We start from the raw sequence: 72,089 nt of genomic DNA on the forward strand, positions 1-72,089 counted from the left end.
CAATTCTAAATAATAATCAGTTTTATTTAAAATTAATTTCAGATTATTTGCCCATCTGTTTTGGGAACAAATTTCCCAAAAACCAAATCTGCGCAAATTGGGTAGAAGGCCTTCTCCCTAATTGCACAGGTTCAGATCTGAAACAGAATGGTTCAAGATTTGAACCATGGCTCTGATACCACTGAAGGGAATGAGAGATCCATCCCATGGACGCCCAAAGATTGTGGAATAATGGGCGAATTTCAATTTTTTTTTCCCTTCAACTGTGAATCACATTCCATATTTAGAAAATCATATTTTCAATGATGAATCTTGAACCTTAAACTGAACCAGATCTAAACCAAAAGGAATGTGAGAGAATAATACCTGATACGTAGAAGTAATATCTCCCAACGAAGGTGTTCACGCCCAAGCAAGGATCCAAAGACTGCTCCCACTAAAGATGGCACAGTGCAGGATGGAGCAGAATCAACAGTGTTCTTCCCCAAGAACTCTGTCCTTTGCAAGAAACAACAGGATGGAACGTGAGCACAACTTCCTTTTCAATCCTTTCTCAAAGAACTGATGTCAAGATCCAATCTTGACTTCTCCCACAGCTGGAGATCGAACTGGCAAACAGGGCGGCAAGAGCAGGGAGGCGGCAAGAGAGTATTCGCAGGGTGCAGAATTCTCTCTTCTTGATTTCAGCACTAAAGAGGATCTGATGTGTTTCTTGTTCTCTCTCAAGGATGCCGCCCCCTCCTTCCTTTTGTTAACTTGAAAAGATCAGCTCCTAATCCCATTAGGAGGTGCTTATCCAAATCATATTTGGATCAGCCTTCTCTTCTAGTGATAAGGATAAACCCTTATCTTATCTGCAGATTAGATTAGCTTTATCCTAATCTTATTGGGAAGTTTCTAGATCTGAATCACATTCAGATCTAGACTCTCTGAGTGGATAGGATTAAGACCCTATCTTAACTGCTAATTCATCTCAGAATTCGCCCCTTTAATTAACTAAATTAATAGCCAATTCGGAATGGGCTTTAGAACCATTAAGCTTATGTGCTCACTTAACCTTTCTAACTACTGCCCAGTTGGGCTTCCTTGTATGGCATGGGACCCAAGCATTGATCCACACATCAGCCACATGGGTCCGGCCCAGCCTTTGTTACAAGGCCTGGTCGAATACACTGTTAAAAACAGTGCACCCCCTGAAACCCATTAAATGGGCTCGATGGGCCCAACACTTACCCTAAGTGGTCCCTGGGCCAAGCCACCTTGTAACACCCAGGGACTATGGGTAGATGCAAGATTAGTCCATCAGGTATTATCCTCAATGGTCTTACACTTAACCTCTCAGCCCATAATGATCATACACTGCCCGACAAGAGAGGACCTCTCCCTCGGCTGCAAGGAACAGTGTTGCACTCTCCAATTATATGGATCCCGGGAATTAAAACGTTTTGCAAACATTTTAGAAACCATAATATATATACTTTTATATCTCATATAAAATATATTTTGCAAAACAAATTTCAACGGTTGAAATCGGCTGCTGGCAGTCTTGGTTTCCAACAGTGAGAGCGCATCCCCGATCATTACCTTTGTCCGACAAAGGGGCTGATCCTGTCACTATGATCACCCACTCAGATGAATTCTCGGATTGTCCCAACATACCCAAGTTTTGACCCCCGCTAAGGATCTCACTGATTGGTACATCAAAGACAGCCCGATCCGACACCTAGTGCAATATCATAATCGAGTCTAGGGGTCGGGTGTAACTTTCCAGTTTTACCCATCAATCTCCAAGGTCCAGGGCAATACCGGAAGTCAGGTCCAGTTCAAAGATTCAATTAATCCCACACTGTATGTGCCTAGGGTCTTACCCCGGTAGCTGAGACAAGCCACCCCAACCGACTTGGTGGCACCATAGTGTCAGCCTTGTCAGGATAGGTCTCCCCAGACCGACCCACTGGCTGTGAACATTCTAAACTAACACGAATCTCAATAAGTGTCCAGTTTAAGGGTAATACACAGAAACATACCAAGGGAACATGAATCAAATATGTACTTTTATTCATTTACAATAAACTCATAAAGTACATCAATTTTGATTGAAGCTAAGGGCATACAAAATTGTCTAACAATTCGTATTCGATGCGGATCGATTCTATCAAAACCCAAAACATAAAAGTTGTGGGCCTTTTCCTTATCTTTCCAGTACTTTTTTAAATGTTCAAATCGGAGTCCGGAATTGAGAGTTATGCCCATATCACTGATTGGTGCCGAAACTGTGCAAAAACATCCGATTAGCCTTGTTTTCTTCCAATCGCCTATCTGCTTGCCCTGAATTGAAATACAAGAGTAATGAGTCTAATTAGGTACCAATTAAGTGTAAAATACTAAATATTGAGGGATAAAGATATGACAAATTTTATTCTCATCAAATCCCCCCACACTTAAAACTTGCCCGTCCTCGAGCAAGTCAGAATTCTAATAAACTAGCTATCCTACCAATTTTTAAACTCAACTCTCGTTCGTCTTTCTCTACAAATATTCTAGGTTAATTATTGTGAACCGTTAAATCAACACAACCATGTCATACATGACTCATTCATCAGTCAATCCAATTTTTGCTATTGCAAACCAGGTAGTAAATCAGGGTAAACCTTTTATCTTCTCTCTCTTTTTATTTTCTTTTTCTCTCCTCTGAAGAAGTGAGTGCATTTTATGCTCCATCTCACTTTTGGATTACTTGGTCAGTAGGTGCATTTTATGCTCCATCCTACTATTTGAATTACTTAGTTAGTCGGTGCATTTTATGCTCCATCCTACTGTTTGAATTGCTAGCTAGTAGGTGCATTTTATGCTCCGTCCTACAATTAGGTGACTTGGTTGGTAGGTGCATTTTATGCTCCATCCTACCATTTGTAGCAATGGTAAAGTATTTGCCCTGTTTACTTAAACCTGAATTTAGGACTAGCTAAAAAGGGAATGGCTTCAGAAAGGTGGTGTACTCCTTAATTGTGCCTCATTACTGGGTCCACAAGAATTTCCCAAAATATTGTTTCAATTGATTTCAAAAGAGTTGAGTGTTTTTTTATTTTTTTGAAATAAAATGAAATGGTTAAAGCCTGTACCCCCCCCCCACACACTTAAAACTTAATAAAAGGTGAAAACTAAAAGGAAATGAAATGGTTCATGCCCTACTCTACATAGGTCGGACTTTCGAGGGGTACCTCTTCCGCATTGTATACCTGAAATCCTTCATAGAAGGGTTTTAGACGGTGCCCATTTACCTTGAACCTCTTGTCTGTGGTCGGACTTTAAATCTCAACTGCTCCATAAGGTAAGACATTAGTAACAGTGAAAGGTCCAACCCATCGAGATTGCAACTTACCGGGAAAGAGTTTAAGCCTGGAATGGAAAAGAAGAACTTTCTAGCCAACTACAAAATCTTTCCTTGAGATCGTCTTGTCATGGAAGGCTTTTGTCTTTTCCTTGTAGATTCGAGAGCTCTCATAAGCGTCATTGTAGATCTCTTCTAGTTCTTGTAGCTGCAACTTCCTCTGTTCTCCCACCTCATCCATGCGCATGTTGCATTGTTTGACCGCCCAGTATGCTTTATGTTCCTATTTCCATAGGGAGATGACATGGCCTACCGAATACCAAATGGTAGGGAGACATACCTATAGAAGTTTTGTAGGCTGTGCGGTAGGCCCATAGTGCATCGTTGAGTCTCAGACTCCAATTCTTCCTTCTAGGGTCAACCATTTTATCAAGTATGGAATTTATCTCCTTATTGGACACTTTGGCTTGTCCACTTGTTTGTGGGTGGTATGCAGTGGAAATTCGATGGGTGATATTGTATTTCTTGAATAGAGCTTCCACCACTCAGTTGCAGAAGTGAGTGCCTTGGTCACTTATTGTCAACCTAGGCATTCCGAACCTGGGGAAAATATGGGACTTGACAAAATCTACAACCCTAGCATGATCAGTTCGGGTAGCTTTAGCTTCTACCCATTTCGAAACATAGTCTACAGCTAGTAGGATGTAAACATTACCGAAAGAGGAAGGGAATGGGCCCATGAAACCTATACCCCATACATCAAATATTTCACATATCAGTATAAGGGTAAGTGGCATTTGGTCTTTACGGCTTAAGTTACCTGTCTTTTGGCATTGTTCACAGGCCTTGCAGAACATATAAGCATCATGAAATAGGGTAGGCCAAAAAAATCCGCACTCCAGTATCTTACGTGCTGTCCTCTTTGGGCCAAAATGGCCCCCACAGGCATATGAATGGTAGAAGTGAAGAATGGAGGGGATTTCGGGGTCGGGCACGCACCTTCAAAGGACCTGATCGGAACATTGCTTCCATAGATATGGGTCATCCCAGATGTAGTACTTGGCATCATTTCTTACCTTATCCCTTTGAGCTCTTGTTAATTCTCTTGGTATGGTTCTAGTAACCAAATAATTAACTATATCTGCATACCATGGAGTTCCTTCTTGAATCGCGAAAAGGTGCTCGTCTGGGAACTCGTCTTTCAAGAGTGTTGCCTCTTCACTTGTAGTCAACCTACTAAGATGGTCTGCAACCAAATTTTTTGCACCCTTCTTGTCACGGATTTCAAGGTTAAATTCTTGTATCAGGAGAATCCAATGGATAAGCCTCGGCTTTGCTTCTTTCTTGGCGAGCAAATATTTTAGGGCTGCATGATCAGAATAAACAATCACCTTAGTACCCAATAAATATAAACGGAATTTTTCTAAGGCAAAAACTACAGCCAAGAGTTCCTTCTCTGTTGTTGAATAATTGCATTAGGCAGCATCAAGGGTCCTCGAAGCATAATATATTGCATGAGCGGCTCTTCCAACCCTCTGTCCCAGAACAGCACCAATGGCATAATTGCTTGCATTGCACATAATCTCGAAGGGAAGATCCCAATTCGGTGGCTGGATGACTGGGGCTGAAGTCAATGATTCCTTCAACTTATCAAAGGCTGCCATGCACCCTTCATCAAAATCAAACATCACATCTTTCTGGAGTAGATTACATAAGGGGCGAGTTATCTTGGAGAAATCCTTGATGAATCTCCAATAGAATCCTGCATGTCCAAGGAAAGAGCGAACTTCCCGAATGTTTGTGGGATAGGGCAAGGATTTAATAACATCTATTTTTGCTTTATCAACTTTGATTCCCTTAGAAGAGACTACATGCCCTAGAATGATGCCCTGGTCGACCATGAAATGACATTTTTCATAATTCAGCACGAGGTTCTTTTCTATACACCTTTCGAGTACCTTTGTAAGGTTAGATAAGCATGAATCAAAAGAATCTCCATACACTATGAAGTCGTCCATAAATACCTCTATAATTCTTTCCACATAATCTGAAAATATACTAACCATACATCTTTGGAATGTGGCGGGAGCATTGCAGAGACCGAATGGCATGCGCCGATAAGCGAAGGTACCGAAGGGGCAGGTGAAGGTAGTCTTTTCTTGGTCCTTAGGTGCAAATGGAATTTGATGAAACCCTAAATAACTATCAAGACAATAGTAATGAGATTTGCTAGCTAGTCTTTCAAGCATTTGATCGATAAAAGGGAGCGGGAAGTGGTCTTTTCGGGTTAACAAATTCAGCTTCCAGTAATCTATACACACCCGCCACCCATTTTGGATTCAGGTAGGCACTAACTCACCGTCTTGATTTTCGACCATAGTCATACCTATTTTCTTCGGGATTACTTGTACCGGACTTGCCCACTTACTGTCTGAAATGGGATAGATTATCCCAGCATCTAGAAGTTTTAAAACTTCTTTCTTCACTACCACCATCAGTGGTGGGTTTAATCGGCATTGGGCTCCGATTGCAGGTTTGGAGTCTTCTTCCAAGAGTATTTTGTGCATGCAAGTAGATGGGCTTATCCCCTTGATATTAGCTACAGTCCATCCGATCGCTTCCTTGCATTCCTTAAGTGCTTGAATTAGTTTCCTTTCTTCCAGTGCATCGAGTTTGGAGGAAACTATCACAGGTAGTGTCTCCCCTTTGCCTAGGAACATGTACATTAGGTGCTTTGGTAATGATTTCAGCTCCAACTGGGGTGCCTGCACAATAGATGGAAGGAGCCTTGTGTGAGATAGGGGAAAACTAATGAAAGAAGAATTATGAGCAAATTCAAAAGAGTTTAGTCCAGAAGTCAAAGTTTGCAGTTCTGAATTCAGCATAAACTTCTGCTCTGCTCGTTGCAGTTGATCAGGCCCATTGTTAAGTGCAACTCTCAGTGTGTATTCATCTTCTAGCTCAAAAGTCTACTGCACTAAAGAGTCAATAACATCGATAGAGAAAATAGAATGGGCATCATTAGGGTATCTCATGGCATCATAGATATTAAAATTAATGATCTCACCATCGAATTCCATGGTAAGCATCCCCTTATGCGCATCGATTTTTGTTTTGGGCGTTTTAAGAAAGGGTCTTCCTAGAAAAATTGGGGTCGAGTTGGAAGAGTTATCTTCTTCCGTGTCGATCACATAAAAATCGGCGAGAAAGACCAAATTATAAACTTGGACTAGGACGTCCTCTAAGACTCCCTTTGGGTATGTAGTAGACCGAACAGCAAGTTGTAAGATCATGCCCATTTCTTTTAATGGTCCGAGATTCATGGTTGTATAAATAGAATGGGGCATGACATTTATTGAAGCTCCTAGGTCTAGCATAGCTTTTTCGATCTGGACATTTCCTATCTTACAGGGAATGGTAAACATACCTAGATCCTTGCATTTAGGGGGTAGTCTTTGCTGGAGAATGGCTGAAACATTTTCTCCTACGTGGACCTTCTCATCGTCTTTCAGCCTTCTCTTAGTAGTGCACAGCTCCTTGAGAAATTTGGCATAGTGGGGTACTTGCTTAATTGCATCAAGGATGGGGATGTTTACCTCAACCTTGCGGAAGGTCTCAAGAATGTCTTTGTCTTGCTCCTCCTTCTTGGATTTTGCGAATCAGCTAGGGAAAGGTGGAGCGATGACTATGGATTGGGGTGGCTTTCCGCTTGAATCCATTTGGGATGGTGTCTCCTCTCTGGTTGTATCTTTGGGTGCTTCTTGATAGGGTTCATTCAGTTCCTTCCCGCTTCTCAACGTGATAGCGCTAGCATTTTGTTTTGGGTTGGTCATGGTCTGAGAAGGTAGCCTCCCTAGTGATTGGGATTCCATTCGTCTCATAGCTGTCGCTAGCTGGCTGACCTGATTCTCCAGGTTTTGGATACTTGTCCTCGTCTCCTGTTGAAATTGTTGAGTATTAGTTGCAAGTGCTTTCACAATTTCATTGAGAGACGTACCTGAGTTGGGAGAGGCTGAATATGGTGGAGCCGGCGGCCTGGTTTGATGCTGTTGTTGGAAGCTGAAGGGCTTGTTTCCATAGTTCAGGTTGAGATGATCCCTCCTCCATCCTGCATTGTAGATGTTCGAGTAGGGATCGTATTTCTTTTGTGGGAATCCTCCAACAGCATTAGCTTGTTCGTAAGGTTCATCTTGAAGTGTAGGGCACATGTCAGTTGGATGTCCCGGAGTTGAGCAAATCCCGCAAGCCTTCACTGTTTGTGTATTACCTGTGGCCAATTGACAGACAAGAGAGGTCAGGCTCACAATTTTCTATTCTAGGGAGGAGATGTTTACCTCATTAGCATGAGTTGTTGGAGGATTGAGCCTATAGCCGAACTGTTGAGAGTTGGCTGCCATGTTTGAGATCAACTCTCTTGCTTGTGTTGGAGTTTTGTTCACCAACACTCCTCCGCTTGCTGCATCGATCATACTCCTATCCATTGGTAGTAACCCTTCGTAAAAATATTGGATATGAAGCTGGTCTAGAATTTGATGTTGTGGACAACTGGCACATAGTTGCTTGAATCTCTCCCAGTATTCGTAGAGAATTTCCCACTTAATTGTCTTATGCCATAGATCTCCTTTCTGATGTTAGCCACTCGGGAGGAAGGGAAGAACTTCTCAAGGAGTTGCCTTTTCATATCATTCCACGTGGTGATGGAACCGAAGAGTAGGTAGTACAGCCAATCCTTAGCCTTATCAGCAAGTGAGAAAGGAAAGGTGTGCAGTTTGATCTGTTCCTCAGTAACACCTTGAGGCTTCATGCTTGAGCATACTACGTGGAATTCTTTTAGGTGCTTGTGAGGGTCTTAGCCTGCAAGTCCACAAAAAGTAGGGAGTAAGTGTATAAGACCTGATTTAAGTTCAAAGGGTACTGCTAGATCTGCATATTCAATGCAGAGAGATTGTTGGTGCAGATCTAGTGTAGCTAGCTCTCTAAGGGTTCTTTCTTCATTGTTGGCCATGACTTCTTCTTTAGAATGGTTGGATGGCTCAATGATTTCTGCAGCCGACTTCACTCCAGAAGTGGGGAGTGATGCTGATTGGTTGCGGCATTGCTTGGCTTCTTTCCTCAAGCGGCGAACTGTGTTCTCGATCTCAGGGTCATAGTGGAGTTCACCTACATGAGAAGAGCGAGGCATAAACCAAACAAAAGGAAATAAACCTACTTAGGATGCCAATCCCCAGCAACGGCACCAAAATTTGGTGGGTGCCGAACCCAACCAAAGATAAATAGTCTGCTCTGGGTTAATAATTTGCAGATAGTGATGAGCAAGGTTGTTCTCCACAGGGATTGGGTGGATTTATTTCCAAGTAGATGGATTAAGAGGGGTTTGTAAAGCTAAGGAAAACAAGTAAATAGTAGAAAACAAAATATCAAATCGATGGGAGAAAACTTCCGGTTGAAGGGATAAGTTCGGCTTTGATTCGTAGCATTGATCCTTGATGCAAAGATAGATTCATATGTTTATGAATAAATTGGTTATAGCTATTAACAAGCTCTAACAGCCAGCCTCTACTCTTATTATTCGACAACCAAAACAAGCTCTTTGATTGCTTCCCTTATTAATAGGCAGTCTTAAACAAGCTCTTAGGATTTAACCTATTAATAGCATTAAGAGGGGAGAGACCAAATTCTGGTCAGCGATCTCACAAGCTCGTACCGTTTAAACCAGATCATACATTTTCCTAACATAGATCGGAAACTTTTTTGCAATCAATTTATGTTAGTTGCCACCATGATCGAACCTACCAATCGTATACGAAACTGGAGGTTCAATTGGCCATGGATTATTTTCATTGAATGAGCAAGGGTCCCTTCTTGCTTAATCAATAAAAATAATCCTCATAGTTAATTTGCAGAAAACACATGAATACCTATAAATAATGGAATAAAAATAAAAATCAAATAGATCTCACAATGTTAAAGAATCAAAGCTTCCCTAACCCTTCAACCAGAAATAAAAACTTACAGGCACCTCATGATGAAATCGCAGCTTCCAGATGAGAAAGGGGCGAACTCTTGCTTCTTCCTCCTTGATTGCTAATTTCTTTCTTTGAAGACTGAAGCTCTCTTGGAGGAAATTGATGCCTTGGGTGCTGGTCTGCCCCCTCTTTATATAGATTTGTGGAGAGGGCTGCTCTCCAACTCCCTTAAGGAGATTATCCTCAAACTGGAAAGTCCTAGTCTAAATTGAACTTATCCTACCTAACTCTTATCCCTTATCTTTCTAGGATTACAACTTGGGAATTTAAATCTGATAAAACTCTTTTGTTGAGATTATATTCAACCTTTTATTCTAATGGGACTCTTGGGTCTTGAATTTGAACTGGGCTTCTTTAACAATTCGGGCTTGCTTCGAGACTTTTCTGCGAAATGGGCTTCAACTCATGAAATGGGCCTTGCTGCGAAATTGCTCCGATTTTGGGCCCGAATTCATCTTTGATGCAATTGATTCTATCAAAACCCAAAACATAAAAGTTGTGGGCCTTTTCCTTATCTTTCCAGTGCTTCTTGAAATGTCCAAATCAGAATCCGGAATTGAGAGTTATGCCCATATCACTGATCGGTGCCAAAACTGTGCAAAAACATCCGATTAGCCTTGTTTTCTTCCAATCGCCTATTTGCTTGCCCTGAATCGAAATACAAGAGTAATGAGTCCAATTAGGTACCAATTAAGTGCAAAATACTAAATATTGAGGGATAAATATATGGCAAATTTTATTCTCATCAAATAACTCCTAATAGGATTAGGAGGTTTCTTAATCAAAAGAAAAGAGGAGAAACCCTAATGAGAATTATTAGAATTCAAACCAAGGGTTTTTGTAGAACAACCTCCTGCGAATTGAGATAGGATCTCAGATACTCCAGAGTGAAGAAAAGCAGTATACGCCAACTTCATCTCTAGAGTTCTCCTCCAGCCGCATTCACTGCAAGATTCAGTCTCTTTGAGAGGGAAAGATCAAGGAGGAGTTCTTGATTTAGTTCGGTGCTCATAGTCTCCAACGAATTCTTGTGAAGCATTCAGTGTGTAGGACACACACTGCTGGTTCTGTTCCACAGTTGTTGTGTCATCTTTAGCAGAAGCAGATCTTGGACCTCTCTTTGGGCGTGAACACCAATGTTGGGAGATACTGATTCTTCGTATCAGGTATAACCCTTTCCTTTCCTTTTGGTTCAGATCTGGTTTGGTTTAGGTTCAAGTAGATCCTTGAATATTGATTCTAAAATCAGGGAATATGATTCCCAATTGGAAGAAAGGTAGAAAATTTTTGAAATTCACCCCTCCCAATTCCGCAACCTTTTGGCGTCCATACAATGGATACCACCAGTCTTTCAGTGGTATCAGAGTCACAGGTTCGAATCTTGAACCAAGAAATCAGATCTGACCCTATGCAATTCGGTAGAAGCTATTCTATCCGGGTATTGCGCAGATTGCAGTTTGTTTCAAGAAACTATTTCTTGTTGAGGGCAATTGATCTGAAATTAATTTTGTTAAATCTGAAATTTATTTAGAATTGTTCTTTATTTATTTCTTGATTTAATGGGTTGTTCATACCTGGAGATCAAAGTGCAGATTTAGCGCAGATAATCTGTGCAATCTTTTTGCAGTTTCTATTCTATTCGGTCGATAAAATATATTTTTTTTCTAGACTGAATGTATAGGATTCAATCAAGGATGTAATTAATTAACAGAAATAGGATTTCTGTATTTTTTTTTCTTGATTAGAGAAGAGAAGGCGGCGGCGCTGGAGATTCACAGATGGAGGGATCGCTTTCTGCATTTTGCAGTTTATGAAACTGCAACCTTGGTGACTAACCTTTGTTTTGCAGGTGGTACGAACAGTCCTTGTCTGATTTTTGATTGTCTAAAATCAGAAATATTAATTTCAGATCTTTCTTGATTTAATTCTTGAATTGAAAATCAGTTTTAGACCATCTCGGACTAGATTGGACCAAAACTATTTGGACCGAATCTATGGTTTGATAGTCCAGATTTCTCACACTTTCAGATCCAAAACTGATGTTCAGTTGTAGGGATTAATTCGGCCCAACCTGTAAAGCCCAGTTTTACATAAAAGCTATATGGGCTGAACTGCTAACTGCGATTCAGCCCATATACCTAGATAATATTAATTATTAATGTTATGGATTTGAAACGGGCTGATTGATGGGCTTTACAGTAGTTAATTGATTGGATCAATTCTTCCATTACATGTGATGTGTGGATGTTTGATGTGTTGCAACCATGGGCCATAAGCACCTGGCCCATGATGATTTGTTAGTGGCTCTTATGCACACCATGGCTGAATGCACATCATTTCCATGGTGTCCCATACGGTCATTGGATGATCCCTTCCTTTCATGGTGGGCCCCATAACCTAGAAAAGGGACACATATGGAAACCCTAGCCAAATTGGGCCACCATAAATAAAATCTGACTTTATGAAAGTCAGTGGGAGCCACTCTGGTTTGACCAAAATTAACTAGGGCATAATTTTGTTCCCTCTAGCAAATATGAGTGCTTGTGATCGGGAGATCCATGTAATGGACTCTCTAAAGGCCTTCTGTCATTAGCACGATGATGGGTCCTTCAGTAATGAGGAAACACAACATAAAATTGGGCTATCCATTTGCTGCTAGATATGTTAGAGTGTTTCATAGATGGGTGAGCACTCACTGGACCTTGGTATAGACCGATGTGGGAGGGGCTTCACCAGAAAATGGGAACTCTCTCACAGTACCTTGGCATAACCTGAATATGATGGGTGAGCACTCACTGGACAGAAAATGGCTCTGAACCTTGTTTGACAGAGGCCAAAGGGAAATTCATATGATGAGTGGATGTGATCCGTCACAGAAAGGTGGTGGGGTTATGCAACTGAAATAGTTGGCTCTACGTGCCCTATGTGATTTCCCACATTTCCAGAGACATTTCACCGTCTCTGTCATTGAGATAGGAGGGAAATCTCAGAGATGAACAAATGGGAATGGAACATAGATTAAAAGTCATATCTATGTAGGCAACATGAATCAAATTAAGGTTATGGACTAACATTTTGTTGTTTTACCAGAAAATGGCAAACGAGCAATTTGCTAAGTTGCTTGACCACAACAAGCTTAAGGGCCCCAATTATGCTGACTGGTACAAAAACCTTATGTTGGTCTTAACCTCCAAGAAACTGGATAAGGTAGTGAAAAATCCTGCCCAAGAGCATCCAGGAGACCGGGCTTCTAAGGCTCGAAGGAAGGATTTTCAAGATTGGGAGGATAAAAACTCTCTAGCCCGCTGCTATGTCATTACCTCCCTGGACAATCCAATACAGAGGTAGTTCAATCAGATCAAACTAGCCAAGGACATATTGAATAGTCTAAAGATGATGTACGAAGAGCAGAATCGTTCTACTCGGCAGAAGGTCTTGAAGTTGTTCATGACCGCGCAGATGTCCAAGGGGCAGAAAGTTCATGACCATTGTCTTCGGATAATGGGCTATATCAACGAACTGGAAGCTCTTGGATCCGGGCTAGATCTTGCCACGTAAGTGGATGCCTTCCTTAATTCTCTACCTCCTTCCTTTAATCCGTTCATAATGAACTACAATATGAACAAGCTGAATGTCAACATCTAGAAACTTAGCAATATGTTGCAGAGGGTCGAGGATTTGATCAAAAAGGATGAGCCTGTGGCTATGCTTGTTGAAGCTAGCAAATCGGGCAAGAAAAAGAGGAAGGTAAAGAAGCCCCAGAAGAAAGCTGCCAAGCCTAAGAAGTAGAAGAAAAATAAGGCATTCGATGCCTATCACTTCTCCAAGCAGACCGACCACTGGAAGAGAAATTGTTTTGCCTACCTGGAATCTAAGAAAGGTAACCTCAAAACTTGTGTCATAGAGACTAATTTGTTAGTCACTTCTGTGTCCTGGTGTGTTGACTCCGGGGCTTCAACACTTGCATATAATTCACTACAAGGGTTCAAAGTTAGTAGAAGGCTGAGTGAAGGAGAAGTAACAATTTTCTTCGGAATGACTACAAGCATTGCATCTATGGCAATAGGAACCATAGAATTAGTTTTTAGAGAAGGAATTCTTGTACTTAAAGATTGTCTTCATGTATAGAACTTAAGAAGAAATTTGATTTCTGTTTTTAAACTGTCTTGATGGATATACTGTTTATTTTAGTAATATGATTACTGTTAAACGGAACAATAAATTCATCGCATGCGGGGAACTGGAGAATGGTCTCTATGTTCTACGTCATTCTCTAGAAACTAAACCGAATCTACGTCGGTCAAAAACCCCAAGAAAGGAAATCGTGATACAGTTAATCCCACGTGCCTATGGCATTACCGACTTGGCTATATCGGTTTGACCAAATCCCAAGGCTAGTAAAGGATAGTCCTTTGGATTTTCTAACTGTAGAAGATTTTCCCACTTGAGCCTTGCCTCCGAGGCAAGATGACAAAATGGCCATTTAACGGTAAGCCTGAAAGATGACAGGCACACTCGACCTTATACATACTGATGTATGTGGTCTCCTGAGTGTTAGGACTTGTAACCAACACGTGTACTTCATTACATTTATCAATGATTACTCTTGGTATGGTTACGTGTACCTAATGAGACATAAGTCCGAATCCTTTGAAAGGTTCAAAGAGTTCAGACAAGAAGTCGAGAAACAGTCAGGGAGAGAAATTAAGGCCATTCAATCAGATCGAGGCGGCGAGTATCTCTTTGACAAATTTAGGGACTACCTAAAGGTCAACGGGATAATGTCGCAATTAGCTCTTCCTGCCACACCACAACTTAATGGTGTTTTAGAGATGAGGAATAGGACCTTGCTAGACATGGTCCGATCACTTCTCATACACTCAAAATTGCCCACATCCTTTTGGGGATATGCATTAGAGACTGCTATCTATGTGCTGAACCGGGTTCCAACCAAATCGGTTCCGAAAACTCTATACGAACTCTAGACTAGAAAGAAACCAAGTGTCAGACACTTGAAGATTTGGGGTTGTCCTACGCATGTTAAGAGAACGAGTGCGAACAAGTTGGAATCCAAGATCAGCCATTGCCTGTTTGTAGGCTACCCAAAAGATTCGGTGGGTTATCTTTTCTATGACCCAAGTGAGCAGAAAGTGTTTTGCAGTCGAAATGCCTAGTTCTTAGAGACCGATTACATCCTAGACACCCATCGTCAGGAAATAGTTCTTGATGAGGAGAGCTCAGGAGTAGTGGGATATGTCCCACAAGTTCTAGGTAGTGACCAACCTAGAAGATCCACCCAGGTATCCAGGCCACCAGTCCATTGAAGTTATGACTAGGATAGTTACCTGGTGGAAGCCTTGACTAGTGAGGAGGATCCCGTGACCTATGGGGAAGCTATGTTGGACATAGATTCCCAGAAGTGGGTGGAGGCCATGAAAGCTGAGATCGACTCGATGAAGCCCAATGGAGTCTGGACTCTGGTAGATCTGCCCTCTGGGGTAAAAGTAATCGGTTCCAAATGGATTCACAAGAGGAAGAAGGGCCCCGATGGGAAGATCGAGACCTACAAATCTCGTTTGGTGGCGAAAGAGAATACTCAAAAAGAAGGCATCGACTATGAGGAAACCTTTTCGCCCATGGCCATACTTAAATCCATTAGGATCCTACTAGTTGTAGTAGCATACCATGACTACAAGATTTGGCAAATGGATGTCAAAACCGCGTTCCTAAATGGAGATCTTAGTGAAGATATCTACATGCAGCAGCCACAAGGCATCTTTGCTAATGGTGAAGAATACATGGTATGTAAACTTGATAGATCCATATATGGACTTAAGCAGCCTTCTAGGAGTTGGAACATCCGTTTTGACTCTGCTATCAAATCGTTTGACTTTGAGTAGAATCCGAATGAGCCCTGTGTTTACAGGAAGTCCAGTGGGGATAAGGTCACCTTTTTGGTGTTGTATGTGGACGATATCCTACTCATTGGGAATGATGTAGGAATGTTGACTTTGGTCAAAGTATGGCTTTCGCAGCAATTCTCCATGAAAGATCTTGGAGAAGCCTCCTATATGTTGGGTCTTCGACTCTATAGAGATAGATCAAAGCGGTAATAGGATTATCCCAAGCTGCTTACATTAACAAAATTATCAAAAGGTACAGCATGGAGAACTCCAAGAAAGAAAACATTCCTTTCAGACACGGAGTCACTCTCTTCAAGAAGATGTCTCCTAAGAATTTTGAGGAGATTGAGGGCATGAAAGACATTCCCTATGCCTCTGCCTCTGCCATAGGGAGCACCATGTATGCCATGTTGTGCACTCATCCTAACATTGCTCAGGCGGTGAGTGTGGTAAGCAGGTTTCAGGCCAACTTAGGGCAGGAGCATTGGACTGCTGTGAAGAACATACTCAAATACCATCGAAGGAAAAAAGAGTTTTGTCTGGTATTTGATGGTATTTCACTACAAATTTTGGGATATACTGATGTCGATTTCCAGTCAGATCCAGATGATAGAAAGTCTACATCTGGGTATGTTTTCACGATAGAATCACGTGTTGTTTGCTGGAAAAGTAGCAAACAAGGGTCCATAGCAGACTCCACAACTGAAGTCGAGTACATTGCTGCAAGTGAAGCTGCCAAGGAAGTCGTGTGGATGATGAAATTCATTCACGAATTGGGAGTGGTTCTGTCCAGCACATCACCCATCCCGTTGTTTTGTGACAACAATGGAGTGATCACCCAAGCTAAAGAGCCTCAGGTCTACTCAAAGTCGCAACACATCGAGAGGAAGTACCATGTATTGTGGAAGATCATTGGTAGAGGGGACATCTTGGGTTGGAAGGTAGCATCAGCGGGTAATGTGGCAAACCCATTAACTAAGCCACTCACACAGAAAGTGTTTGAGAAACACGTGGAAAGTATGGGACTTTGGCTTGTACCAGATTGGACCTAAGTGCAAGTGGAAGCTGTTAGATAGTTTTGTATGCCCTTAGCTCCAATCAGATTTGATGTACTTTTGAGATTTAGTGTAAATAAATAAAGTACATGTTTGATTCATGTTGTGTGGTATGTTTCTGTATAAGACCCTTAAACTGGACACTTAATGAGACTCGTGTTAGTTTAGAACATTCACAGTTGCTAGATAAGTCCGGGGAGATTTATCAAACTAAGGCTGACACTAGTGTGCTGCCAAGCGTTGGGGTGGCAGCCGCCAAGGTAAAACCCAAGGCACATGTAGTGTAGGATTACTTGAATCCTTGAACCGGACCAGATTTCCAGTATTGCCCTAGACCTTGGAGATAGATGGGCAAAATTGGAAAGTTATACCAAACCCCTAGACTAGATTATGATACTGCACTAGGTGTCCAATTAGGATATCTTTGATATGCCAATCAGTGAGATCCTTAGCGGGGGTCAAAACCTGGGTATGTTGGGACAGTCTAAGAATTCATCTGAGTGGGTGATCATAGTGACAAGATCAGCACCTTTGTCAGACAAAGGTAATGATCGGGGATGCACTCTCTCTGATGGAAACCAAACTGCCAGTAGTTGATTTCAATCATTGGTATTTTGTTTTGCAAATTTTATATATATATGATATATAGATATGTACGGTTTCAAAATGTTTGCAAATGGTTTTAATTCCTGGGATCCATGTGAGTAAAGAGTGTAGCACTGTTCCTTGCAGTCGAGGGAGAGGTCCTCTCTTGTCGGGCAGTGTTTGATCATTATGGGCAGAGAGGTTAAGTGTAAGGCCATTTAGGGTAATACCTGATGGGATAATCTTGCATCTGCCCGCAGTCCCTAGGTTTTTATAAGATGGCTTGGCCCAGGGACCCCTTAGTGTAAGTGTTGGGCCCATAGGGTCCATGTGATGGGCTCAAGGGGTTCACTGGGCTTTCCAGTGAATTTAGCTAGGCCTTGTAACACAGGTTGGGCCGAACCCATTTGGCTGATGTATAGATCAATGCTTGGGTCCCATGCCATACCAAGAAGCGCAACTGGGCAGCAATTTGGAAACTAGTTGTGCACTTAATACTTATTGGGCCTAAAGCCCATTTCAAACTGGGGCTGATATGATCACCTACTTATGGGGCGGATCTGTGATTAGGGTTAGCTGAAAGGATTAGGGTTTTGACCCTATCCACTCTTGGAGATCAAATTTAAATGAGATTTGAATCTGGTAACCTTCTGATAAGATCAGGACTAGGCTAACCTAATCTACATATACGATTAAGATTATCCTCTATCCAAATATAGATTTGGATTGGGATAACTCCTAATAGGATTAGGATGTTTCTTAATCAAAAGGAAAGAAGAGAAACCCTAATGAGAATTATTATAATTCGAACCAAGAGTTTTTGCAAAACAATCTCCTGCGAATTGAGATAGGATCTCAAATACTCCAGAGTGAAGAAAAATAGAATACGCCAATTTCATCTCTAGAGTTCTCCTCCAGCCGCTGCCATTCATTGCAAGATTTGATCTCTCTGAGAGGGAAAGATCAAGGAGTTCTTGATTTAGTTCGGTGCTCATAGTCTCCAATGAATTCTTGTGAAGCGTTCGGTGCGTAGGACGCACGCTGCTGGTTCTATTCCACTGTTGTTGTGTCATCTTCAGCAGGAGTAGATCTTGGACCTCTATTTTGGCGTGAACACCGACGTTGGGAGATTCCGATTCTTTGTATCAGGTATAACTCTTCCCTTTCCTTTTGGTTCAGATCTGGTTCAGTTTTGGTTCAAGTAGATCCTTGAATATTGATTCTAAAATCAGGGAATATGATTCCTAGTTGGAAGAAATGCAGGAAATTTTGAAATTCGCCCCACCCAATTCCGCAACCTTTTGCATCCATACAATGGATCCCACCATTCTTTCACTCTCTCCATGAATGTTGTTGTTGATTGGTTCATGCCTAGTGGCAGACCTTTAGCTGATTGTTCTAGTTCTTACTCCCTTGAGGTGGTGGAGGTGTATGCGCCCTCAGTCCTATCCATAGGTGGAGGCTGGTTCCGAGGGGGGACTGGAACCTGGGGATTTCTCATGCCCCAAGGAGGAGACCGGTGTACATTATTGTACTGTTGGTTCAGATTTCTACTCAGGTTTGGGTGCTAAGATTGATGTTGGGGCTGATGCTGGTGTTGCAATGGTAGGAATTGTTGGTGGTACTATTGTAGAAGTAGTACTGTTGAGGTTGTTGGAATTAGTGCATTTGATTCATTTGTAGCTGTATGGTTCGGACGCTCTAAACTAGTTTGTCGAATTGCTAATGCCTGACTCCATGGGGGACCACAGAGGGCTCCAATACGGAGAAAGTGGTGCTCACTTGAGGTAGCGAGACATTCAACTGTTGTGTACCATAATAAGTCTGCTAGGAAGAGATCTCCGATGCCGTGAGAGGGATAGTGAACTGGCTGATGTAGACTGAAGGGAACTCTTGGTTGTTGTGCTCTAATCTTATCCCCTCGAAACGGACACCTCAACACTTTTTCTAATATTGCTTGAAGAATCCATTGAGTAGGGAATAATTAGAAGGTAAAGGACTTTAGCTTTTCGTGCGATTTCCTTAGATGGCACCAATTGTTCATGCACGATCTGGATGCTCCTAGCTGTAAGGCAGCTCAGATGTCGGTTGCCAAGTGGATCACCCAAACTACAAGAAAGAGGAATCAGAGAACCCGGGGTGGCTAACCCAACGAGGTTGCTTTGATGCTTAAGTTAGTTCTCAATAGGTATTTGTGAATTGGAAATCAATAAAGTAGAGAGCTAGAATGCATTTAATCGCGCATACCTTCTGCTATAGGGTGAGTGCCCTTATATATAGTTGAGTTTTCGTGGGCCTCATAAAGTCTTTTCGAGATCTTCGGGCTGGATAAGTGGGAGTCCGTTCTGCTCCAATAGGGGGATAATGTGCTAGCTAATAGCGCTTATCGTGTCCATCCAATTCGGGTAGGATGCGGATAAGGCCTATAGATCCGCGTTATGATCCCTAAGAGCTTGGAGATAGTTAGCAACCTTCTAAAACCTCCTGCTGGTCGCTTTAACAGTCTCAAACATCAGAGGTCCCCAGAGTTCGGTGCTTTCTGAGGTGGCTGGAACTTTGAAGTAACTTGACTTGTTGAGGTGAACATATTGCTGAGTCATCGTCCAGTTGGTAGTCTACACCCACGTGTCCTCTATTTATCAGGTCGGGCCAAATCACACATCATTAACTAGCAAGACGAAATATGTTAGAGAGCTCGGGATGGTCTGGGCGAGAGAACTTTGACGGTCAAGTTAGCACCGAGTTAATGAGGTAGAAAGAGAGCTAATGGGCAGCAAACTAGAGCAGAGTTGGTGCTTAAAGAAGTGAGCATAACTTTTGAGGGTCTAGTTCCCCACAAAGTGGAGGGAACCGGGCTTGTTGCCGCTAGAGGAGCATCACGTCCACGTGCACTTTAAAGGCATTAAGTGGTGCAAACAGATAAGGGAGAATGTGCTACGTAGGTAGGAGTGGTCCTGAGGTTAGCGGAATCCCTCATGTCATGGGTTGCCTAGGACGAAGGGGTAGTTCAACGCTTTTGGACACATGTGTCCTATTTCATAGGCTAATTTGCCAGTCTACCTTTTAGCCAGGTTAGGACTCGTTCGGGCTACATGAGCTAATCTATTAAAGAATGTTCGAGCAAGGTCATGCCATGTATGATATCGAGATGTCGTAAGTGTTAGACAGTGCATGCCCTTAGCTCCAATCAACTTGATGTACTTATTGACATTTATTATAAATGAATAAAGTACATATTTGATTCATGTTATATGTTGTGTTTTTATGTAATACCCTTAAACTGGACATTTATGAGACTTGTGTTAGTTTAGAATCTTCACAGTCGTTGGATAGATCTGGGGAGATTTATCTTGCCAAGGCTAACACTGATGTGCCACCAAGTTGGTTGGGGTGGCTTATCTTAATTTCTAGGATGAGACCTGAGGTACATGCAGTGTGGGTTTTCTTGAAACCCTAAACTAGACTAAATTCCAGTATTGCCTTGAATCTTGGGTATAGATGGGCAAAACTGGAATGTTACACCTGACCCCTAGACTCAACTATGGTACTGCACTAGGTGTCAAATTGGGTTGTCTTTGATATGCCAATTAGTGAGATCTTTAGAGGGGGTTGACTGGTTGTCGAAGCCCTCAAAATTAATTCTAGTCCCACCTTACAATAAAATTGTAGTAACAGTGGTACCAGGTCGAATCCCATAGGGTGCCAGTAATTAATTTCTTAGCCAAATGTGCAATTTAAAGAGTGGGAAATTTGAATAATTAAATTTCTAAAATAACACTTAACAAAAGAGCAAATAACGATTAACTAGGAATATTCAGTCTTACCAAACTCTAATCTAAGGGGTTTGAATTGAGTCAATTGGTCATCGATCATAGGTAAAAGTTAGCAATCTTACAATTCAAGCATTTAACTTTTGGATTTATTAGGATAGTCATAATAAACCTCGTATTTTCTTAATTTAGTTGACCAAACCCAGTATTCGATCAACACTTATCATTAACCGACTGGGCACATTAGTGTTCCATATCAATTAATGATAGCAATGACTTCTATGAAAATAGTTAAACCAAATAAAAATAATTGAGATAGTTGCAATTATCAAATCTTGTTCCGTTGATTCCCTTTAAGTTAAAACATGTCAATACATTGGTCAAAGGTTGTCACGAACAATTGACCCCTAAAGATATTAACCTAATTGCTACTTGTACCACTATTTACGGATCATCGAATCATGGATAGTAGTAGAAAGATCAATATTAATTAATTTGTCAGACTAATAAACATTAACTTACATAAAAACATGCACAAGAATTAATGAATACTTGAATTAAGCGTAAGAAATTAAATTAAACACATAACATCACGATGACACAATTGAATCAACAATTCCCCTTGAATCAGAAAAGAAAAACTCAGCGGCTCATTGTTGTCGACTCCTTCTTGCTTTGCTTCCAAGATGGATGGACTGATTGACTCCCTGAAGCTAGTCCCCCCCCCCCCTTTATATAGCCTTAGGAGGAGGGCTGCTTTCCAACTCCCTTTAGGAGATTATCTTCAAAAATAGAAAGTCCTAATTAGTTTTGATCTAATCCTATCCTATCTCTTATCTAGTAATATCAATCTTCATATCCTTCTAGAATTACATTTGAAAATTATATCTGATAAGACTCTTTATTCTTGAATTCGACTTAAGCTTCTTTAATAAATTGGGCTGCTACAAGGCTTTTCTGCGAATTGGGTTTTAGCCATGAACTGGGCTTTACTACGAATTTGCTTCAACTTTGGGCCTGATTTTGACCTCGATGCAGACCGAATATGTCAAAACCCAAAACATAAAAGTTCTAGAGTTCTCCCTTATCTTTCCGATGCATATGAATCATTCCAATCGGAGTCCGTATTTGAGAGTTATACCCAGATTACAGAATGGTGCCGAAACTATGCAAAATCATTCGATTAGCCTTGTTTTCCTCCTGTCGCTTTCTTGCTTGACCTGAATCGAAATACAAGAGTAATGAGTCCAATTAAGTGTTATATTAGTGTAAAAGAATGAATATTTGGGGATAAAAATATGATAATTTTTATTCACATCAAATCCCCCAACACTTAAGCTTTGCCCGTCCTCGGGCAAGACAAAACTGATGAAGGGATCGGATATCCATCACATGGACACCCAAAGATTGCGGAATAAGGGGGCGAATTTCAAAAAAAATTTCTCTCCCTTCAATTAGGAATCGAATTCCCTATTTAGAAAATCACATTTTCAAGAATCATTCTTGAACCATAAACTGAACCAGATCTGAACCAAAGGGAGTAGGGAGGGATAATACCTAATACGGAGAAGCAGTATCTCCCAATGGAGGTGTTCACGCCCAAGGAAGGATCCAAAATCTACTCCCACTGAAGATGGCGCAGTCCAGGGTGGAGCAGAATCAGTAGTGTTCTTCCAAAAGAACTTGACCCTTCGCAAAAATCAATTGCATGGTGTGCGAATACAGCTCCAACCAATCTTTTCTCCAAAAGATTGGTATCAAAATCAAATCTTGATTTCTCCCAAGAACTGGAGATTGAACTGCTGGAGGTGGCAGCTGCAGGAAGGAGGCGGCAAGAGAGTATTTGCAGGGTGCAGAATTCTCTCTTCTTGTGATTTTAGCTTTGAAGACAAGAGTGCGTTGGTTGCATGTCTAAAGGCTGTCGCCCCCTCCTCCTTTTATAATCTCAAAGGGATCAGCTCCTAATCCCATTAGGAGTTGCTAACCAAATCATATTTGGATTAGATGTCCCTTTAAGTCATAAGGGATAACTCTTATCTTATCTGCAAATCAGATCAGCCATCTCCTAATCTAATTAGGAGGCTTCCAGATCTAAATTTTATTTAGATCTTGGACACTCTAAGTGGATAGGGTCTGGCCCAATCCTATCAGCTGATCCATCTTAGAATTCACCCCTTTAAACGACTAATCAAATTAGCCCAGTTGGAAATGGGCTTAAGGCCATTTAAGGTTAGGTATTCACTTAGCCTTCCAAACTGCTACCCAGTTGGGCTTCCTTGTATGGCATGGGACCTAAACATTGATCTACACATCAGCCACATGGGTTCGGCCCAACCTTTATTACAATGCCTGGCCGAATACACTATTATGGATAGTGCACCCCCTGAAAACCATCTCATGGTCTCTATGGGCCCAACACATACCCTATGTGGTCCCTGGGCCAAGCCACCTTGCAACACCCAGGGACTATAGACAGATGCAAGATTAGCACATCAGGTATCATCCTCAATGGTCTTACACTTAACCTCTCAGCCCATAATGATCACACACTGCTCGACAAAAGAGGACCTCTCCCTCGGCTACCGGCAATCTTGGTTTCCATCAGTGAGAGTGCATCCCCGATCATTATCTTTGTTGACAAAGGGGTTGATCCTGTCACTATGATCACTCACTCAGATGAATTCTCAGACTATCCCAACATACCCAAGTTTTGACCCCCGCTAAGGATCTCACTGAATGGTATATCAAAGACAACCCAATCCGACACCTAGTGCAGTATCATTATCGAGTCTAGGTTTCAGGTGTAATTTTCCAGTTTTGCCCATCAATCTCCAAGGTCTAGGGCAATACTGGAAATCTGGTCCAATTCAAAAATTCAATTAATCCTACATTGTATGTGCCTAGGGTCTCACCTTGGCAGCTGAGACAGGCCACCCCAACCGACTTGGTGGCACCACAGTGTCAGCCTTGTCAGGATAGGTCTCCCCAGACCAACCCACTGGCTGTGAACATTCTAAACTAACATGAGTCTCATTAAGTGTCCAGTTTAAAGGTATTACACAAAAACATACCAAGGGAACATGAATCAAATATGCACTTTTATTCATTTACAATAAACTCATAAAGTACATCATTTTGATTGAAGCTAAGGGCATACAAAACTGTCTAACAGCTCCTACTTGCACTTAGGTCCAATCAGGTACTAGCCGGAGTCCCATGCTTTCCACGTGTTTCTCAAACACTTTCTATGATAGTGGCTTAGTCAATGGGTACACCACATTCTCCGTTGATGCTACCTCTTAATATCATCCTCCCATAGGTCCAGTGTTGTCATACAACAGAGGAATGGGTGATGTGCTGAATTCCAAATTCAGGAATGAACACCTTCATTCATAAGGCAGCCTCACTTACGGCAATGCACTCAGCTTGGGTTGTGGACTATTAATTTGCTACTCAGGACCCCTATTTGGTGACATTCAGGAAATAGCACACGATTCTATCGTGAAAACATATCTAGATGTAGATTTTCTATCATCTGGATCCGACTGGAAATTGGCATCTGTATACCCTTAGATCTGTAGTGAGCTGCCATCGAATACTAGACAAAACTCTTTTGTCTTTTGAAAGTACTTAAGTATGTTTTTCACAGCAGGCTAGAGCTCCTACCTTGGGTTGGCCTAAAATCTGCTTACTACACTCACTACCTGAGCAATGTTAGGACGAGTGCACAACATGGCATACATGATGCTCCCTACGGCAGAGGCATAGGGAATGACTTTCATGCCATCAATCTCCTCAAAAGTCTTGGGAGACATCTTCTTGAAGAGAGTGACTCCGTGCCTGAAAGGAACATTTCCTTTCTTGGAGTTTTCCATGCTGTATCTTTTGACTATTTTGTCAATGTAGGCAGATTGGGATAATCCTATTATCTGCTTCGATCTATCTCTACAGAGTCGAAGACCCAGTATATAGGAGGCTTCTACAAGATCTTTCATGGAGAATTGCTGTGAAAGCCATACTTTCACCATAGTCATCATTCCTACATATTCGCAATGAGTAGAATGTCATCTCCATACAGAACCAAGAAGGTAACCTTATCTCCACTGTACTTCTTGTAAAAACAAGGTTCATCCGGATTCTGCTCGAAGTCAAACGATTTGACAGCGGAGTCAAAATGGATGTTCCAATTTCTAGAACCTTGCTTAAGTCCATAAATGGATCTATTAAGTTTACATACCATGTTTTCCTGACCTACAACAATAAAACCTTACGGCTACTGCATATAGATAATCTTCAGTAAGATCTCCATTCAGGAATGCAGTTTTGACATCCATCTACCAAATCTCATAATCATGGTATGCTGCTACAGTTAGCAGGATCCTAATGGATTTAAGCATGGCCACAGGCAAAAAGGTTTCCTCATAATCGATGCCTTCTTTCTGAGTGTACCCTTTCTCCACCCGATGAGCTTTGAAGGTCTCAACCCTACCATCGGGGTCCTTTTTCCTCTTGTAAATCCATTTGCACCCAATTGCTTTTACCCTGGAGGGTGGATCTACTAGAGTCCAGACTTCATTGGTCTCCATTGAGTCCATCTCTACTCTCATGGCCTCTACCCACTTCTGGGAATCTATGTCCAACATAGATTTCGCATAAATCACGGGATCCTCCTCCTAGTCAAGGTTTCCACTAGGTAACTATCCTGGTCATAACCATAACGAACTGGTGGTCTGGATACCCGAGTGGATTTTCTAGGTTGGTCACTACCTGGAACTTGTGGGACATCTCCCACTGCTCCTGAGCTCTCCTCATCAATAACAATTTCCTGACGATGGGTGTCTAGGATGTAATCGATCTCCAAGAATTATGCATTTCGACTGCAGAACACTTTCTGCTCACTTGGGTCATAGAATAGGTAATCTACAGAGCCTTTTGAGTAGCCTACAAATAGGAAACGACTGGTTTTGGATTCCAACTTGTCTGCACTCATTCTTTTAACGTGTGCCGGACAACCCCAAATCTTCAAGTGTCTGACACTTGGTTTCTTTCCCATCCAAAGTTCATATGGAGTGTTCGGAACCGATTTGGTTGAAACTCGATTCAACACATAAATCATAATCTCTAATGCCTAACCCCAAAAGGATGTGAATAACTCTGAGTGTGTGAGAAGTGACCGGACCATATCCAATAAGGTCCTATTCCTTCTCTCTGAAATACCGTTAAGTTGTGGTGTAGTAGGAGGAGCTAATTGTGACACTATCCCATTGTCCTTTAAGTAGTCCCTAAATTCGTCAGAGAGATACTCGCCACCTCGATCAGATCAAAGGGCCTTAATTTCTCTCCCTAACTGTTTCTCGACCTCTTGTCTAAACTCTTTGAACTTTTCAAAGGAGTCAGACTTGTGTCTCATTAGGTACACGTAACTATATCGTGAGAAATCATTTGTGAAGGTGATGAAATACATGTGTTGATTTCGTGTCCTAACACTCAGGGGACCACATACATCAGTATGTATTAGGTCAAGTGTGCCTGTACATCTTTCAGGCTTACCGTTAAATGGTCGTTTCGTCATCTTTCCTTGTAGGCAAGGCTCACAGGTGGGAAGATCTTCTATAGTTAGAAAATCCAAAGGACCATTCTTTACCAACCTTGTGATTCGGTCAACACAGATGTGCTAAGTCGGTAATGCCACAGACACGTGGGATTAATAGTATCACAGGCTCTCTTCTTGGGGATTTCAGCCGGCGTAGTTTCGGTTATGTTAGTTTCGAGAGAAGGATGTAGAACATAGAGACCGTTCTCCAGTTCCCCGTATGCGATGAATCTGTTATTTCTTTTAATAGTAATCGTATTAGTAAAGAAGGCAGAATAACCATCTGCACACAGTTTTGAAACATAAATCAAATTTCTCCTTAAATTTTGTACATAAAGACAACCTTTCAGTACAATTATTCATTCTCTATAAATTAACTCCATGGTTCCTATGGCCGTGGCTGCAATAGTTGCAGTAGTCCCCAAGTAGAGTGTAACTTCTCCTTCACTCGGCCTTCTACTTACCTTGAACCCCTGCAGTGAGTTACACGCATGAGTTGAAGCCCCGGAGTCAATACACCAGGAAACACAAGTTTTGAAATTACCTTTCTTGGATTTGGCAACCTTCTTCTGGGGCTTTCTCTTTGCCTTCCTTTTCTTGCCCGATTTGCCAGTTTCAACAAGCATGGCAATGGGCTCATCCTTTTTAATCAATTCTTCAGCTCTTTGCAACATATTGTTGAGCTCTTGCAAACTGACATTCAACTTGTTCATGTTGTAGTTCATGATGAATGAATTAAAGGATGGAAGCAGAGAGTTGAGAATAGCATCAATCTGTATTACCAGATCTAGCCTGGATCCAAGAGCCTCTAGTTCATTGATATAACCCATCATCCGGAGACAATGGTCATGAACTTGTTGGTTCTTGGACATCTGCGCGGTCATGAACTGTTTCAAGACCTTCTGTCGAGTAGAATGATTCTACTCTTCATACATTGTCTTGAGACTATCCAATACATCCTTGGCAAGTTCGATCTAATTGAACTGCCTCTGAATTGGATTGTCCAAAGAGGCAATGATATAGCAGCGGGCAAGGGAGTTTTTCTCCTCCCAATCTTGGTATTCTCTTCTACGAGCCTCAGAAGCCCTATCTCCTGGACGATTCGGGGCAGGATTATTGGCTACCTTATCCACTTTTTCAGAGGTTAATACCAACATAAGGTTCTTGTACCAATCGGCATAGTTTGGGCCCTTAAGCTTGTTGTCGTCAAGAAGCTTTGCAAATTGTCAGTTTGCAATTTTCTGATAAAAGAGAAAACATCAGTCCACAACCTAATTTGATTCATCTTCATTATATAAATATGGATTTTAATCTACGATCCATTTCCATTTATTCATCTCTAAGATTTCCTTCCTTTCTCAGTGACGGAGATTACAGGTTGTCTCTAGAAATGTGGGAAATCACATAGGGTGCATGGAGCTAACTGTTTCAGCTACATAACCCCACCACCTTTCTGTGAAGGATCATATCCACTCATCATATGAGTTTTCCCTTTGGCTTCTGCCAGACAAGGTTCAGAGCCATTTTCAGGTAAACCTTTCTGTCCAGTGAGTGCTTACCCATCATATTCGTGAATGCCAAGGTACCGTGAGAGAGTTCCTGTTTTCTGGTGAAGCCCTTCCCACATCGGTCTATGATGCCCCTATCATCTTATGAAACACTTAGACAAGCCCAACAGCAAATGGATAGCCCATTTTCTGGTGTGTTTCCTCATTACCGAAAGACTCATCCTCATGCTAATGATGGAAGGCCTTTAGAGAGTTCATCATATGAATCTCCCTATCACATGCACTCATATTAGTTGGAGGGAATAGTTAATTACGCCCTAGTTTGATTTAGGTCAAACCAAAGTGGCTCCCATTGACTTTCATAAAGTCAGATTTTGGTGGGCCTTAAATCGATTAGGGTTCTGCACGTAACCTCTTGATGAAGTGTGGGGCCCACCACTTAGGGAGGTCATCCAATGACCAAAAGGGACACCATGGCATTGATGTGCATTCAGCCATGGTGTGCGCAAGAGCCACTGTAGAATGATCATGGGCCAAGCACTTATGGCCTATGTACGTATCACATCACACATCCATACATCTCATGCAGGGATAAATTGATCCAATCAATTAATTATCTGTTAAGGCCCATTGGAAGCCCATTATAAATCCATAATATTGACCATTAATATTATCTAGGTATATGGGCTGAATTAGGGATACCCAGTTCGGCCCATATAGCTTTATCCTTTGAAGTGGGCTTTTAGTAGTTTTAACTATTTAAAACTGGGCTTTTACAGGTTGTGCCGAAATAACCATTTAATTAAATATCAATCCTTAGGCCCATTAGTAGGAAAAAAATAGGGCTGACTTTCAGCCTTGATTAAACCCTAGATTTGGTCCAAACAGTTTGAACCAATCTTGGTTTGAATGGGTCTAGTGTTTGATCTTTAATTAAATCTTTAATTCAAGAAAATAATCTAAAATTAATTAATTGATATAACAAAAACAAGAATCAGTCAAACAGGGCTGTTTGCACAATCCATCCAACAAAACAAAGGTTAGATCACAATCTGCAGTTTCATAAACTGCAAATCACAGATAGCGAATGTCCCATCTGTGAAATCTCCTTCTCTACAAAATCTCCCTTTCTGCGCCGCCATCTTCGATCCAAAAATAAAAAATAAATAGAAATCCTGTTTCTATTAATAATTACATTAGATCGAAGGCCTATACATTAAGTCTAAAAAATAAAAAAAAAATCATTTACAGACCAAATGAAATAAATAAATCAAGAAACTGCAAATCTTGCATTTCTCCCAGTGCAAACCAAGAATTCGATCTCCACTTGTACGAACAACCCATAAATCAAGAAAATCATAAAGAACTATTCTAAACAATAATCAGATTTATATAGAATTAATTTCAGATTATTTTCCCATCAATTTTGGGAACAAATTTCCCAAAACCCATATCTGCGCAAATTGGGTAGAACGCCTTCTGCCTATTTGCGTAGGTTCAGATCTGAAACAGAATGGTTCAAGATTTGAACCATGGCTCTAATACCACTGAAGGGATCGGATATCCATCACATGGACGCCCAAAGATTGCAGAACAAGAGGGCAAATTTCAAAAAAATTTTCTCTCCCTTCAACTCGGAATCGAATTCCCTATTTAGAAAATCATATTTTCAATGATCATTCTTGAACCATAAACTGAACCAGATCTGAACCAAAAGGAGTAGGGAGGGATTATACCTGATACGGAGAAGCATTATCTCCCATTGGAGGTGTTCACGCCCAAGGAAGGATCCAAAATTTGCTCTCACTAAAGATGGCGCAGTGCAGGGAGGAGCAGAATCAGCAATGTTCTTCCAAAAGAACTTGACCCTTCGCAAGAATCAATTGGATGGCATGCAAATACAACTCCAACCAATCTTTTCTCCAAAAGATTGGTATCAAGATCAAATCTTGATTTCTCCCAAGAACTGGAGATCGAACTGCTGGAGGCGGCGGCTGTAGGAAGGAGGCGGCAAGAGAGTATTTGCAGGGTGCAGAGTTCTCTCTTCCTGTGATTTCAGCTCTGAAGACAAGAGTGTGTTGGTTGCATGTCTAAAGGTTGCCACCCCCTCCTCCTTTTATAATCTCAAAGGGATCAGCTCCTAATCCCATTAGGAGTTAGTAACCCAATTCATATTTGGATTAGAAGTCCCTTTAAGTCATAAGGGATAACTCTTATCTTATCTGCAAATCAGATCAGCCATCTCCTAATCTAATTAGGAGGCTTCCAGATCTAAATCTTATTTGGATCTTGAACTCTCTAAGTGGATAGGTCTGGCCCAATCCTATCAGCTGATCCATCTCAGAATTCGCCCCTTTAAATGAATAATCAAATTAGCCCAAATCGAAATGGGCTTAAGGCCCATTTAAGGTTATGTATTCACTTAGCCTTTCAAACTGCTACCCAGTTGGGCTTCCTTGTATGGCGTGGGACCCAAACATTGATTTACACATCAGCCACATGGGTTCGGCCCAGCCTTTCTTACAAGGCCTGTCCGAATACACTGTTATGGGCAGTGCACCCCCTGAAAACCATCTCATGGTCTCTATGGGCCCAACACTTACCCTAAGTGGTCCCTGGGCCAAGCCACCTTGTAACACCCAGGGATTGTGGGCAGATGCAAGATTAGCCCATCAGGTATTATCCTCAATGGTCTTACACTTAACCTCTCAGCCCATAATGATCATACACTGCTCGACAAGAGAGGACCTCTCTCTCGGCTGCAAAGAACAGTGTTGCACTCTCTCTTGTATGGATCCCGGGAATTAAAACCTTTTGCAAACCTTTTAGAAACCATAATATATATACATTTATATTTCATATAAAATTTATTTTGCAAAATAAATCTCAACGATTGAAATCGGCTGTCGACAGTCTTGGTTTCCATCAGTGAGAGTGCATCCCCGATTATTACCTTTGTCCGACAAAGGGGTTGAACCTATCACTATGATCACCCACTCAGATGAATTCTCAGACTATCCCAACATACTCAGGTTTTGACCCCCGGTAAGGATCTCACTGATTGGTACATCAAAAGCAGCCCAATCCGACACTTAGTGCAGTATCATATTCGAGTCTAGGGGTTGGGTGTAACTTTCCAATTTTGCCCATCAATCTCCAAGGTCCAGGGCAATATTGGAAACCTGGTCCAGTTCAAAGATTCAATTAATTCTACACTGTAAGTGCCTAGGGTCTCCCTCTAGCAGCTGAGACAAGCCACCCCAACCGACTTGGTGGCACCACAGTGTCAGCCTTGCTAGGATAGGTCTCCCCAGACCGACCCACTGGCTGTGAACATTCTAAACTAACACGAGTCTCATTAAGTGTCCATTTTAAGGGTATTACACAGAAACATACCAAGGGAACATGAATCAAATATGCACTTTTATTCATTTACAATAAACTCATAAAGTACATCATTTTGATTAAAGCTAAGTGCATACAAAACTGTCTAACAACTGAAGCAATAACAAACTAACTACCTACTGATTTTTAAACTTTCTCTCAACATGATGCTTGCATTCTTCAATCCAGACTTAATAATCTTTCCATTTTCCACTTCCTTCTCCTCTTTAATTTGTCAAAGAGTAATCTTAAATCACCATTCCTCGTGATCCCAAGTTAAATCAACAGTCAAGGAAAGCAGCATTCCACCGAGTGAACATTTTTGTACTAAAATAAGCACTCATTGTTTTAACAATCAAATGTAGCAAAATTAAAATACCCTCTCTTTGTTTTTGAGGTATCATTAGTCTCTCAGGTCAAAACAAGGGAGGTTATTACCATAGGCTTGCTTATGTATCACATCTCCACCACTAAGCATGAGTTCAATGCATCAAAAGGTGAAATGGGACTTGGGTAGCTGGAGCTGAGTGCATTTTATGCTCAAACTCACCCTTTACTTTTGTTTCTAGATGTGAATGCATTTTATGCGCCATCTCACACTAGTCAAGATATATATATATATATATATTATTATTTATTTATTTATTTATTTTTGACACATGATCTTTCTTTTTCAAATTTCACAAGGGCATCACCATTTTCATTCCGATCCATGAACTCATTAGCGTGGTCTCAACATGACTAACAAGGCAAGTTCTAGAATAATCAGACCATGTTTGACCGATATTTAGGCGAAAAGTAATCAAACACTCATAAGGGTTAAATTTGAATTGAATCTTGCCTATTTCAAAATAATGAGGTACCTTACATAGCCAAAAATTCCAGTTAGTCATGCTTGCATCCTATCTTGTCTATTCGACCTAAGCACATAATTCATGATAGTTTGAAATTATTCAAAGATAAGTTCTAGGGAGCAGAACTTCAAAAAGCAAGGTTAAAAGTGATGATCAAAACATGCTGGAGTTAACCCAGAATTTGTCAATTTCCCTTAATCAGATCTGGATCCCCCCACACTTAAGGCATACACCGTCCCAATGTATATGACTGTGCGTAAGATGGAAATAATTAAGAGAACTTCCCTGAACACCTTGTTGAGATCCTTTAGATATGAAATTAGCTGCTAGACACGACCATGTTCCTAAAAACGAAAAAAATCACGACCAAAAATAATTGAACAAAAATAATTGAACTCAATGGGTTGCCTCCCACAAGCGCAATTGTTTAACGTCGTTATGCTCGATGACCTTCTTTGCTTCCTTAATTTGATGAATAATGAGGAAGATTCAATGAAATATCTACCAAGGAGGAGACATTTGCATCCTCAGGGAACAACTTTAATCTATGCCCATTCACTTTGAAAACCTTATTTGTATCGAGACTTTTGATCTCCACTACACCATAAAGAAACACATTAGTAACAATAAATGGGCCCATCCACCTAGAACGCAACTTACCTAGCATGAGTTTGAGTCGAGAATTATATAAAAACACCTTTTGACCAACCATAAATTGTTTCCTTAAAAGTAGATTATCATGAAACAACTTGGTCTTCTCCTTGTAGATTCTTGAATTCTCATAGGCTTCTAACCGCAACTCCTCTAATTCTTTCAATTGGAGCTTTCTTGCCTTGCCATATTGCAATGTTTGATTGCCCAATATGCCTTATGCTCAATTTCAACTGGTAAATGACAAGATTTGCCAAAGACTAACCTATAAGGAGACATCCCTATTGGTGTTTTGTATGCAGTTCGGTATGCCCAAAGTGCGTCATCTAGACGTAGACTCCAATCCTTTCTACCTAGATTCACCATCTTCTCTAAAATGGACTTGACCTCTCAATTGGAAACCTCAGCTTGTCCATTTGTCTGAGGGTGATAGGCAGTGGCAACTCAGTGATGCACCCCATACTTTTTCAGCAAGGCTTCGACAACTCTATTACAGAAATGGATCCCTTGATCACTTATGATGGCTCGAGGAATACTAAACCTACTAAAAATGTTAGATTTGATAAAACCTACAACACACTTAGAATCATCAGTTTTGGTGGCTTTTGCTTCCACCCATTTTGAGACATAATCAACTGCCAAAAGTATGTAAACAAAGCCACAAGAGGAAGGAAAGTGTCCCATAAAATTAATACCCCAAACATAAAAAATTTTGCAAATAAGAATGGGAGTTTGGGGCATCTCATTTCTACGAGACAATGCACCTGTTCGTTGGCATCTTTCACAATTTTTACAGAACAAGTATGCATCTTTAAATAAAGTTTTCCAATACAACCCACTATCTAAGACCTTCCTAGCAGTTCCTTTTAGCCCAAAATGGCAACCACAAGCATAATTAGGACAAAAATTCAAAATCAACATATGTTCACTTTCAGGGACACATCTCCTAATCACTTGATCAGAGCAAAATTTCCACAAATAAGGCCCATCCCAAACATAATATTTTGCCTCATTCCTAATTTTATCCTTCATTGACTTGCTAAGATAACCAAGAAAAATACTAGTAACCAAGTAATTCACGATATCAACATACCAAGGGACCATACCTTTTATTTGGAACAGTTGCTCATTAGGAAAAAACTCAAAGATGGGTGAAGAGTCTTCATTTTTACCATCCTACTTAGATGGTCCGCCACCAAATTTTCAGTTCCCCTTTGATCCTTGATCTCTAAATCAAATTCTTGGTGCAAAAATATCCACCTTATCAGCCTCGGCTTTGACTCCTTTTTCGCTAATAAGTATTTCAAGGCTGCATGATCAGAAAACACAATTACTTTAGAGCCAAGCAAATATGAGCAAAATTTATCTAAAGCAAAAGCAATTGCTAATAGCTCCTTTTCGGTGGTTGTGCTGTTCCATTATGCAGCATTCAGCGTCCCCGAAGCATAGTAAATGACATGACTCTTCCCATCAATCCGTTGACCTAGAACAGCTCCTACAGCATAATTGCTCGCATCGCTCATGATTTCAAAGGGCAAGTTCTAGTTAGGTGGTTGAATAATGGGTGCAATTGTCAGCAAATTCTTGAGCTTATCAAATGCTTCCTTGCATTCATCCCCAAAGTCGAAAGGCAGATCTTTTTGAAGCAATTTGGACAATGGCAAGGCAATTTTTCAAAAGTCCTTAATAAACCTATGATAAAAACCTACATGTCCAAGAAAAGCATGCACTTTCCTAACATTTGCAGGGTAAGGTAAGCTCACAATCAAATCAATCTTTGCCTTATCGACCTCTATGCCTCTAGCAAAAATAGTATGTCCCAACACAATGCCTTCCTTCACCATAAAATGGCATTTTTCATAATTCAAAACTAAATTAGTTTCAAGACGCCTATCCAAAATTTTATTCAAATTATCTAAACAATCATCAAATGAATCACCATAGACAGTAAAGTCATCCATGAACACTTTAATGCACTTCTCAGTAAAGTCAGAAAATATACTAATCATGCACCTTTGAAAAGTACGTGGAGCATTGCACAGACCAAAAGGCATCCATCTATAGGTGAAAGTGCCAAATGGGCAAGTAAAAGTCGTCTTCTCTTGGTCCTCTTGAGCAATCACAATTTGAAAATAACTTGAAAATTCATCAAGAAAACAAAAGAATGCCTTGCCAGCTAACCTTTCTAACATTTGATCTATGAAGGGTAAGGAGAAATTGTCTTTTCTAGTGGCTAAATTTAGTTTCCGAAAATCAATCACCATACGCCAGCCACTTTGTACACTCATTGGGACCAGTTCATTATTTTGATTTCTTACCACAGTGATCCTAGTTTTTTTGGGTACAACATGTATTGGAATACCCACTTACTATCCAAAATAGGATAGATTATCCCTTCATCTAATAACTTAAGGATTTCTTTCATTACCACTTCCTTCATCGCCGGGTTGAGATTCCTTTGTGATTCTCTGACTGGCTTGGCACCATCTTCCAAAATAATTTTGTGCATGCAAATTGATGGACTAACTCCTTTTATATCGGCTAAGGTCCAACCAATTGCTACCTTGTTCTCCTTCAGAACCTTGATGAGCCGTGCCTCTTGATCATCAGTCAACCCTTTTGCAATGATCACTGGCAATGTTTCTTTGTCACCCAAGTAGGCATACTTAAGGTGATCTGGCAAGGTCTTCAACTCTAACTTAGGATCCTGCAAAATAGAAGGTAACAATTTCTTATGAGACAATGATGATGGAATATTAGAATTTGTTAACCTTGGCTCCAATATCTACTCTGAAGCTTCACAGGATGAATCTAACTCTTCCTTCATATCCAATTGTGCACTCAATTCGAGCTCTTCATTCCTATCTTCTTCTCCAAATGTTTTCTGCACAATTGAATAAAAAATGTCAACTGAACAAATCGAATGACATTCATTGGGATACTTCATTGCTTCAAAAATATTAAATTTAACAATCTCGCCGTCAAACTCGACGGAGAGGGTACCCTCATCCACATCTATTTTGGTTTTGGCCGTTTTCATAATTGAACTGCCTAATAGAAGTGGAGCTGAATTTGTGATAGTATCCTCCTCCATCTTCAAGATGTAAAAATTAGCTGGAAATATTAGGTCATTAACCTGCACCAAAATATCTTCAACAATCCCTTCAGGGTAAGTGTTAGAACGGTCAGCTAATTGAATGACTACCCTAGTCTCCTTCAATGGACCCAAATTCAAAGCACAATAGATTGAGTATGGCATGACATTGATAGATGCACCTAAATCTAGCATGGCACACTCTATTCTTTTCTTGCCAATCACGCAAGGTAAAGTAAACATTCCTGGATCAGCACGCTTTTCTGGCAGGGTTCTCTTGATGACAACTGGCACATTCTCCCCAACCTTTACCTTCTCATCACCTCTCAGCTTCCTTTTGTTAGTGCACAACTCCTTTAGAAATTTTGCGTATTTTAGAATTTGCTTGATGGCATCTAGCAAGGGAAATCAATTGTTGAGTGTTAGTCACTAGACCCTTAACTATTTCATCTAAAGACATACCTGAACTTGCGGGTTGATTTTGTGCTTGGGTAGTTCCTAGAATTGGAGGTTGTCTATTGAAAGCTTGAGGCTGGAATCTCTATGGCCCTTCTTGATTTCCATAGCTCAAATTGGGATGATCCCTCCACTCAGGATTGTAATAGTGAGAATAGGGATCATATTTGCGTTGAGGTTGGCCAGAAAATCCTCCTACGGCATTGACGTGTTGCATTGAACCATCTTGCAATGATGGGCACATATATGTAGGATGCCCAAGAATCGAGCATATGCCACAAACCTTAGCCGTTTGTAATTGCCCTATAGCCAATTAACGAACCAAAGCAGTTGGATCAGAAATTTGACTTTCTAGATTAGAATGACTTACCTCATTAACATGTCTGATAGCTCCATCTATTCTTGCTCCAAATTGTTGGGAGGTTTCGTCCATGTTGGAAATCAATTCCTGAGCCACCTCAGGTGTTTTATTGACTAAGGCTCCTCCACTAGCTGCATCTACCATACTCCTATCCATAGGTTGGAGTCCTTCATAGAAGTATTGGATTAAGAGTTGCTTAGGTATTTGGTGGTGCGGACAGCTAGCATGGAGTTGTTTAAACCTTTCCCAGTACTCGTATAGTGTCTCACCACTAAACTGCCTTACCGCACAAATCTCTTTTCTAATATTTGCAGCTCGTGATGTAGGAAAATATTTATCTAAAAACACCCTATTCATCTCATCCCATGTACATATTGAACCAGGAGGAAGAATATATAACTAGTCCTTTGCCTTATCTCATAAAGTAAAAGGAAAAGCTATCAGTTTTACCTGATCCTCAGTCATACCCTATGGTTTCATGCTTGAATAGACAACATGGAATTCTTTAAGATGTTTGTGAGGGTCCTTGCCTGAAAAACCATGAAAAACAGGAAGCAATTGAATCAAACCTGATTTAAGTTCAAAAGCTACCTCGAGAGTGGGGTATATTATGCACAAAGGTTGTTGGTTCATGATTGGTGCAACTAACTCCCTTAGTGTTCTTTTTCTATCAGCCATCCTTTCTTCCTCTTCAAAAATAGGTGTATCACAAGTTGTCATGTCAATATCAGAATTCACATTTTGAGGTGAACGGCCCTTCCTTTGCTTCGCCTCCTTTCTCAAACGACGGGTTGTCTTCTCAATTTCAGGGATATATTCTAGTTCACTTTTTTGAGAAGCACGAGTCATAAAACAAAAGAGGTTAACACAAACAGATGGTACGAAGCAATGAAATTAAAATAGCTCCGTGGCAATGGCGCCAAAATTTTGACGGATTGTCGAAGCCCCCAAAATTAATTATAGTCCAACCTTACAATAAAATTGTAGTAACAGTGGTACCAGGTCAAATCCCATAGGGAGCAAGTAATTAATTTCTCAGCCGAATGCGCAATTTAAAGAGTGGGAAATTCGAATAATTAAATTTCTAAAATAACACTTAACAAAAGTGCAAATAACGATTAACGAGGAATATTCAGTCTTACCAAACTCTGATCCAAGGGATTCGAATTGAGTCAATTGGTCATCGATCATAGGTAAAAATCAGCAATCTTGCAATTCAAGCCTTTAACTTCTGGATTTATTAGGATAGCCATAATAAACCTTGTATTTGCTTAATTTAGTTGACCAAACCCAAAATTCGATCAACACTTATCACTAACCGACTAGGCACGATAGCGTTCCATATCAATTAATGATAGCAATAACTTCTACGAAAACAGTTAAACCAAAATAAAAATAATTGTGATAGCTGCAATTATCAAATCTTGTTCCGTTGATTCCCTTTAGGTTAAAACATGTCAATACATTGGTCAAAGGCTATCACGAAAAATTGACCCATAAAGATATTAACCTAATTGCTACTTGTACCACTATTCGGGACAATTACAGATCAACGAATCATGGATAGCAGTACAAAGATCAACATTAATTAATTTGTCAGACTAATCAACATTAACTTCCATAAAAACATGCACAAGAATCAACAAATACTTGAATTAAGAGCAAGAAATTAAATTAAACACATAACCTCACGATGACACAATCGAATCAACAATTCCCCTTGAATCAGAAAAGAAAAACTCAGCTACTCATGGTTGTCAACTCCTTCTTGCTTTGCTTCCAAGATGAATGGACTAATTGACTCCTTGAAGCTAGTCCCCTCCCCCCTTTATATAACCTTAGGAGGAGGGCTGTTTTTCAACTCCCTTTAGGAGATTATCTTCAAAAGTAGAAAGTCCTAATTAGTTTTGATCTAATCCTATCCTATCTCTTATCTAGTAATCTCAATCTTCTTATCCTTATAGAATTACATTTGAAATTTAAATCTGACGAGACTCTTTATTCTTGAATTCGAGTAGGGCTTCTTTAATAAATTGGGCTGCTACAAGGCTTTTCTGCGAATTGGGCTTCAGGTGTGAACTGTGCTTTACTACGAATTTGCTTCGACTTTGGGCCCGATTTTGACCTCGATGCATACTGAATCTGTCAAAACCCAGAATATGAAAGTTGTGGAGTTCTCCCTTATCATTCCGGTGCATCTTAAATCATCCCAATCGGATTTCAGAGTTATGACAAGATTACTGAATGGTGCCGAAACTGTGCAAAATCATCCGATTAGCCTTGTTTTCCTCCTATCGCCTTCTTGCTTGCCCTGAATCGAAATACAAGGGTAATGAGTCCAATTAAGTGTTAATTTAGTGTAAAAGAATGAATATTTTGAGATAAAAATATCATAATTTTTATTCACATTAGGGGTCAAAACCTGGGTATGTTGGGGCAGTCTGAGAATTCAACAGAGTGAGTGATCATAGTGACAGGATCAGCCCCTTTGTCAAACAAAGTCAATGATCAAGGAATGCACTCTCTCTGATGGAAACCTATACTATTGGCAGTTGATTTCAAACTTGTTGAAATTTGTTTTGCAAAATATATTTATATAGAGATATATATATTAAATTTTCACAAAATGTTTGTAAAAGGTTTTAATTCTCATGATCCATGCAAGTAGAGAGTGCAACACTATACCTTGCCACCAAGGGAGAGGTCCTCTCTTGTTGGGCAGTGTTTGATCATTATGGGCTGAGAGGTTAAATGTAAGACCATTTAGGGATAATAAACCTGATGGACTAATCTCACATCTACCCACAACCCTTGGTGTTATACAGTGTATGGCCTTAGCTCCAATTAGAATGATGTACTTAATGACATTTATTGTAAATGAATAAAGTACATATTTGGTTTATGTTTCTGTGGTGTATTTCTGTGTAATACTCTTAAACTGGACACTTATGAGACCCGTGTTAGTTTAGAATGTTCATAATCATTGGATAAGTCTAGGGAGATTTATCCTGCCAAGGCTAACATTGGTGTGCCGCCAAATGTTGGGGTGGTCTGTCTTATCCGCCAGGGTGACACCCAAAGCACATGCAGTGTAGGTTACTTGAAACCCTGAACCAGACCAGATTTCTAGTATTGCCCTTGACCTTGGAGAATGATGGGCAAAACTGGAAAGTTACACCTGACCCCTAGACTTGATTATGCTACTGCACTAGGTGTCGGATTGGGATATCTTTGATATGCCAATCAGTCAGATCCTTAGAGGGGGTCAAAACCTTCGTATGTTGGGACAGATCGAGAATTCATATGAGTGGGTGATCATAGTGATAGGATCAGCCCCTTTGTCGGACAAAGGTAATGATCAGGGATGCACTCTCTTTGATGGAAACCAAACTGCTGGCAATTGATTTCAATTGTTGAAATTTGTTTTGCAAAATATATTTATATATGGATATATAAATATTATGGTTTCAAAATGTTTGCAAAAGGTTTTAATTCCTAGGATCCATGTGAGTAGAGAGTGCAACACTATTCCTTGCAGCTGAGGGAAGGTCCTCTATTGTCGAGCAGTGTTTGATCATTATGGGATGAGAGGTTAAGTGTAAGACCATTGAGAGTAATACCTGATGGGCTAATCTTGCATCTGCCCACAGTCCCTGGGTTTTTATAAGGTGGCTTGGCCCAGGGACCACTTAGTGTAAGTGTTGGGCCCATTAGGAGCCCATGTGATGGGCTTTAGGGGGTTCACTATCTTTTTAGTGAATTCGGCCAGGCCTTGTAACAAAGGCTGGGCTGAACCCATGTGGCTGATGTGTAGATCAATGTTTGGTTCCCACGCCATACAAAGAAGCCCAACTGGGCAACAGTTTGGAAGCAGACTGAGCACTTAAACTTCATGGACCTAAAGCCCATTTCGAATTGGGCTGATTTGATCAGTTAAATAAAGAGGCGAATCTGAGATTAGATTAGTAGATAGGATAGGGCCTTAACCCTATCTACTCAAAGAGTCTAGATCTAAATGAGATTTAGATCTAGAAACCTCTTAATAAGATTAGGAGAGGGATGATCTAATCTGCAAATAAGATAAGGGTTTATCCTTATCACTTAAAGGTAATTTAGATCCAAATATGATTTGGATTAGCAACTCCTAATAGGATTAGGAGCTGATCCCTTTAAGTTTATAAAAGGAGGAGGGGGCGGCAGCCTCTAGAATCATCAGATTATCCTACTCTCAGAGCAAGAGACACAGAAGAGAGAACATAGCATCACTGCGCTATTTTCTCTTTGCCGACGTCGCCACTACCAGCTCGATCTCCTCTTTCAAGCAGGAGCGATCAAGATTGGATCTTGATATCAGCCTTTGGAGAAAGACTGATTTGAAATTATGCTCACAGCCTCCAGCGAATTCTTGTGATGGGTTCGGTTCGTGGGACGAACACTGCTGATTCTGCTCCACCCTACACTGTGTCATCTTCAGCGGGACCAGTCTTTGGAGTCTTTCTTTGGGAGTGAACACCTTCGTTGGGAGATATTGTTTCTCCATATTAGGTATATCCCTCTCCTGCTTTTGGTTTCAGATCTAGTCCGGTTTAGGGTTCAAGATTTATCATTGAAAAGGCAGATTTTCTAAAACAGGGATTTTGATTCCCAGATGAAGGGAGAGGAAATTTTTGAAATCATGCCAAACCTTCTTGCAGAGTTTGGCCATCCATATGATGGATCTCTCATTCCTTCAATGGTATTAGAGCCATGGTTCAAGTCTTGAACCGAATTGAACTAGACCTGAACCTGCGCAAATGGGCAGAAGGCGTTCTACCCGATTTGCGCAGATTAGGGTTTTTCTGGAAAATTTGTTTCCAGACGAAGGGCGATTGATATGAAATTAATTTTTATAAATCTGAAAATATTTTTAGAATTGTTTTTTATTATTTTCTTTATTTATGGGCTGTTCATACAACTAGAGATTGAAATCTTGATTAGCGTAGTGAACCTGCGATTTGTAGTTTTTCCTTTTACATTCTGGTCTGTAAATAATTTTTTTTATTTTCTAGACTTAATGTATAGGTATTCGATCTGATGTAGTATTAATAGAAATTAGGTTTTCTATTTATTTTATTTGATGATCGAAGTTGGCAGTGCTGGAAGGAGATTTCGTAGATGGGAAAATCGCTATCTGCGATTTGCAGTTTGTGAAACTACAAACTGTGATCTAACCTCTATTTCGTAGGATGGAATGTGTGAACAACCCTCTTTGACTGATTCTTGCATTTCTTTAATCAATAATTTTAATTTCAGATCAATTCTTGGATTAAATCTTTAATTAAAGATCAAACCCTAGACCCATTCAAACCAGATTGGTCCAAACTGGTTGGACCGAATCTAGGGTTCGATCAAGGCTGATGTAAGCCCTAATTTCCCACTGATAGGCCTGAGAATTGATATTTAATTGAAAATTTAATTTGGCCCAACCTGTAAGGCCCAATTTTAAATTGTTAAAACTGCTAAAAGCCCACAATTGTAGTTAAGCTATATGGGTTGAACTGCTTAACCCTAATTCGGCCCATATACCTAGATAATGTTAACTGTTAATGTTATGGATTAAAATGAGCTTCAATTATGGGCCTTACAGATATTTAATTGATTGAATCAATTTTTCCCTGCATGTGATGTATAGATGTGTGATGTGCAACGTTCATGGGCCATAAGAACTTGGCCCATGCAGATACGATAGTGGCTCTTGCACACAACATGGATGAATGCACATCATTGCCATGGTGTCCCTTATGGTCATTGGATGACCTCCTTCAGTGGTGGGCCCCACACCCCTAAAAAATATACGTGCAGAACCCTAGCCGATTAGGGCCCACCAGAAATCTGGCTTTATGAAAGTCAGTGGGAGCCACTTTGGTTTGACCTAAATTAAACTAGGGCGTAATTTTTGTTCCCTCTAGCAATATGAGTGCATGTGATAGGGATATTCATGTGATGAACTCTCTAAAGGCCTTCCATCATTAGCATGAAGATGGGTCCTTCAGTAATGAGGAAACACACCAGAAAATGGGCTATCCATTTGCTACTGGATCTGTTGGAATGTTTCATAAGATGATAGGGGCGTTATAGACCAATGTGGGAGTGGCTTCACCAGAAAATGGAAACTCTCTCACGGTACCTTGGCGTTCACGAATATGATGGGTGAGCACTCACTAGAGAGAAAGGTTTAACCTAAAATGGCTATAAACCTTGTCTGACAGAGGCAAAAGAGAAAGCTCATATGATGAGTGGATATGATCCTTCACAGAAAGGTGGTGGGGTTTTGTAGCTGAAACAGTTGGCTCCATGCACCCTATGTCGTTTCCCACATTTCCAGAGACAAGTTGCTATCTCCGTCATTGAGATAGGAGGAAAATCTCAAACATGAACAAATGGGAATGGAACATAGATTAAAAGCCATATCAATGTACTAAACATGAATCAAATTAGGTTGTGGATCAAAAAATGGAAAATGGACAATTTGCAAAGCTTCTTGGCGACAACAAGCTTAAGGGCCTAAACTATGCCGACTAGTATCATAACCTAATACTGGTCTTGACCTCTAAGAAACTAGACAAGGTGGCCAAGAATCCTGCTCCAGAAGGTCCGGGAGATAGGGCTTTTGAGGCTAGGACGAGGGACTATTAGGATTGGGAGGAGAAAAACTCCCTTGCCTGATGTTACATCATTGCCTCACTAGACAATCCGATACAGAGGCAGTTTGATCAGATCGAACTTGCCAAGGACATATTGGACAGTCTAAAGACAATGTACGAAGAACATAATTGTTATACTCGACAAAAGGTCTTGAAGCAGTTCATGACCGCGCAGATGTCCAAGGGGAAACAAATTCATGACCATTGTCTTTGGATGATGGGCTACATCAATGAGCTTGAGGCTCTTGGATCCAGGCTGGATCTTGTGACCCAGATAGATGTCATCCTCAATTCTTTGCCTCCTTCCTTTGATTCATTCATCATGAATTACCACATGAATAAGTTGAATGTCAGCGTTCAGGAACTCAGCAATATGTTGCAGAGGGCCGAAATACTGATTAAAAGGGATGAGTCTGTTGCTATGCTTGTTGAAGCTAGCAAATCGGGCAAGAAAAAGAGGAAGACAAAGAAGCCCTAGAAGAAAGCCACCAAGCCCAAGAAGCAAAAGAAGACAGGGCATTGGATGCATGCCACTTTTGCAAGCTGACCGGCCACTGGAAGAGGAACTGTCCTCAGTACCTGGAATCCAAAAAGGTAATTTCGAATCTTGTGTCATAGAAACCAATTTGTTGGTAGCTTCTATGTTCTGGTGTATTGACTCCGGGGCTTCAACTCATGCGTGTAACTCACTGTAGGGGTTCTAGGTAAAGCAAAAGTCTGAGTGAAGGAGAAGTAACGCTTTACTTGGGGACTTCTGCAAGTGTTGCAGCTGCGGCCATAGGAACAATAGAGTTGTTTTTTAGAGAATGATCAATTGTACTCAAAATTGTCTTTTTGTACAAAATTTAAGAAGAAATTTGATTTCTGTCTTAAAACTGTGTGCGGATGGATATTCTATCTTTTTTAGTGATACGATTACTAAACAATAAATTCATCATATACGGGGAACTGGAGAATGGTCTCTATGTTCTACATCCTTTTCTAGAAACTAACATAGCCGAGACTATGTCAGCTGATATCCCCAAGAAAAGGATCCATGATACAGTTAATCCTACGTGCCTATGGCATTACCGACTTGGCCATATCAGTATTGACCGAATCACAAAACAGGTAAAGGATGGTCCTTTGGATTTTCTAACTGTAGAAGATCTTCCCACTTGTGAGCCTTTTCTTTAGGGTAAAGATGATGAAATGGCCATTTAACGGTAAGCTGGAAGATGTACAAGCACACTTGACCTTATACATATTGATGTATGTGGTCCCCTGAGTGTTAGGACTCGTAACCAGCACGTGTATTTCATTACAATTACTGATGATTATTCTTGGTATAGTTACGTGTACCTAATGAGACACAAGTCCAAATCCTTTGAAAAGTTCAAGGAGTTCAGAAAAGAGGTCAAGAAATAGTTAGGGAGAGAAATTAAGACCCTTTGATCGGATCAAGGTGGCAAATATCTCTCTGGCGAATTCAGGGACTACTTGAATGTCAATGGGATAGTATCACAGTTGGCTCCTCCTGCTACACCATAGCTTAATGGTGTTTTAGAGAGGAGGAATAGGACCTTATTGGATATGGTCCAGTCACTTCTCGTACACTCAGAGTTACCCACATCCTTTTGGGGTTAAGCATTGGAGACTACGATATACGTGCTGAATCGGGTTCCAACCTAATCGGTTCTGAATACTCCATACGAACTTTGGACCAGAAAGAAGCCAAGTGTCAGACACTTGATGATTTGGGGTTGTCCTGCGCACATTAAAAGAACGAGTGCGGACAAGTTGGAATCTAAGACTAGTCGTTGCCTATTCATAGGCTACCCAAAAGCCTCTGTGGTTTACCTATTCTATGACCCAAGTGAGCTGAAGGTGTTGTACAGCCAAAATGCACTGTTCTTGGAAAATGATTACATTTTGAACAATCATCGTCAGGAAATTGTTCTTGATGAGGAGAGGTCAGATGTAGTAGGAGGTGTCCCATAAGTTACAGGTAGTGACCAACCTAAAAGATTTACCCGGGTATCCAGGCCACCAGTTCGTTTTGGCTATGACCAGGATAGTTACCTGGTGGAAGACTTGACTAGTGAGGAGGATCCTATGACTTATGTGGAAGCTATGTTGGACATAAATTCCTTAAATTGGGTAAATGCCATGAGAGCCGAGATGGACTCAATGAAGACCAATGGAGTCTGGACTCTAGTAGATCCGCCCCCCGGGATAAAAGCAATTAGTTGCAAATGGATCTATAAGAGAAAGAAGGGCCTTGATGGTAAGGTTTGAGACCTACAAAGCTCGTTTGGTGGTGAAAGGGTATACTCAGAAAGAGGGCATCAATTATAAGGAAACCTTTTCGCCTGAGGCCATTCTTAAATCCATTAGGATCCTGCTAGCTGTAGCAACATACCATGACTATGAGATTTGGCAAATGCTTAAATCCATTAAGTCCAGTGGGGACAAAGTTACGTTCTTTATTCTGTATGTAGATGACATTCTACTCATTGGGAATAATGTAGGAATGTTGACTACGGTGAAAGTATGGCTTTCGTAGCGATTCTCCATGAAAGATCTTTGAGAAACCTCCTATATACTGGGTCTTTGATTCTATAGAGATAGATTAAAGCGGATAATAAGATTATCCCAATCTGCTTACATTGACAAAATAGTCAAGAGATACAGCATGGAGAACTCTATGAAAGGAAATGTTCCTTTTAGGCATGGAGTCACTCTCTCCAAGAAGATGTCTCCCAAGACCTCTGAGTAGATAGAGGGCATGAAGGATGTTCCCTATGCCTCAGTCGTAGGGAGCATCATGTATGCCATGTTGTGCAGTTGTCCTGACATTGCTCAGGCAGTGAGTGTGGTAAAAAGATTTTAGGCCAACCTAGGGCAAGAGCACTGGAATGCTATGAAAATTATACTCAAGTACCTTCAAAGGACAAAAGAGTTTTGTCTGGTATTCGATGGTAGCTCACTACAGATCCAGGGGTATACTGATGCCAATTTTCAGTCTGATCCAGAAGATAGAAAGTCTACATCTGGGCATGTTTTCATGATAGGATCGTGTGCTATTTGTTGCAAAAGCAGCAAACAGGGGTCCACGACAGACTCAACAACCGAAGCTGAATACATTGCCGCAAGTGAAGCTGCCAAAGAAGCTGTGTGGATGAAAAAGTTTGTTCACGAATTAGGAGTAGTTCCATCAAGCACATCACCCATCCCGTTGTTGTGTGACAACAATGGAGCATTGCTTAGGCTAAGGAGCCACAAGCCCACTCAAAGTCGAAGCACATCGAGAGGAAGTATCATGTACTACGGGAGATTATTGGTAGAGGGGACGTCCTGATTCAAAAGATAGTGTCAGCAGAGAATGTAGCAGACCCATTGACTAAGTCACTCACATAGAAAGTGTTTGAGAAACATGTGGAAAGTTTGGGACTTTGGCTTATACCAAATTGCACCTAAGTGCAAGTGGGAGCTATTAGACAGTGTACACCCTTAGCTCTAATTAGAATGATGTACTTAATGACATTTTTTGTAAATGAATAAAGTACATATTTGATTCATGTTCCTGTGGTGTGTTTCTATTTAATATCCTTAAACTGGACACTTATGAGACTAATGTTAGTTTAGAATGACCGTTGGATAAGTCTAGGGAGATTTATCCTACCAAGGCTGACACTGATGTGCCGCCAAATGTTGGGGTGGCCTGTCTCAGCCGCAAAGGTGAGACCTAAAGCACATGCAGTGAAGGTTTACTTAAAACCCTGAACCAGAACAGATTTCCAATATTGCCCTGGACCTTGGAAATTCAAGGGCAAAATTAGAAAGTTACACTTGACCCATAAACTCGATTATGATACTACACTAGGTGTCGGATTGGGCTGTCTTTGATATGCCAATTAGTAAAATCCTTAGAGGGGGTCAAAACCTTGGTATGTTGGGGCAGTCCGAGAATTCATCTGAGTGGGTGATCATAGTGATAGGATCAGCCCCTTTGTCGGACAAAGGTAATGGTCGGGGATGCACTCTCTCTGATGAAAACCAAACTGCCGGTAGTTGATTTTGATTGTTGAATTTTTTTTTGCAAAATAAATTTATATACGGATATATATATATATATATATATATATATATATATATATATATATATATATATATATATATATTATGGTTTCAGAATGTTTGCAGAAGGTTTTAATTCCCGAGATCCATGTGAGTAGAGAGTGTAGCACTGTTCCTTGCAGCCAAGGGAGAGGTCCTCTCTTGTCGGACAGTGTTTGATCATTATGGGCTGAGAGGTTAAGTGTAAGACCATTGAGGGTAATACTTGATGGGCTAATCTTGCATCTGCCCATAGTCCCTAAGTTTTTATAAGGTGGCTTGGCCTAGGGACCACTTAGTGTAAGTGTTAGGGCCACTAGAAGCCCATGTGATGGGCTTCAAGGGGTTCACTATCTTTTCAGTGGATTCGGCCAGGCCTTGTAACAAAGGCTAGGCTGAACCCATGTGGCTGATGTGTAAATCAATGTTTGGGTCTCACACCATACAAAGAAGCCCAACTAGGCAGCAGTTTGGAAGTAGACTGAGCACTTAAATTTCATGGGCCTAAAGCCCATTTTGAACTGGGCTGATTTGATCAGTTAAATAAAGGGGCAAATATGAGATTAGATTAGCAGATAGGATAGGGCCTTAACCGTTCCACTAAGAGTATCTAGATCTAAATGAGATTTAGATATGGAAACCTCCTAATAAGATTAGGAGAGGGCTGATCTAATCTGCAGATAAGATAAGGGTTTATCCTTATCACTTAAAGGGAATTCAAATCCAAATATGATTTGGATCAGCAACTCCTAATAGAATTAGGAGCTGATCCCTTTAAGGTTATAAAAGCAAGAGACACAGAAGGGAGAACATAGCATCACTGCGCTTTTTTTCTCTCTACCACCTCCTTCCTGCCACCACCGCCACTGCCAGTTTGATCTCCTCTTTCAAGCAAGAGCGATCAAGATTGGATCTTGATATCAGCCTTTGGAGAAAGACTGATTTGAAGTTGTACTCACAACCTCCAACAAATTCTTGGGAAGGGTTCGGTTCATGGGACGAACACTACTGATTCTGCTCCACCCTACATTGTGTCATCTTTAGTGGGAGTAGTCTTTGGAGTTTTTCTTTGGCATTGAAAACCTTCGTTGGGAGATACTGTTTCTTCATATCAGGTATATCCCTCTCCTACTTCTGGTTTCAGATCTGGTTCGGTTTTGGGAATGTGATTCCCAGATGAGGGGAGAGGAAATTTTTGAAATCTCACCCAACCTTCCTGCAGGGTTCGGCCATCCATATGATGGATCTCTCATTCCTTCACTTGGGCCTTCATAAGATGGCTGGACCCAAGGACCATTTAGTGTAAATGTTGGTCCAATTAAGAGCCCATACTGATGGACTTAGGGGTTCACTGTATTCAGCAGTGAATTTGGCCAGGCCTTGTAACAGACACTAGACTGAACCCATATGGCTAATGTGGAGATAAATGATAGGGTCCCGCACCATACAAAGAGAGCTAAGATGGCTAGCATTAAAGGAAGTGAGCCTAAAAGCTTAATGGACCTAAAGCCTAATTCGAACTGGGCTTCATGTGATTAATTAAATAGGGGGAGAATCTAGGTATGGATCAACATAATAGGATAGGAGGATAACTCTTATCCACTTAAAGTGTCCAGATCCAATTAGCGAATTGGATCAGGAAACATCTAATTTGATTAGGAGTAGCTAATCTTGATTTGCATATCAAAAAAGGGATTATTCGTATTACTTAAAGAGTTCAGATCCAAATAATGATTTGGATCAAGAAACTACTAATCATATTAGGAGATTGACTTTTTCTGCTTCTAGTTTGACTTAATCAAAAACTCCTAAGGGTTATATATAAAGTAGAGGGTGAATTAAAAAAGACATCTACAGTTTGACTACTTTCTACTTTCAATTCTCTCTTTGCGCTTACCACCCTACCCTGTTCGATCTCCACCTCTTGGAGTGATCAAGATTCGATCTTGATATTGTTTCTTGGTGGAAGAAATAATTTTGAAGTTGTGCTCACTACCCTGTTCGATTCTTGCTGAAGAACCACTTGTTGATCTTGCATCACCCTAAGCTGTGTGTTCTTCAATGGAGGGAGGATTTGGTACTCTCTTTGGGCATGAACACCTACATTAGGAGGAGCTTTTTATGTGGATTCCGTATCAGGTATTCCTTTCCCTATTCTTGGTTTCAGACTTGGTCTGGTTTGTTTCAAGAAAAAACCTTGAAAAATGTAGTTTTTCTAAATAAGGGAATAAGATTCCCGAATGGGAGAAAGAAAGTTTTGAAATTTTACAGCCACCCTGCATGGTTCGGCCATCCATATGATGGATCTCCCATCCCTTCAGTGGAATCAGAGCCAAGTTCAAGCTTGAACCAAATTTGGACCAGATTTGAACCTACGTAATTGGATAGAAATTGTTCTACCCAATTTGTGCAAGTTATGGAATGGTTCTATGATTATTTCTTGAATCGAATCAGTTATGGGCATATAGATCTAAAATTAATTATTTATTATTATTTAATAATTATGGAATGGTTTTGTGATTATTTCTTGAATTCTTGGGCTATTGTGTGATGGAGATCAAATTCTTTAAAGGTGCCAGGATTTGTGCACCCCACAAATTTTTATTCTATTCATTTTGGTCTGTAAATAATTTCTGTTTTTGTTTTTAGACAAAATGTATAGAATTTGATGTGATGTAATTAATAGAAAATTAGGTTTTTCTATTTTTTTACGTCTGAAGACTTGCTGGAACGCGTGGAGGAAGAGAAGATTTTCTACAGTTTGAGAAACTGCAATCTGCGATTTTGCAGATAACGATTTCACTATCTACGATTAAACCTTTGTTTTGCAGGTGTGAAATCACACATACAACCCTCTGATATTTGCAATTAATTTCAGATCACTTTTTTGAATTGGGTCTTGCAATGGACACCAAACCCTAGGCTGTTTGGACCAAACTTGTGGTTCAATAGGGGTCTGTTCACAGCCCTGAATTCTGATTTGGGCCAGGACTTTGATGGCCCATTACAAGATACAATTCAGCCCACCCTGTAAAACCTAGTTTTGATAAGTTGAAACTACATCAGCCCTAATTTAGCATAAGAGATATATGGGCCAAATTGCTTTTTGTAGTTCAGCCCATATACCTAGATAATGTTATATGATAATGTTATGGGCTTTAATGGGATGATCATGATTCAACCTAATTAATTTAGGGTTTTATAGATGATATAATTGATTGGATCAGTTTGTTTCATGTATGTAATGTATGATGTGTGATGGGCCATAAAGCACTTGGCCCATGTTAATTCGGTAGTGGCTCTTTCGCACACCATGGCTGAATGCACATCATTGCCATGGTGTCCTTAAGATCATTTGATGATCTCCCTTCTTGATGGGCCCTCACATCAGCTTCCTCCGCAAGAGGAACTGTGTGGAACCCTAGCCCGTTTAGGGCCCATCTGAATCTAACTTTAAGAAGGTCGATGGGAGCCACTTTGATTTGACCTAAATAAAGAACTAGGGCATAATTATCATTCCCTCCAACAAAATATAAGTGCACATGATAGGGAGATTCATATGATGAACTCTTTAAAGGCCTTTCATCATTAGCATAAAGATGGGCTTGTCAGTAATGAGGAGATGCACCATAAAATTGGGCTATCCATTTGCTGGTGAGTCTATTGGATTGTTTCATAAGATGATAGGGGTATCATAGACCGATGTGGGAGGGGCCTATCCTAAAATGGAAGACTCTCTCATGGTATCTTGGCGTTCACGAATATGATAGTAAGCATTTACCAGATAGAAAGGTTTAACGTAAAATGGTAATGAACCTTGTCTGATAGAGGCCAAAAGAAAAGCTTATAAGATGAGTGGATATGATCCTTCACAGAAGGTGGTGGGGTATGCAGTTGAAACAATTGGCTCCATGCACTGTATGTGGCTCCAATCAAATCAGGTTGTAGACTAATAATCTGCCCTACCTTTATCAAAAATGGCAAATGGACAATTTACCAAGTTGTTGAACGATAATAAGCTTAAGGGCCCAAACTATGCTGACTGGTTTCGTAACCTTATGCTAGTTTTAACGTCCGATAAATTGGACAAGGTTTCTTAAAACCCTGCTCCAGATTGTCTAGGTGATAGGGCTTCTGAGGCTCGTAGGAAGGAATATCAAGAATGGAAAGAGAAGAACTCTCTTGCTCAGTGCTACATCATAGCCTCCCTCGACAATCCGATCCTTGAACAATTTGATCAAATCGAAGTGTCCAAGGATATCCTACATAGTTTGAGGATAATGTATGAAGAGCAGAATCATTCTACTTGACCAAAGGTCTTAAAGTTGTTTATCACCGCTAAAATGACTAAGAGCCAAATGGTTCATGACCATTGTCTAAAGATGATGGGTTACATTAAAGTTGATGCCATCCTAAACTCTTTGCCTCTGTCCTTCAATGGTTCATGCCATCCTTGGTCTGAGGAGAATGTTGTAGAGGGCTGAAGAACTAATAAATAAGGATAAGCCCATAGCCATGCTTGTTGAAGGTGGCAAGTTGGGCAAGAAGAAGAGTAGGGCAAAGAGGAAACCTCAGAAAAAGGTTAGCAAACCTAAAAGGTAGATGAAGGATAAGACATCGGATGCCTGCCACTTCTACAAATAGACCGACCACTGGAAGAGGAGTGGTCCTCAGTACCTGGAGACCAAGAAACAAGGTAATTTTGAATCTTTTGTCATAGAGACCAATTTGTTGGTCACTTCTGTTCCTGGTGTATTGACTCTGGGGCTTCAACACATGCATGTAACACATTGCAAGGGTTGAAGACAAGAAGAAGGCTGAGTGACGGAGAAGTTATACTCTACTTTGGGACTTCTGCAACAGTTGCAACTATAGCTATAGGAACTGTAGAATTAGTTTTCAGAGAATGAATTATTGTACTTAAAGATTGTCTTTATGTACTGAACTTAAGAAAAAATTTGATTTCTGTATCAAAGTTATGTTTGGATGGTTATTCTATTTTATTTAATAATGTGATTACTATCAAATGGAATAACAAATTCCTCACTTATGGAGAACTCGAGAATGGTCTCTATGTTCTCTATCATTCTTTGGAAATAAACATAACCGAAACTATGTCAAAAATAATCTCTAAGAAGAGAACACACGAAACAGTTAATCCCACGTGCCTGTGGCATTACCGACTTGGCCACATTAACATAGATCGTATTATAAGGTTGGTAAAGGATGGTCCTTTGGATTTTCTAACTGTAGAAGACCTTCCAACCTGTGAACCTTGCCTTCAGGGTAAGATGACGAAGCGGCCATTTACGGGAAAGCCTGAAAGATCAACAGGCATTTTTGACCTAATACATACTGATGTATGTGGTCCCCTGAATGTTAGGACACGTAACCAACACGTTTATTTCATAACATTTATCGATGATCACTCACGGTATGGTTACGTGTACCTAATGAGACATAAGTTCAAATCCTTTGAAATGTTCAAAGAGTTCAGACAAGAGGTCGAGAAATAGTTAGGGAGATAGATTAAAGCCCTTCGATCAGATCAAAGAGGTGAATCTCTTCGATGAATTCACGGACTACCTAAGGGACAATGGGATTGTTTCACATTTAGCCCGTCCTACTACGCCACAATTAAATGGTGTGTCAGAGAGGAGGAACTGGACTTTATTGCATATGGTCCGTTCACTTCTCGTACACTCAAAACTACCTACATCCTTTTGGGGGTAGGCATTAGAGATAGGGATATACGTGTTGGATTGGATTCCAACCAAATCCGTTCGTATGACTCCATATGAGCTATGAACCGATAAGAAACCAAGTGTAAGACACTTGAAGATTTAAGGTTGTCCAGCACATGTTAAAAGAATAAGTGTGACAAATTGGAATCCAAGACCAGTGGTTGCCTATTTGTAGGCTACCCCAAATGCTTTGTAGGATATTTATTCTATGACCAAAAAGAGTAAAAAGTGTTTTGCAGTCAAAATGCCCATTTCTTGGAGGAAGATTACATCCTAAACAATCATCATCAAGAAGTTGTTCTTGATGAGGAGAACTCAAGGGTAATGGGAGATGTCCCACAAGCTCTAGATAATAACCAACCTAGAAGGTCTACTCAGGTATTCAGGCCTCTAGTTTATTACGACTACGATAAAAAAAGTTGCTTGATGGAAGCCATGATTAGTGAGAAGGATCCCATGACTTATACTGAAGCTATATTGGACATAGATTCCTTGAACTAGGTAGATGCCATGAGAGCCGAGATGGGCTCAATGAAGACTAATGGAGTCTGGACTCTAGTAGATCCACCCTTAGGGTGAAAGCAATTATTTGCAAATGGATCTATAAGAAGAAAAGGGCCCCGATGGTAAGGTTGAGACCTACAAGGCTCATCTTGTGGCAAAAGGGTACACTTAGAAAGAGGGAATCAACTATGAGGAAACCTTTTCACCCATGGCCATGCTTAAATCCATTAAGATCTTGCTAATTGTAATAGCATACCATGATTCTGAGATTTGACAAATGAATGTCAAAACCGCGTTCCTAAAAGGAGATTTTAGTAAAGATATCTACATGTAGCAACCACAAAGATTCATTGCTATAGGTTAGGAACACATGGTGTGTAAACTTAATCGATCCATATATGGATTTAAGCAAGCTTTTGGGAACTAGAACATCCGGTTTGACTCTACCATCAAACAGTTTGACTTTGAGCAGAATCCAGATGAGCCTTGTGTTTACAAGAAGACAATGGGAGATACTGTTACTTTATTAGTTTTGTATGTAGATGACATTCTACTCATTAGGAATGATGTAGGAATGTTAAGTACAGTGAAAATATGGCTTTCACAGCAATTCTCCATGAAAGATCTTGGAGAAGCTTCTTATATCTTGGGACTTCGACTCTATAGAGATAGATCAAAGAGGATAATAGGATTATCCCAATCTGCTTACATTGACAAGATTGTCAAGAGATACAACATGGAGAAATCCAAGAAAGAAAATGTTCCTTTCAGGCATGGAGTCACTCTCTCCAAGGATATGTCTCCCAAGACTAGAGAAAATTGAGGACAAGAGAGAGGTTCCCTATGCCTCAGCTGTAGGGAGCATCATGTATGCCATGTTGTGCACTCGACCAAACATTGCTCAGGTCATGAGTGTGGTAAGCAGATACTAGTCTAACCTAGGACAAGAGCACTAGACTGCTATAAAGAACATACTCAAATACTTTTGAAGGACAAAAGAGTTTTGTCTAGTATTCGATGGTAGCTCACTATAGATCCTAGGGTATACTGATGCCGATTTCTAGTCAAATCCAAATGATAGAAAGTCTACATTTGGTTACATCTTTACGATCGTGTCCTATGCAGTTAACTGGAATAGTAGCAAACAGGGGTCCACATCAAATTCTACAACTGAGGCCGAGTACATTGCCGCAAGTGAAGCTGCCAAGGAAGCCATTTGGATGTAGAATTTCATTCAAGAATTATGAATAGTTCCATCTAGCACATCACCCATTCCGCTGTTGTGTGACAACACTAGAGCCATTGCTCAGGCTAAGGAACCACAAGCCCATGCAAAGTCAAAGTACATCGAGATGAAGTACCATGTACTACGAGAGATTGTTGGTAGAGGGGATGTCCAGATTCAAAAGGTAGCATTATCGGAAAATGTAGCAGACCATTGACTAAGCCACTGACACAGAAAGTGTTTGAGAAATATATAGAAAGTATGGAACTTTGGCTTGTACCTGATTGGACCTAAGTGCAAGTGGAAGATGTTTGATAGTGTATGCCCTTAGCTCCAATCAACTTGATGTACTTATTGACATTTATTGTAAATGAATAAAGTAAATATTTGATTCATGTTATATGGTGTGTTTCTATGTAGTATCCTTAAATTGGACACTTATGAGACTTGTGTTAGTTTAGAATATTCACATCCATTAGATAGATCTGGGGAGATTTATCCTACAAGGCTGACACTGATGTGCCGCCAAGTTGGTTCGGGTGGCTTGTCTTAGTTGCTAGGTGAGACCAAAGGTACATGTAGTGTGGGTTTTCTTGAAACCCTAAACTGGACCAAATTCTAGTATTGCCCTAGACCTTGGAGATAGATGGGCAAAATTGGAATGTTACACCTGAACCCAAGACTTGATTATGGTATTGCACTAAGTGTCGGATTGGGCTGTCTTTGATATGACAATTAGTGAGATCCTTAGAGGGGGTCAAAACCTATGTATGTTGGGGCAGTCCGAGAATTTCACTTGAGTGAGTGATCAAAGTGATAGGATCAGCCCCTTTGTCGGACAAAGTGAATGATCGAGGAATGCACTCTCTCTGATGGAAACCAAAATTGCCAGCAGTTGATTTCAAAATTGTTGAAATTTGTTTTGCAAAATATATTTATATAGAGATATACATATATATTACGATTTCACAAAATGTTTGCAAAACATTTTAATTCCTACGATCCATGTGAGTAGAGAGTGCAACATTGTACCTTGTAACCAAGGAAGAGGTCCTCTCTTGTCGGGTAGTGTTTGATCATTATGGGCTGAGAAGTTAAGTGTAAGACCATTTAGAGATAATAAACCAGATGGGCTAATCTCACATCTGCCCATAGTCCTTGGGCCTTCCTAAGATGGTTGGACCCTAGGACTATTTAGTGTAAATGTTGGGCCCATTAAGAGCCCATACTGGTGGACTCAGGGGTTCACTGTATTCAGCAATGAATTCGGCCAAGCCTTGTACAGAGGCTATACTGGACCCATGTGGCTAATGTGGAGATCAATGATAGGGTTCACGCCATACAAAGAGAGCCAAGTTAGCCAACATTAAAGTGAGCCTAAAAGCTTAATGGGCCTAAAGCCCAATTCGAACTGGGCTTAATGTGGTTAATTAAATAGGAGCAAATCTAGATATGGATCAACATAATAGGATAGGAGGACAACTCTTATCCACTTAAAGAATCCATATCCAAATAGAGATTTGGATCAAGAAACATCTAATTTGATTAGGAGTAGTTGTTCTTGATTTGCAAATAAGATAAGGGATTATCCTTATTACTTAAAGAGTTTAGATCCAAATAAATATTTGGATTAAGAAACTCCTAACCAGATTAGGAGATTGACTCTTTAAGGGTTATATATAAAGAAGAGGGTGAATTGAAAAAGACATCTATAATTTGACTGTTTTCTACTTCCAATTCTCTCTTTCTCTACTCTTGCCGCCCTACCCTGTTCGATCTCTACCTCTTTAAGTGATCAAGATTCGATCTTGATATTGTTTCTTGGTGGAAGAAACAATTTTGAAGCTGTGCTCACTACCCTGTTCGATTCTTGCTGAAGAATTTGAGGTTCTTGCTGAAGAACCACTTGTTGATCTTACCTCACCCTAAGATGTGTCATCTTCAGTGGAGGGAGGATTTGATAATCTCTTTGAGTATGAACACCTACGTTGGGAGGAGCTTTTTGTGTGGATTCCATATTAGGTATTCCTTTCCCTATTCTTGGTTGCAGACTTGGTCCGGCTTGTTTCAAGAATGAACCTTGAAAAAATATAGTTTTTCTAAATAAGGGAATAGGATTCCTGGATGGGAGAAAGAAAGTTTTGAAATTTCGCCCAACCACCCTGCATGGTTCAACCATCCATATGATGGATCTCCCATCCCTTCAATAAGACAATTCTTGGCCACCACTTGGCAACTTGTGATTAGAGGGTCATTTTACCCCTCATCACATCTCATCCGATAAAAATCTGAGTTCAATTTTATGTGATGAATGGGCTTTGTTAAGTGAAATTTGAGGAGAAGGTGTCTGGCAACATTTCCAGGTAGGCTGAGCTAGTCAAAGTCCAATTAATCCATGGGATTTAAATTTTAGTTATTTTTACTTATTTTCTTCATTTTTAGTTTTATTATAATCATTTAATTGTGTATTAATTTTTAAATAGAGTTTGAATGGACATTAATTTTTAATTTATTTTATTATGTTATAAATTTTATTAAAGTTAACTAATATGTATGATTTTTACATTTTTATTAATCTTAAACAAATAATATCTCTAATTTCAAACATTCTATTTGTTTTCTATTCTTATTGAATCTTTTTAGATTTTTCTTAAATTTATTTATTTTTTCTATTGAATAAATGAATTTAAAATTATAATATTTATTAATGATAAAAATTAATAATTATCCATTTACTATATTTTAGTAATTTCCTTAATTATTTTATTGATATTTAATTAATGTAACTTTTAAATTATTGTTAGTTAAATTGTTTTACTTTTTACTATATTTACTTATTCTATTATTTTAGATGGAATCTAATTTAATAAATCTATACGTAAAACATAAATTTTAAGTAATTGTATTGTTATTTATTTATTTAAATTATTTTTAAATGAAATATACTCTGCGGATTTTAAATTATAATTTTAAATTTTATTAATAATTATTGTATTTATTTTGAATGGAATTTAAATGGGTTTTAATTATAATTAAATGGAATTTAACATTTCCAATATTAATAATTTTAATGTTAAGTAAAGTAAATAATATTTATTATGAAATGGAATATTAGTTTAGCCTAATGATAATGCTTGATTAATATTATATAGGTTATAAATTATAATTCAATAGAACTTAAATTTTTATTATGAAATAAATAATAATTATAAGTAAAGGCAAATTTATTAAACTATCCCTACTTTTTAACTAATTGATAAACTCTACCCTTACTATGTAATTATTATCTTAAACCTCCCCTGCTATTTTTAATAATTACTATCTTGGTTAAATTGTAATAGAAAGGGATGAAGTGTCCTTTTTGCCCTTATGTTAAAAAGAAAAACTATGGAAAAGATGAATCTGAGAAGCCGAAAAGTTCGGTTTCCAATGGCGGTGGAGAAGAAATGGCGATTACTTTCTCTAATGGTGATGAATTGTATCTAGCGAGTAGTGAGGGACTCGAGTTGTCCTTGAATTTAGGTTTGGAACCCTTGTCCTTGTACTTGTTCTTCCTTTACGAATCTCTGTCAGCTCCAATAGCGGATTAGCTAGGTTTCGTCACCACCAACAGCTCAATCACCTCTAGTAGATGCAAGCCAAGGGCATAGAGCAATTTTTACACCCACCGAAGCTCAAAACCCCAAATTTGTATTCTGGTTCTGGTGTTTGAATGGCTCAATTCCAACGGGTCTGTAAAAGTTTAAAAGCCAAGGGTGCTTGAATGGCTCGATTCCTTTGCGAGTCTACAGAAGTTTAAAGCCAAGGGTGCTTGAAGCAGTGCCACCGACAAGCGGAGGTTGTGGCGACAACAACAGACTGGAACTCTACCTATTGTTTTGAATCAAAAGTTCATCTTCTTTGGAAATGCCGATAGGGTTATCGATCTAGAGGATCTGTTGAGGGCGCTGACTAAGGCTTTGGGGAAGGGTACGTTTGGTGTTCAGAAAACCAGATGAATCGTTCGGAAAACTTGGTGGCAAAGCATCCCTTTGAATCACTTTGGCCGGCACCGAGTCTACAGCGAACATTCAAAGCATCCCTTTGAATCGCTTAGGAAAGCTATAGTGAATCCAACGAGTCTGTAGTGAACATTGAAGAATGCTTGCATCCAACTTCATCAAAGGTCCTGCCCTCCGATTTTGAATCACTCGAGTCGGCAGCCGACAACTCCAAAAGGTAGCACCATGTTTTAGGAGGACAAGGAAGTAGATTGTAAATTGAAAATTAGTGTAAAGTAATCTTAGACCCTAATTAAAAAGGCAGCAATGTCACTGGTGGTTCTGACAACCTGCCCAACTATCTCGAATCGAATCTCGATTCATTTCTCTCTCTCTCCACATCCCTTCTTTAACCTCACCTCACCCACTTCCACTGTCATCGGCAAGGATGATTTCGTTCATGATAAGCATTTTGGCATCTCAGACAAAATTGTTGACTAGGTTATGTGGTTGGAGGATCGGCATTTATGCAATGGCGGTGATAAGGTAATGATTCTTACCTGATTTATGGAAGAAATATGTAGGGTAATATTAGGTTTTTAAAAAATTATATGTCATGTGGTATCACGTGTATGGATTGGGTAGAATTAGTCAATTGTTAGAAACAGAAGGGATGGTTTAAGACAATAAAAAATAACATTTCACAGCCTTTGTGGTGCCTTCATTTACTTGAAATGTTAGAGCATTTGGAGTTTAGACCTCAAGTCTACACCTTTATCCTCAACTTCAAGGTTTGAAACCTGAATGACACTATCCATCCCAATACCACGATTAAGCTTTATTTGAACTTGCTCCAACTGTTGGAAAACTCCCGTTAAAATTGCACACGAAAAGTAAGTCTCTTATTCCAAAAGGTCCATAATAAGACATGTAAACAAATAATAAGTTCAAAATGAGTCAATTTTTAAATTCCGTTACGACCCTCCTTGATGTTAATGGCCTCTATTCATTTTTTTATAATCTCCAAAGCATGCCCCTCGCACCATCAGGAAAAAACAAAAACAAAAGTTAACAAGTCGAACAGCCAGTCAAATAAATTAAATGGACTTTAAACTTTAAAATTTAGACCCCATGAAACATGCACAAGGCTTACTAAGGAAATATACATTCATCAACTTAATCCATTGTTTGTGAATCAAAACAGGTCAGATCACTAGGTTTCCACTACCCTACTCTAAGATGGACCAATGTTTGTAACTTCCATCAATTGCTTCTCCTACTCTCTTTGCAGTGGAAGGCTACAACTTATAAGTCTCTTTCCTCTATATTTTAGTACCAATAATAATAAAAAAGAACTAAAACAAGACAAAGATCTCCCTCACCCCCTCTCTCTCTCTTAAACAAATGTCTTAATTACTTCACTTTTTCTTGTTACAGATGAAGGGAGTGTTTGATCAATGGAGTGTTTTCATTTAAAAACCTGACAACCAAAGGACAATGGAGGTTCTCGAAAATAGCCTAAATGGGTTTCATGCATCCTTAAGGCTTTGGATAGATCTTTCCCAACCAAAGGGAAAAAAACACCAAGACTTGGGCTGTCAAGCTTCTAAACAGCTAATAGCCAGTGCGGAAAGACGCACCAAATGTGGCCTAAGTCTAAACAATATTACAAATTTGTAAATATACTTGAGATGGTGAGGTCACCATTCCCCTCCCTTTAACAAGCATCCTCATCCGTACCTGACTTGCCTACATTGAACATATCAAACAAACAACTTAAATGTGTTATATAGTGTTATATAATAAACAATACCTGATGTGGAATATTTGTTGGCCTAGATGGTGTCACTGAAGTACTTCTTCCATTCAACCAAAATTCATTGGTGCTTGACTAAGTTCCCTGCATAAAACAACACAAGAGTCATTCAACAATAAGTATGAGAGCAAGATGGATTACACATGTATGGTTGGATTAATTGACATTCTAAGGGAGGGGGTTACTTGTACAGGTCTCTGTTGTAGAGGTGAGGGTGTTAATAGTCCCACCCATTGCCACACCCTTGCCCACACACATTTCTTTTCCATGAGTGGTGTGATATGCAAAGTTTAAAATTTCGATATGATATGCCCGATATGGGGTGTATCATATCATATCTTTGAAAAACAAATACGGGGTACGCATGGATATTGGCAATCTTGTCTTTTTTCATGCATACTGGACTTGTGTTAGACCGTATCATGGGTGTATCAGGGCATATCGAGGGCGTATCGGGGGTGTATCGGGGCGTATTGATAGTGTATCGATGAAAAAGATACAACAAAAAACTGAAAAAAATAAAGGGGGAAAAAACAAGCTTCTTTCCCTGAAATAAGCCTTCTTTCACCCTCAAATGACTCTAGAACTCCAAACATCATTCTTAGAGTGATAGATTTGCAAGGATATAAATGGGCATGCGGTTAATAAGGAAGCAAGATGTAAGCACAACATCACTCCAAAAGTGTTTGGGAACATTCATATGATGTAAGAGGGACCGAGCAGTTTCCAAAAGGTGATGGTTCTTTCTCTCAGCCACCCCATTTTGTTGAGGGGTGTAGGTACATGAGCTTTGATGGATAATGTTATGTTGTTCCAAATATTCTAGAAATGGTTCATAAAAATACTTGTGGCCAATATCAGAATGAAGAACTTTAATGTGTACACTGAATTGATTACAAATCTCAGCATAATATTTTTGGAAGATAGAAAACAATTCACTCCTTATTTTTATAAGGTAAAGCTATGTCATCCTTGAATAGTCATCATCAATAAAAATTACAAAGTACTTTTAACCATTATAAGACACTATTCTATTTGGACCCCAAATGTCTGAATGGACTAAAGAAAAAGACTCGACATATGACTATCAACTCTAGGACTAAAGGGAACACGATGATGTTTTCCAAACTGACATGAGTCACAATTCAAAGTAAAAAGACGACTCAACGATGGAACAAGTAATTGAAGAGCTCTAAGAGACGGATGACCAAGTCTATAGTGCCACTAAAGAGGAGAAAGAGATGTCTAAAAGGATGTTATCGAACCACCTCCATCAAGGTAATATAGTCTACCAACTTCATTCCCTCCACCAATCTTCACCTCCATCTTGAGATCCTAAAACACACAAGAAGAACAGTAAAAGGTGATAGAGAAATTAAGAGACTTAGTCAATTTACTAACATACATTGGGTTAAAGGGAAATTTGGGGACATATAAAACCAAGGATAGGGATAATGAATTTGTGTCAATATTATCAATACCATATGGAAGATGTAGAACCATTGGCAAGAGTAACAGATTGTGATGTAGATGATAGAGAAAGGGATGAAAACACACCTGGAGTCCTAATCGTCTGATTGGAGGCTCTAAAATCTATAATCCAATGGGAGGGTTTGGATGCCAAACAAACCATACCTAAGTGTGCAAGGGTAGCCATGTTTTGCTATGTACACTGAATGAACCGCTTATACTCATCCCGTGGAACACTCAACATATCCTTTTTCGAGGCCTCTGTAAATGTAGAGGGTATCTAAACAATTTGTTGAGATTCCTATCTCGAACCACCACCAGTTATGGCTACATGATTCGCCCAGGTCGAACCTCCTCTGACCATTACTACGTCCTCTACCACGGGCTCCCCATAAGTCTCGACCTCCAACATGGCCATCACCACGATTGTACATGCCACCACCACCATGACCATACATGGGTCCACCACCACTACCACAACTAGATTGACCTTCTCGAGTTCCTCTACCTCCATGACCTCCCCCTCTCATTAATGCAAATGCTTTCCTATTTGATATAGTGGAGTTCTCTATGGATCCAACTGAGATCCTCCAGAGATGAGTAAATACTTGCTCAAGAGAGGGAAGAGCAGATCCACCTAGTACCTGTGCCCTTATTAGTTCATATTCAGACTTCAACCCTACTGATGGAGGATGATTTGACCCGACCCCCTGAAAAGGTGACACATGGACGTGACTCAACGCAAAGCAACAACAATAGCCTAGTTGCAACTAAGTAACGAGTTCACAGGGCAGCACGCTACATTACAGTTCACCACAAGATGAGCTCGCTACGGTGCGAGCTCGAAGACCACCGATGTACTGAGGGAATACTCCAAGGCAATTCTATCCCAGCTCGCAAGCTAGGATAACCAGTTCGCGAGCTAGGATAAGAAGCTTGCGAGCTAGGGTAACCAGTTCGTTCTAGTACATAGGCAGGAGGACTGTCCCAAAGGCGACCTCAAGCAGAATAACCTCGGAGTGCCTCTAGGAATTCGCTACGAGGCAGCTCGTAACGGGATAGCTTGCTACCAAGCGATGTGGCATTTTCAGGAAGCTTCTATCTGACAAGGCCATACCCGTCAGACTACACCACACCCCCTAACTGATGGTGCAGTCCCTATTAGCCTGGTAGACTACACCCACGTCTCTCCACAGGTGGTAGCATGTCTGTCCTTTCCGGGATGTGTCACTCACCTGATTGAATAGTACTCTGCAATGGTTACCTGTGCAGCCCTGGCTAGTAACAGCTGTGACAAAGGTCTAGTGGCGGTTACGCCCAACTTGACAAGAATGCCCATGTTTAAGAGCCCCAGGGTCGAAGGGGAGAGGTATCTTGAGTTGATCTTGAACTTTCACTGAGCTAGTGCTACCTACATTCTTAGCTTTCTTTGCACTCCTTACTTCTCTCTCATGTGTTCTAACTTAAGTATCGAAGTATTCCCACCGGGCAAGTCCCCCGAGAATCCTTCACCTTCTTTTACTTCTCCGGTACCGTCCGTCATCATTTGCCGCCGTCTATGGGAATGCTTCGGAAAGCCTTCTTCTAATTTTTGCAATTTTCCTCTAAGAACTTAGCATTCATGGCGTCCTCCAGCAATGACGGACGTGGTGCCAACCAGAACACTTCTGGGGAGCAACCCAAGCTCCCCACAGTTTGTATTGGACAGTTCACTATCCCCCTCTCTATGGATGGGATTCCTAGTTTGAATGTGCCTCTCACGGTGACACCCGTGAATGCTCCACTCCCTTCAATGGTTGGAGCAACCTTCATTGAACCTTCTGTTGTTCTGCCAGTAACCAACCCAAAATCAGTAGGAAGACCTAGTAAAGTGCATGTGAGCCATGCAAGCTCAAATGCAGCAGTTCTAGCAGTTCCAATTCTACCAGCAGCAAGTGTTGCATCAAGTTTCTTAGTACCAATACCAACAACAGTTCCCTTCCTTGCCTCTAGTCCAGCTGCCACTTCCCCCTCGGCACCCAATCGCGAAGCAGACCAAGCCCTTGCATCAGAGTTGACGTCCTCGCTAGGGGGAAACCTCTCGAGCCCAGAATCCTTCCAAAAGCCAAGCCTCATCCCATGGCAGGAAGGAGAGGCCAGCCACCCCCTCCTCGCAGCCTGCAGGCAGGTCGGGGGCCTCCCAGCCAGGCAAGACCGTAGTGCCTCAGCACTCTCAGTTCGTGCTCCCGCTTGCAGAAAACCAGTTTGAGGTCCTAGCCGCTGATTACAGGCAGGGCCCTTCGGTTCAGAGCCATCATCAGCGACCCGAGCCCATCGAGCTCGACAATACTGAGGTGAGCAGCACCAATGCAGAGCCCGCCAGAAAGCAAAGGAGGCGTCGCCGAACTCGCCAAACTGCCACCGACAACCTACCCAAGCTCAAGGGCAAGGAGGAGGCAAGCTCAGACGAGGTAAAAGATACTTCACTCCTCTCAGTTCCATCCCCCCTATCTCCCAAACTCCTAGCTATCCCCATGCCCAAGGATTTCAAGCTACCTCCCTTGGACAAATATGACGGGTCGTTTGACCCAAATGACCATGTTGATGCATTCCAGTCCCAGATGCACCTGGCGAGGGCCAACCAATCTTGCATGTGTGTGGATTTCTCCACCACCTTCAAAGGGGTGGACTGCACGTGGTACCAAAATCTTGCACCCGGATCAATAAAAAGCTGGGTGCAATTCGCACAAGCCTTTACTTCTCACTTCGTCACTAGCAAGCGGTGACCGCGAACTAAAGAGAACCTCCTTGGCATACTCCAAAAGGAAGGGGACTCCATCTGAAGTTATATCAAGCGGCTAAACGATGCTTGCCTGCAGATTCCACGCTTGGACCCCGAATTGTGATTTGCAGCAGCCAAGAGGGGCGTGACACACAAGGAGTTCAAGTGGCACATGGTTGTTAACCAGCCCACAACTGTAGCCGAGTTCCTCAAGCTTGCGGACATGTTTATAGGGACGGAGGAGGAGATCAGCTAGAAAGGTAAAGGTGTGCCCGAGAGAGAAAGAGGGAAGGTGAACCCTCAAACCAAGGGGACAGCCGGAAGAAGAAAGACTTAACTCGGGGGGCAAAGCCGAGTTAGCCATTCCGAGCTCCTACAGCAGATCAGACTGACTACACTCCCTTGAACGCAAAGCGGGCCAAGATCCTGATGGCAATCAAGGATGCCTCATATGTGAAGTGGCCACCCCGTCTGAGAGGAAACCCCAATGAAAGGAATAAAAATTTATATTGTAGCTTTCATAAAGACCACGGTCATAGTACCGAGAACTATAAAAACCTTTGTGACGAGATAGAGGAGTTCATCCGTCGCGGATACTTGAGAAACTTTGTACAGAATAAAAATAATGGTAGCAAGGCAGGTCAGCAAGAGAGTAAAGATGCTCCTGAGTCTAGCAACAGGCCAGTAGAGCAGTCATAGAAGCAGCCCCTGGAAGAGAGGCTAGTTCGGGGGACCATCCATGTAATAGTTGGAGGTTCGATCATAGCGGGCTGCACCTCAACGACAGCTCGGACATCATCTCGTGAGGCTGCCAGGGAAGAACAGAATCCCTCAAAGGGGTCAAGGAGAGAAGACCCGATTTCCTTCATGAAAGACGATGCACGCAGGGTCCACTACCCTCATGATGATGCGCTCGTTATAAGATGAAGATCAATGACTTTGAAGTCAGGCGCATCCTCATCGACTCGAGCAGCTCGGCAGACATCCTGTTCAAGGCCACGTTCGACAAGCTCTAGCTACGAGAGACCGACCTGAAGCCCACAAATATCCCCTTGGTAGGCTTCAGTGGAGAGGAAGTCAGGCCCTTGGGAAGAATTACGGTACCTGTGGAGGTTGGCACCTGGATGAGCATACTAAGGCTCAACCACGATTTCCTAGTGGTCGCGACTCCTTCCCCATAGAATGCCATAGTAGGTTGGCTGATCACTCATGCCTTACAAGCAGTGGTCTCCACTTATTATTTGGCAATGAAGTTCCCTACAGACTACGGGGTCGGAGTAGCACAAGGTGATCAGCTTGAGTCCCACAAGTTATATGTCGCCACCCTCAAAGGGAAAACTAAGATGGCCGATGACCTCGAGCTGGAGCGACCTACGGAGCAGGGCGAAGAGCGAGCTATGTCCATAGAAGAAACAATCGCCATTCCAACTTTGGCAGAGAACCCAGCTCGAACACTTCAGATCGGTGCCTCAGTACAGGAGCCCTTGCGATCTCAACTAGTAAGTTTCCTACTTCAAAATTTAGATGTTTTTGCATGGTCTGTGGCAGAAATGCCCGACATTGACCCTAGCATCATAATTCACAAACTTAACACTGATCCTGTAATTAGGCCCGTTAGACAGAAGAAACGCAACTTAGCCCCATAACGCTGGAGAGCAGTTAATGAAGAGGTTGAGAAGCTCCTCGCGACCAATTTTATAAGAGAAGTCCATTACCCAAGCTGGGTGGCCAACCCCGTTCTGGTAAAAAAGGCTACGGTAAATGGCGCATGTGCGTCGATTATACCGACCTAAACCGAGCTTGCCCAAATGATTGCTTCTCACTCCCCAGGATTGACCGTCTGGTGGACGTGACCTCAGGGCATTAGTTGCTGAGTTTTCTACATGCCTATTCGAGCTACAACCAGATCAGGATGGACCTAGCAGATGAAGAAAAGACCGCCTTTGTAACCGAAATTGGCCTGTACTGCTACAAGGTCATGCCCTTTGGGCTAAAGTATGCTGGGGCAACCTTTCAAAGACTTGTAAATAAATTGTTCGAGCCATTGATTGGCCAAAAAATAGATTGTTATGTAGACAACATGGTCGTCAACACCCAGTTTTCACATGATTTAATACAAGACATGCATTCAGTTTTTGAAATTCTATGTAGATATAACATGAAATCGAACCCGAATAAGTGTGTGTTCGGTGTCACCTCGGGTAAGTTCCTAGGGTACATCATTAACCGACGTGGCATTGAGGCAAACCCAGAAAAGATTAAGGCCATCCTAGACATGAGACCACCCCAAAAAATGAAGGAAGTTCAGAGGCTGAATGACCGAATAGCTACTCTGAGCCGCTTTATGTCCAAGTCGGCAGACAGCTGCCTGCATTTCTTTAAGGCAATTAAAAGCAAAGGTTTTGAGTGGACCGAAGAGTGCCAGCTCGCATTTGACAAGCTCAAAAGGTACCTCGCTAGCGTACCAGTCCTAACCCAACCCGAGGAGGGCGAAGTTTTAGAGTTGTACCTCTCGGCGAGTGACAAAGTAGTCAGCTCGATATTGATTAAAGAAGTAGATCAGGTCCAGCGACCTATCTACTATGTTAGTAAAGTGTTGCAGGGAGTAGAGATAGAAAAGCTGGCCTACGCACTAGTTATCGCAGCTCAGAAGCTTCGTCCATACTTCCAAGCTCATACCATCATCGTCCTTACCAACAAGCCTTTGAGGCATGTTTTTCTCAAACCCGAGGTATTCGATAGGCTGACGAAGTGGTCCGCTGAGCTCAGCGAGGTGCAAGCGTTAGCATATTTCATCGCGGAATGCACTTTCAGCTCTGAAGTCCCCAGGTCAGTCGAGCAAAGAGGCCCCAGCTCGGGTAAGCCCGGAGCTCCCAGGCCGGTTGAGTTCGAGCACCGTGAGGTAGCAACCAGTGAGGCATCTCTCCCAATTAGACCAAGCGCGAACTAGGATGAGGAGCCCTGAATCCTTCACGTGGATGGTTCCTCGAACCAGCAAGGCAGCGGAGCTAGAATCATTCTGTACGGCCCAAACGGCACAAAACTGGAGTATGCACTACACTTCAAGTTCGTGGCATCCAACAATGAAGTGGAGTACGAGGCGTTAATAGCTGGGCTAGCTCTAGCCAAAGAAGTGAAAGCCAAGCATATCGTCATTTGCAGTGATTCCCAACTCGTGGTCAATCAAGTGATAGGCGAATATGAAGCTCGCAAACCAACTATGATTGCCTACTTAGCCAAGGTAAGAGAGGCTCTACTCGACTTCTAGTCAAACTTCATCAAGAAAATCCCAAGGTCGGAGAATGCCGATGCCGACGCCTTGTCCCGGTTAGCCAGCACCAGTAATAACACCATGAGAACCATTTACGTAGAGAACCTACCTTGGCCTAGCATTCTCGGGGGGGGCATAGGAGGTCGCTCCTGTTGTTCAAGCAAAGCCAAGCTGGATTGATCCGCTCTTGAGCTTCCTGCAACACAGGACCCTCCCTGTGGACTGCAATGCCACCAGAATGGTAGAGCGTCAGGTAGCCAAATACGTCATGATAGACAAATGGATGTACAACTCTGAAGACAAGAATGTGTATTGCTTGCATATCTAAACACTACCGCCCCCTTCTCCTTTTATAATCTTAAAGGGATCAGCTCCTAATCCCATTAGGAGTTATTAAGCCAAATCATATTTGGATTAGAAGTCCCTTTAAGATAAAGGATAACCCTTATCTTATCTGCAGATTAGATTAGCCATCTCCTAATCTAATTAGGAGGTTTCCAGATCTAAATCTCATTTAGATCTTGGACTCTCTAAGTCTATAGGGTCTGGGCCCAATCCTATTAGATTATCCATCTCAGAATTCGCCCCTTAAGTGACGAATCAAATTAACCCAGTTCGAAATGGGCTTAAGGCCCATTTAAGTTTATGTATTCATTTAGCCTTTCAAACTACTGCCCAGTTGGGCTTCCTTGTATGGCATGGGACCCAAACATTGATCTACACATCAGCCACATGGGTTCAGCCCAACCTTTGTTACAAGGCCTGGCCGAATACACTGTTATGGGCAGTGCACCCCCTGAAAACCCATCAGATGGGCTCTATGGGCCCAATACTTACCTTGAGTGGTCCTTGGGCCAAGCCACCTTGCAACACCCAGAGACTGTGGGCAGATGTAAGATTAGCCCATCAGGTATTATCCTCAATGGTCTTACACTTAACCTCTCAGCCCATAATGATCATACACTGCCCGACAAGAGATGACATCTCCCTCGGCTGCAAGGAACAGTGTTGCACTCTCTGCTTATATGGATCCTAGGAATTAAAACCTTTTGCAAATCATTTTGAAACCATAATATATATAATTTTATATCACATATAAAACATATTTTGCAAAACAAATCTCAATGATTGAAATCAGCTGCCGGCAGTCTTGGTTTCCATTAGTGAGAGTACATCCCCGATCATTACCTTTGTCTGACAAAGGGGCTGATCCTGTCACTATGATCACCCACTCAGATGAATTCTCAAACTGTCCCAACATACCTAGGTTTTGACCCCCGCTAAGGATCTCATTGATTGGTACATCAAAGACAGTCCAATCCGACACCTAGTGCAGTATCATAATCGAGTCTAGGGGTCGGGTGTAACTTTCCAGTTTTGTTCATCAATCTCCAAGGTCCAAGGCAATATTGGAAATCTGGTCCAGTTCAAAGATTCAATTAATCCTACACTGTATATGCCTAGGGTCTCACTCCGGTAGTTGAGACAAGCCACCCCAACCAACTTGGTGGCGCCACAGTGTCAGCCTTATCAGGATAGGTCTCCCCAGATCGACCCGGCTATGAACATTCTAAACTAACATGAGTCTCATTATGTGTCCAGTTTAAGGGTATTACACAGAAACACACCAAGGGAACATGAATCAAATATGCACTTTTATTCATTTACAATAAACGCATAAAGTACATCATTTTGATTGAAGCTAAGGGCATACAAAACTGTCTAACAATCCTCCACCATTCTCATCACACCTATTCAACAATTCTCTTATTCCCTTCTCTTTCTCTCTCTCATACTCATACATTCTCAATTCTCTGCAATATGAGTAATTCTTATTAACTGATTGTCTGATTTTGCATTCTCAAACTTTCAAAGCCTCAACTTTATTGAAATTTTAACTTTCAACAAGAAAAAGGCTTGCTCAACTAGCTTAAGTATCTCAATTTGGGAAGCTTGGACATTGAAAGGCTTCAACCGTTGAAATCAAGTTAGGATTTTGAACCGACAATCTAGGCAAGTCGAATTAGATTAACTTTTATCTTTTTAGAATTAAAAAAAAATGGTCGACTTCTAAAAACCGATCCCCAATATGTTCACCATTGATGATATTGAATCACATCATGAAAATATTAGCACTGATGCGATTGATGTTGATGAAAGTGGAACTTTCACCCCCGGTACTGATACTAGGGAAAAAAGGAGGGTCTCTAAGTTGAGTAGCCTGGTTTGGAAAATTTTCAAAGTAGAGGATATTGAGGGGAAGAAGAAAAGTGTTGTTTGCCAAAAATGTACGAGTCATTTGAGCAAGCATCTGCTCACACATGAGAAAGAAGAAGATAAAGGGAGAGAAACAACCCAAACATAGACTGGGAGGGGGAGTAGTTTTGGTACTTTTAAATATTCACAAGAAAAAGTGAGACAAGAACTTGCCAAGTATTGTGCATGTAGAACAAACATTTATATTAGCTGAAGATCCAAAGCTAGAAAAATGGTTGCATAGTTTTATAAACCCACAATATAAAAAAGTTTCTAGGAATACTAAGAATCGATGCTTTAAAAATTTTATATTCATATAAACAAAATTTAATTTCTTTGTTAGAAAATCTTAATTCTAACGTTGCAATTACTTCGGATGTTTGGACATCCAAATTTAATATTAGTTATATTTGTGTTACTGGCCATTTCATTGATGAAAATTGGCTTTTGAATAAAAAGAATTTTAACTTTTACTAGCCCAGCTATTACCACAAGTATTTTAAACGCTTTGCATGCTTGGAATACAAAATAAATTATTTTCTATTAGTTTTGATAATGCAAGCAATAATGATTCTGCAATAAATATTTTAAAATCTCAATTAAGACCATACTTAAATGGTAAATTATTTCAAATTAGATTGGCATGTCACATCTTAAATTTATCTATTCAAGATGCCTTGAATATTATTTCTACTCATATTTCAAAAATTAGAAATTGTATTATATTATATAAAAAGTTCAAGGGCAAGAAAACAAGAATTCAAATATTTATGTTAAAACTATGGTTTAAAATATAAACATTTTATATTAGATGTAAAGATAGCTATAATTCTACCTATGCTATATTAGAAAGTTGTATATCTCATAAACAAATTCTTTCTGATTTTTATAATTCAAAAATGCCTAATGATATAACATTTGAGGAAGATTGGGAAATGGTAGTCTGTATAAGAGATTTTTTAAAACATTTTTACAATGAAACTATTGAATTATCTAGAATTTATTATCCAGCTAGTTGTAGTTTACCTTATCAATTAATGGTAATTAGTGATTGTTTTGCAAAATATAGAAATAATCCACAATTTTAATGTATTATTGAAATAAAGAAAATAAATTTAAAAAATATTGGGAGAACACTTCTCCCCTTTATTATTTAGCTACAATATTAGACCCTAGGATTAGGAAAGATGGTTTACATATTTTACTTGAATCATATTATCTATCAAAACAAATATTTTACTCGAATCATATTGTGAAAATATGAATATTGATATAGGAAATAAAAAAGAAGAAATTAATAATTTATTATTTGAAATGTACAATTTGTATGAATCTAAAGTTGTAGAAAATATTCCTACACTTATACATCTTCTACTTCTGACCTTGAGCCCAGTAGTAGAAGAGAAAAACTTTTTTATTTAACAAGTATAAAGCAAAAATCTGCTAGTTCCATAACAAGTTCATTTACTGAACTTAATTTCTTTTTACAAGCAATTTTTTTCTAACTTAGGTGAAGGATCAAATAATTTTGATATTTTATCCTAGTGGAGTGAACATTCAAAAATTACCCAGTTCCATCAGAGTCTTGTTTTAGTGCAGGTACCAGGGTGTTCGATGACAAAAGAAGCTGCATGAATAATGAAAGCATAGAGATGTGCATCTACTTGAAAGATTGGCTAGATGTAGAAGATAGATTACAAGACAAAGGAG

At 40.5% G+C, this 72,089-nt stretch overlaps 1 pseudogene; it reads right to left on the bottom strand.

Moving 5' to 3' along the window:
- Positions 1-4,332: 4,332 nt before the first annotated feature.
- On the bottom strand, positions 4,333-34,183 carry LOC148852805 (uncharacterized; annotated as a pseudogene).
- Between the last annotated feature and the right edge of the window lie 37,906 nt (positions 34,184-72,089).

This window comes from Nelumbo lutea, chromosome 5, assembly GCF_056320005.1.
Source record: "Nelumbo lutea isolate HS-2025 chromosome 5, American lotus-T2T, whole genome shotgun sequence".
NCBI lineage: Eukaryota > Viridiplantae > Streptophyta > Magnoliopsida > Proteales > Nelumbonaceae > Nelumbo > Nelumbo lutea.